The following is a 71,916-nucleotide window of genomic DNA, read 5'->3' on the forward strand; positions in this document are numbered from 1 at the left end:
GGTGCCATCCTTTTTCCTGACACACACTACAGGTGAGGCATATGATGAATTTGATTTCTGTATCCATTTTTGTGCAATGAGATCATGCAAGTAGTCTTTCATTTCCTGGTAGAGCGGTTTAGGCACTGACTGGTAAGTACGTGCTACTGGAGTAGTGTCTTTCAAAGAGATGGACAGTTGCAGCTTTTCAATGCAGCCTATGTCAGTTTCGGATTTGGAAAATGATGCCGCTTCCTCTTTTAACATTTGTTGAACAATTTGTTTTTCAGACTCATTAAGATGACTTAAGTTTACAGGTGGAACCCATGTGTTGTCAGGGGTGTGGCCAGCTTCAATTTTTATTTCATTTATTCTCAATGATGGTAAGTCATTATTGTCAAACGCAGCTGTTGGATACACAGACTGTACTGGCTGTACTGTTCCTATAACTGTCTTGCCCATTAGCATTAAGTCGTGATCTGTGGGGTTTTGTACACTGATGATGATGTGTGGGGACATGTGCTTCTGTAGGGTCACTACTGTTTCACAGAACTCCAACCCCTCTGTCCATTGTGGGTTAACATCAGGCTCAAAGAGAAGCAATGTGTCTTTTTTTTGTCGACGAGATTGTACCCTGCATTTTATTTGTACAGATGTGTGTTTTGGCACCTGAATATTTTCCTTTGTTGTTTTAACAAGGTATTCACATGGGGTTTCTTCGTGGATTTGATTAATAAAAGCATGTACTTTCTCTCTTTCCACACTAGGGAGAACTGTTCTCAGAAATTCCTTTGTGACTGGCCGAGGTAATTTATTGTCATTTAGAATTCGCTCAATCACATTAAATCCAATAATAGGACGACAAAGCTGCCTGCCCTCCATCACCAGCACAGGTATGACAAGTTCTTTTGTTTCAGTTGCAGTTACTGTTAAACCAAAAGTCACTTCCACCCATCCCATGTAAGGAATATCCTGTCCATTTGCTGCCACAAGACGGAGACTTTCAGGTGCATCGATTACCTCTGTCACATCCCTTAACCTCATGTTAGGCAAGTACTCATTTTTCCACAGTTCATCCACTATGCACACTTGTGATCCCGTATCCCATAATGCATCAACAAGCTGGCCTTGAATGTAACATGGTACAATACACTGCTTTCCAACAAAATCAGCACAAATAGATTCTTTTGCATTTGTTTTCTTTTCAATCATGGCAGAATTCATATCACGGTTGGAAACTTGTTTGCATTGATTCTTATGTTTTGTCCAGTGATGACATTGACAGGCTTTGGAGCAATAAAGTGTTTGCTTACAGGCAGAACATTGTTGCAAATTTAAGTCAGGATTCACTACACCACAGTGTGCACAGCTTTGTGGGGACTCCAATGTTTCACTGGTCACTCCCTGTCCCGCGGTCGTGACCCGGTGTCGTTTAACGACTGGTCTCTGTACATCATTGGATTTCGCACTCTGCAACCTGCCAGAAAATGGTCGCTACTCCCACATCTATAACAGTGAGTACAGTGCACATCTAATCCGCTCTGCTGACATGCCACACATTTCCTTAGATGGGTTGGAGGAGGGTGGTATTGTTGTGGAGGGAGCCAATGTTGTCGCTGATATGCTCCCCTTCGCCTGTCATAAGGCTGCAGATAACGTGCAGTGTGGTATGTAGACTGGGGAGGTTGCATGTATATGGTATCCCTTAAATGGGTGGAGGACTGTGTGGGCATGACCTGAGGCTGTCGTATGGATTCTTTAATTTGAGCCACCTCTACACTGAGATCCTTCAACATTGCCATGTCAGACCGCATTCCTTTTAACTCACTCAAAAGGTCAGGTTCAACTTTCTCTGTATTTCTGTGACACTGTGTCTTTCCTTTTTTTTCAATAGCGACTTCATTAACTTGTACAGGATTTACTTTAGTGAGATGATGTTGGGATAGATACTTTTTCTTGTTTTGACGCTCTGTTTCATTTGCACAGGCAACATTGACCTTGTCCAATAGAAGTTCATCGCTCACCTCATTTCTTGTGAGGTAAGGTTGCAGGTCACTTCTAATACTATCATTTTGTAAGCCGGTCAGGACAGTGTGGAGAAAAATACTCTGAACAAGATTTGGATCATATTTCAAAGTAGATTCTGCCTCCTGGGAAGCAAACAGAATCTTTTGTCTCAAATCAAGACACCGAACAATAAAACTTTGTGGATTCTCCTTACTACTCTGAACTTCTGATGTTAGCTGCTTGTACAGTTCTGTTGCACCTCTTTCCTGATAATGTGCTCGGAGAATTCGTCTCAAAATGGGCAAGGTTAGATTTGGTTTTCCTTCCAGATAGCTACGCAGTTGCATGCCTGGTGCTATCGCTCTGATTACAGCATCCACTATTTCAAGTTCCGAAACCCCTCTGCTCAGTCCATGCTCAATTTGATGAGCCAAACTTGAAAAAGTCAGTTTGTCTTTCTGTCCATGCTCACCGATCTGTCCTGAAATTTTAAATTCTCTATTCCAGGGAAACAAAACTGGTCGAGAGGGCACTTGATTTAGGTAGGTACTTGTTTCTTGTTGTGTGTTCACATTGTGGGATGCAAGAGGGTTTTGTGATTTGGTTGTGCGTTGTTGATTGCTAGTGTTATGGTACGTGTAATCACCTGCTCCTTGTTTTTGTTCAATTAGCTTTTGCAGGGCTACCTTTAATGTGTCAATTTCTTTTTGCAGTCTTTCTTGCTCTACATTTTCTGCTACCTGGTCTAAGGCCCCTCTTATTGATGTGTGAGGTGTTTGTTTTTCTGGATCACTGTTTCCAAACTGAATTTCACAAATTTTATCTTTTAAGCACAAAAGCTCTGACATACCAGCATCTTCAAGCTCTTCTAATGTCTCTCTCTCAATGTGTTTTACAATCAAAGAAATGAGTGCTGAACGACTTTTGTTGACAGCATTTTCACACTTAACTTCCAGAAAGTGACATAATTCAAGAAGGTTTCCTTTTGAGAGAGCATATAATGCTCCTATAACCTCAAGCTTCAAGTCCTCTAAGGAATCCATAGGTTGCTCAGTCTTTGGAAATGTGCAGTGCAATGTATGTGTGCAATGTCCGTAGCTGGCTGGAATCTTGCAGCAATCCTGATACTGTAAGTTGATCTCAGATTGAATGCACTTTTGTCCGAACACAACAGGGACCGTGGACACCCTCACTTCACTGATCTCCTAGGCTGAGTAAGAAGATGAATGGCACTGAAGGACAACTGTCATCACTCGAAGCCGACCCACACTGCATCCATCCCAGCGGTGCCTCCAAAATGTAGCGCCCTCACCGCCTGATGAGGGACAATAATGTTAATAAAAACACAGGAAACACGGAGCTGCTGCTGCTTCACGTCAGAGTCTGTGTATTGTTTTTTTAAATGAATGCACTTAAAAGTATACTTTCACATTGTACAACAACATATGTAAACATCTTCACAGATATTATATATATACACATATCACAAAATAATCACATACATATTCCCTGCACATTACTGTTATAAATTACTATAAAGTAATTATATGATTCTTCCTAAATAAACTATTCACAGTTTAATTATTCTATAACACACACACATAAAGGCTTATAAACGACCTACACATCTATCATCTATCTCTCTTTATATATACATTGTAACCAACTATGGGAAATAATAGCACTTTGTGACTTTATAATTACTTTTTTAACAATATTCCCTTTGTTAGTTATTATGTTGATACATATAATATACATTTACTTGACCGTTTCTACAGTTGGCATTTAAATCATCATATCATCATGTTACCGTTGGAATTACAGTGCAGAGCGTATATATATACAGTTAATACGAACTCATATATATTAATATGCACTATCAGGTTAATTTAATAGATGACACTTGTTGCTTTTATATCTCTAACATATACTCAACACATTTTGATAACGATTTCAATATTTCATACCTGATGAGGGACAATAATGTTAATAAAAACACAGGAAACACGGAGCTGCTGCTGCTTCACGTCAGAGTCTGTGTATTGTTTGAGCAGCAAGCCCCTCCCCCTCATTAAGTATGAAGTAGAAGTAGCCAATCGGAAACATGTAAATCATAGCATCACATTACATTAATTTAAAATATTTATTTTCTATTCTCTACTTAATAAAATGAAAGTGTACAGACTAGAAAGACAAATTAACTTTGATTTTTAATTTCTAATAATTCGTAACCACTTCAGAAGCGCTTTAAAAAATATATACAATAGCCTTTTGCGGGTGGTCACTGCATGTTGGAAATGTAGTTTTAGAGGTTTTGGAGGTGCTGGTGGCCGATGTTATTTGCTGGTGAGCAGGAGGAGGTGGCTAGTGGCCGATGTTACTGGCTGGTGAGCAGGAGGAGTTGTTGGAGGTGCTGGTGGCCGATGTTACTCGCTGGTAAGTAGGTGTTGGAGGTGCTGGTGGTCGATGTTATTGGCTGGTGAGCAGGAGGAGGTGTTAGAGGTGCTGGTGGCTGATGTTATTGGCTGGTGAGCAGGAGGAGGTGTTAGAGGTGCTGGTGGCCGATGTTATTGGCTGGTAAGCAGGAGGAGGTGTTAGAGGTGCTGGTGGCCGATGTTATTGGCTGGTAAGCAGGAGGAGGTGTTAGAGGTGCTGGTGGCCGATGTTATTGGCTGGTGAGCAGGAGGAGGTGTTAGAGGTGCTGGTGGCCGATGTTATTGGCTGGTAAGCAGGAGGAGGTGTTAGAGGTGCTGGTGGCTGATGTTATTGGCTGGTAAGCAGGAGGAGGTGTTAGGCCGTACTCACACTAGGTACAGTTGCCTCGAACCGGGCCAAAGCACGCTTGTCCCCCCTCCCGTCTCCCCCGACGGCCCGCGCTCACACCATATCGGGCCTCGGCACGCTTACGTCATCGCTGCTGCGCTGTTCAGAATCGCTCTCTATGGCAAGCCTTTTTAGCATTTAAATCTTTGTTCTGACTCCATAAATATATTTAGAGATATCTCTAATTATATTTTGACTAGTCATAATTATAATTCGACTAGTCAGAATAACAATTAGAGATATCTACAATTGCAATTGTACTAGTACGAAATCAGATTAGAGATATCTGCAAATATATTATGACTAGTCATATTCCTCTATTGACTTCCATTGAAAAATATTTGCAGATATCTCTAAATGAGTTTTGACTAGTCACAATTGTAATTAGAGATATCTCTAACTGAGTTTTTACTAGTCATACATTTGGAGATGTCTTTAATTCGTAATATTTAGAGATATTTACAAATATATTTGAAGATATCTCTAATTAATTTACTAATAGTCGAATTACAGTTATAGATATCTTGAATTGGATTTTTGGCGAGTCAAAACTCATTTAGAGATATCTGCAAATATTTTTCAATGGAAGTCAATGGAGGAATATGACTAGTCATAATATATTTGCAGATATCTCCAATCTGATTTCGTACTAGTACAATTGTAATTGCAGATATCTCCAATTGTCATTCTGACAAGTCGAATTATAATAATGACTTGTCAAAACATATAATTATATCTCTAAATATATTTATGGATAGTCAGAACATGGTTTAAATGTTAAAACGGCTTGCCATACGCTCTCACTCAGCAGCACAGTGGAGATTTCTCTAGTTATATCCTTTCAGTCGTTTGTTATGCAGTGACATGCAGTCAAATATTTCGCCAAACAGTCCTTAGGGATGCGGGGACACACAGTCAGATATTTTACCGAACAGATCCGCCACTTTTGGCGCTCATAAACAATCAAAGCTCTCGTGCTGCAGGAATGAGGAGGTCTGCTGAAGGCGCGCAGCTGTGGTGCTGTGAGGAGTTTGCGTCTTTAATAAACTACAGCAGTTTGCGATCACTGAACAGTAAGAATGATTAATAAATCCATATCAAACAGTCCCTTAAAAAGTCACGTCTCGCTTTAGGTTTCGAGCTTTGGCGCGTTTCGCGCTCACACACAAGTGTACCGCGCCAAAGCCCAAGTGTACCGCGCTCAGGCACACCTCTTCCAACCGGGATTACAACGCGACTCACTGTAGAAGTACTAAGTTTAAATATTCCAGCCAAAACTCTCTCTCTAAGAACAACAGCAACACGCAGGCAAAACATGAAAAACTCATCAACGAGTTGCAACTTGCACTTGGGGCTTGGCATCACAACCTCTTTCTCTGCAGTTGAAATTACAACCCTCTTAGCTTTGGACCAGAACACAATATGGGATGCTGATGGCTCAATAGATCTCCAAAAAACAAAAAAGATGTTTTTGTTTGGAAACCTCATGAAAGTCAACATCAGACACGCACCATGTATCTAGCAGGGCTCCTGAGGTATTAAGGCTTGCCACCAGTTCCTCCAGCTCCTTTATTTTTTCCAGTGCCTTATCAAGAGCACCTAATTAAAAAAAAAAAGTGCATATGGTAAACGTTAAACATGAAAATGTATTATTGGAGAACATTTCTCATAAAGGCGAAAAAATTGGTATTTTATCATTACAGTTTTGTGCAGTTTTACAATTTACAACATGACTGTAAATTCTTAATTCAATTATTGTACTTTTCAATTCAATTATTGTACATTTGTTTTCGACTTTAAATATCTTTGCTATCCCTTATCAGTCCCCCCCCCCCCCCCCAATTTGGCAATTATGTCATAATTCACCCACCCACAGGTTTTTCCAAGCCTGTATTTATTTATTTATTTATTTATTTATTTGTCTGAACACTACAGAAGATTTGGGTATTTTGAAGAATTTCAGTAAACAAATAGACATTAAAACCGATTTACTACTATAATTAATGAATTACTGACATTCTAACAAAATTGCCTTTGTGGAAAAACTGGGCATGAGTATGTAATGACAATTTTAATCCTGAACTATCCCTTTAATTAAACTGCTTGAAATGGGTGGTTCAGGTAGTTTAAATCAGAACTGATGAAAATGTTATAAGTGGGTTTAAATGTACTAATGGTAAGTTATGCATTTAAACGGGAAATTACTAAAATAGTAAAGTAACGTTTATGCAACACAATACCAATGCTCCACGACATAACTATGCTAGTAATTTCATATTACTAAATATAATGCAATATACTTTCTGTTTAACTAATAATTAATTACTGTGATATCACTCTTGACAGTGGTGTTTTTCCCCTGCTCATAACAGACTGTGCTTTTTGCAGTCCTCGTCTGGCGTGATTTAACCTCTCTCCAGTTGTTCCATGAAAACCTTGAAGGCACAGCCTGTGGTGTAAGAAATTTGCGACCGGACTGTGGATGGACGTGAACTTCATGCTCCGTGAAGTGCATAGCACACACAAAAGTGCTGCCCTTCCTCACAGTAAATTCCACCCCTCATCTCTCCAAATAGCCCAAATCCAACACCTCTGAATAGTTTCATTACTGGGAAAGCAATGAAATGACAAATATGGCTGTTTCGTTTTGGAATTAGTACAAAAAGGTACGCTGTAAGATTGGTTACTTTGAGCCTCCGCCATTGCACTTTGCTTCTACCGGAACAAAGTTTTCCCTACTTCCGGTCTCGATCGCCATTTTGTGAAATAGACATAAGCTGCGTCCCAAATGGCACACTATACACTATGCACTCATGCACTATGTACTTATGCACTTACACACTCAACAGGATAGTACATGTATGTAGTGGTGTCCCAAATGGCACACTAATGTTTTTTTACTAAACGGAAATTCAAACCGTTTCCCTGATGACGTTTGACGGTTGCCAAATCATTGAAATAAACGACCGAATTATCAAATAATACCTATCGTGAGTATTGCCGCATTCACCATCGGGAGGCGATATAATCACTCTCGTAGGAGAAATTTGCTTTCTCCATCCAAAATAAATAAAGTTATCCAACATGTGCGTCCGATAGCTCCGCCCCTTCCGCTACGTAAGCAAACCTGCGGTCGTTGAGTGCGTGAAGTGTCCATCATTACCGTACATTCACACCGAAAGCGGCGAGAGCGTCAAAGTAGCCGGAAGTCATTCATTTTCAATGAGAGCCGGCGGCGATAGGCGACGATAAGCGGCGAGGAGCAGCGCGGCGCGTCTTCGCCGGCGTGAGCGTCGAGGAGAGTTGAAATGAAGTCAACTTTATGGTAATGAGCTATGACGCGTTTCGGCGGCAAGCAATCAGAATGAAGACGTCCACTGCTTGATAGCAGTTCAGGGAACACAGACCTGTGAACTTTGGTTCCGACCACAGTTGTTCCCAAGGGTTTGATAATTGCGGTCGCCGGATTTCCAATTATTTACAATGTTTTCTTACAGGAACATACATTAAATAAGTCACTGGCGAGTTACTGATGTTCATTAATGTTATATAAATTTATCTTTAAAAAGCGGGAATCTCACGCGATGTGACAGTACAAAACAGTATTGCTGCTTCAGGATATTTCAGACATACGGACACATATTGGATAAATAGAGCAAAGCCACACCACACGCAACTTGATCTTCCATTGTTATATGAATTTGATAAAAAAGTGCGCAACATTTTCACGCTAAAAACATGCCTTATGCAGGAATGTAACTGATATGCTGCAACGGCTCCTTTAAATATGAGATCAATGTAGCGAGTTTTGACGCTCTCGCCGCCGGAGCTGAAGGCAGACAGCGTTGTCGCCAGGGCGGCCAGAGCGACCTTGGACGCTCTCGCCGCTTTCGGTGTGAACGTACGGTTACACACTTCATTTTAGCGGCTGAATGAGTGCATCACCCGGGTAATTAAAGTGCACTTATTATTTTAAGATTTTTCAGTGTGAACACACTAGCTGCGTCCCAAATGGCACACTATACACTATGCACTCATGCACTATGTACTTATGCACTTACACACTCAACAGGGTAGTATATGTATGTAGTGGCGTCCCAAATGGCACACTAATGTTTTTTCTACTAAGCGGAAATTCAAACCGTTTCCCTGATGACGTTTGACGGTTGCCAAATCAGTGAAATAAACGACTGAATTATCAAATAAAACCTGCCGTGAGTATTGCCGCATTCACCATCGGGAAGCGCTATAATCACTCTCGTAGAAGAATTTTGTTCTCACCATTTAAAATAAATAAAGTTATTCAACATGTGCGTCCGATAGCTCCGCCTTTTCCGCTACGTAAGCAAACCTGCGGTCGTTGAGTGCGTGAAGTGTCCATCATTACACACTTCATTTTAGCGGCTGAATGAGTGCATCATCCGGGTAATTAAAGTGCACTTATGATTTTTAGAGTTTTCAGTGTGAACACACTACTTACACTATTTATACTACAAAATGGCGTAGAATAGTGCATAAGTATGCGATTTGGGACGCAGCTACTACTTACACTATTTATACTACAAAATGGCGTAGAATAGTGCATAAGTATGCGATTTGGGACGCAGCTCTAATCTCAGAAATCCTCGAACAGCTTCAGAAATCTCAGGATCCGCACAGAAATATTCTACAAAGTCGCCCCGTCTCTCAACCAACAGATTGCGATGAGTTTGATTGTGTTTACAAGCACTTATTCAGTCGTCTCTCAACGGGTCTTACATTTCCGCAAGAAGTGACGTCAGTCACATGACCTTTCCTAATGCCCTGCTTTAAAAATCGACAATAATCTCATATTTAGCGTAAATAATAATAAATATGATCCTCAGAAAATAAACCAATAATTGTTCTGAAAGCAGTTTATGTTGCCTGTAGATTTCACGAATGGAGAATAATATCATCATCGTCCACTTCTTCATTATGGTACATTTATAGATGAGCTCGTTTGTTTGCTGTTGTTTTAAAAACTTTATTCACTTGAATTTCTGCGAGACTTTGGATAAATGTAAAGATTTCTCTCCTACTAATAAAGGTGATGACGCAAGGAAATTTTACTGAAAGCTGATTGGCCTCTTGAAAATATTTGGTCATACTGTATATAGTTATTTAATTTTATAACAAGAGCTTTTTAATTAAAACAAGTTTATTGTATCATATTTTGTCTTTTTTGACGCATTTTAACCAGAACTAATAATTGTAGGTGCACTAAGCAGGCAGGGGCTGTTCAGGTGGTTCAAACGACGGCCAAAATGTCCAGAATTTGTTCTTTAATTATTTTCTGTAATTTTTTTTAAATTATTGTTTAGTAATAAATGCATTTTTAAATAAATATGGTCAGTAGTTTGAATCCCATGGAGCCTCAAAGCCACATTGATGTGACGCGAGTCACGTGACATAACCGAGCGGTAACTTTAACTGAAATTTGAATCTTTGATGCGGCATCCATTGTGAATAACGTTATTATGAGTCGAAAAGAGCAAGAGAGACGAAGAGAAAGCAGGCAGCAGCGTCATTGTCGCAGAATATTGAACATATGTTCAAAAAGACTGGCAAACAGGGTAAGGCTGGCTGACGTTACTTCCTAACAGATCTGTCCCGTTCAGGTTCTAGGCTGGCTGCATTAGCCGGGGCGTCCTGTATATTTGCCGTTATTGATATGTCTCATACATGACCTCACTTTCCCTATTTATTTTTTGACTGCTGTGCCATTACAATTTTGGAAAATAACTGTCCGATAAAGGCTTTACTACCAAGCGAAGTCCTCTGCTGTCAACTGTCACAGCAAAAAGCGCTGATCCCGTCCCGTCCATGTTATGAGGCTGTTTACACCTGCTCACTTCATTCGCTTTATTCTGATCTGATATTAATCCAATCGCTCAAACCACTTCAGATTGCGGTCTGGGACACACTCCAGACGAAACTGGACAGGTCTAATTAATGTATTCTTTTACACAAAATGAATTTAAATGAAATAAATGATGACCTGGAGAAAATCTGACCTGCGCCAGTTTAGAGAGACAGCTGTAGGTGCGCTTTTACAGCCAAACACACGTAAAGTGCCAAATAAATCAAGACACATTTACCATAAGCATAAAACATGTGTTCTGACTTTCCTTCATCTGCCAAAAAAGTCAACTAGTCATGTTCAACTACACGGTCTTTAGGCTAATATGAAGCATTTTCTCTTCATTCATCATTTTTACTTTTATTTCTTTAAGTATTTATTTCATTATATTATTATTTCATTACATTAAATTCGTTTTATTTTTATACAGAAATTATCAAATTAAAATGTTCAATTAATAATAAATGGCAGCTGTTGTTAAACACAAAACGATGAATAAAAAGTGTCCAGCACCAAAAGCAGTCCATAAATCAACACGTTTTAAATGGAGTTTTTATAATGAGTCAAATCCACTGATAATGATCATATTTTAGCGATAATGTAATGATCGTCATTATCAGTGAATTTGACTTATTTACAAGAGAGGCATTAAAAGGGAAGGACATTATTATAATTATTACTGTTGTTATTGTTTTAATATTCACATGGCCAATTTCTAGTGAGGTTATTTGTGCGGTTCGGTTTGTTATTTGCCTAATAAATCATAAAACATTTTGTCTTTCTCTTGTGGACTAATAATTTATAGACTATTTTAGCCCAACCTTTCATATTTCTTATTCAACCTTTTACATGTGAAGCACAAATGTCCACTTATTATTGACTGTGATATAAAACTTTAATACATGTTTGTAAATTTATTGATAAATACATTTAATACAGGTTTATATATTTATTGGTAAAAAATAATGAATGTATCTTCGCTGGTGCTGCTCAGCTGCAGTTTATACTGATATTTCTGTATATATATAATTTAATAATAATTGCTGAAGCTTTCATTACGGTATATGTCACACTTTATTTGTTATAAATGTATTATATGACAGAAACAGCAACTGAGTTGTGGAGCTCAACAAAACTTGACCGAGCAGAGCGCCGTCCTGGATCACCCTGCACAGCTCACCTCACCGATTTTTATTTATTATTATTTCTTCTTTTTTGATACCGATTTTATTTTTTATTTGCTTCAATAAAAAATATACAAAATCCAATTTTACACAAAAAAACGTAATGATAATAACAAATCAGGATAACTAATATAAACATAAAAAATTATATTAAAAGAGAAACAAAAGAGATTTTTTTTTATTAAACAGAGATAGGCTACATACATAACACAAATACAGCAAGAGGAAACAAGGACTTATGTATCTGTGATATTTCAAAAATGTTTATCATAATAATCCATGAATCTATCACTTTTCTTGTTATTAACTAGTCTAAGAGAATTAATAAAAACATCAATTTCAATTAAAAAATGTAAAAAAAATTGGGCTGCGAATTGGAGAATTTTTGTTTATGAATAAAATATTTTCCATACAAAAGAAAAAAGTTAATAATGTAGTTCTCTGATATATCAGTTTTACCTTCATAGTGACAAAAATATCTTGAATTTTTAAGCGTCTGAAAGAAGCAATGTAGCTCACTTCACCTATGATGACATAAATAGAACGCCGTTACGTCATAGGACAGAACAAGTTCAGAATTTTCTCAGAGTGACAAACGAACGAGTACAGTGAACAGTGATTAACGACTTTAGCGACTTGTTTTGCATCTCAAATGGCAAATAACATGTCAGCTGTGTTTTGTACTCGAGATAATTTGATTGAGCCTGTATTTGTCAACGATAATCATCAAAGTAACACGATGGCTTCTCCTACATCTTCTACCATGATGAGAAGCCCAACAGGTGAGATAAAAGTTTACAAAAACGCTGTATTCCCACGTATTGTTTAATAAAAAGTACAATAATAATAATAATATCGCCATATAAGGCGACTTACTGACTTAAAAGGCAAATACTCAACCTCTCATGTTTGTAATTGTTTAGTGTAGTTCTGATATTGTATATTTTCTGACTGTGATTTGAGCGCTGCTGATATTTTATGTACTGACATTCTGCCTTTTAAGTTTCTCATTTCCACTCAACAGAAATTGTGCCTTGTTAACTTTACTGATAAAAATAATTTTAATATTACTTTCATTTAAATCCTATGTGTAGACCTGCACAGTATTTTTCTTATTTTTGATAGTGTGTGGAGGAATATTTGTGATATTTTAGCAAACTGAGTGAGAATATTATATTTAAGTCTTCATTTGATCAATCGGGATGAATTATTAAAATTGAGGTAAAGTTGGTTTTGTATTCACACATTCTGACTTTCTCATTAATATTATAATAACAGAAAAATATAGAGCGAGAGAAATTGTTCTCTTTGAGTTTGACGATTGCTAATGGAAAGCTGAACAATGTTGATTTAGTTTTATTAGTTTTTTTTTTTTTTTGTGGTGGAGAAGTTGTGCTTGAGGAAGAATGTAGATGTAGATGTAGCACCCACTGACAAACAAATAAAAGGCCAAATGAATTTGATTAAACATTGTGATGGTGATTGTTAAATAGCTCAAACTATAACTGGTAAAACTCAGAATATTGACTCAAAATCAGTTCTTATAATAGTTTGCATTTTGTGTGAGCAGGAGTGAAATGTTTATTTTTGCTAAATAGTTGCTTTTAGGATTTTTCCTGATGTCTAATATGGACATATGACTTGACGACTATTTGTCAGCTTGTGTTTGTCATTTTACATCATAGAAATGATTTGCAATTCCACAAAATAAATTCAGTTTTCAAACATTTTCTATTATAATTGTACATTTATTATTGTTGTTTCTTTTGTGTGATTGTCTTTTATATGTCTAATTTACAGCAGTTTGTCTATTTTAAACCTGTGGTAAAAGAGTTTTCTAATATTTTCCTGTTCATTTCCTTTATTTTAGAAAACCCAGAGAAAAAGAGGAAAGGGAATAAAGTCTCTGCTTTCTTTAAGAGAGCATGGAAGGCTGTAAAGCGCCCTTTCCTTTGCGGTGACTGGAACAGAGTGGCTCCCTTTGAACCACAGTCGGATGTCGATGATTTTGAGCATCTGCCTGTTCCAGGTCCTTTCAGGACCGTCGCAGCACATGCAGACCTTGAGCCGGTGTGGCTGCCAGGCCAGGTCTGTGAAGATCCTCAGCCGTTGAGTGTTCCGGGCCCCTTCAGCATCAAGCAAACAGCAGATGTGCCGAATGCAGAACCGGCCCGTCCTGAGTCCTCGACGGTCCTCACAGGTCATGTTGACCCTGAGCAGATGCATCTGCCAGTCCAGGTCTGTGAAGATCCTCAGCCGTTGAGTGTTCCGTGCCCCTTCAGCATCAAGCAAACAGCAGATGTGCCGAATGCAGAACCGGCCCGTCCTGAGTCCTCAACGGCCCTAACAGATCATGTTGACCCTGAGCAGATGTGTCCGCCAGTCCAGGTCTGTGACCGCCTCGAGTCGTTGGCTGTTGAAGGACCATCCAGAATCAAGTCAACGATCATCGAAGATCATGTTGACCCTGAGCAGATGCTGCCAGGCCAGATCTTTGAAGATCCTCAGCCGTTGAGTGTTCCGGGCCCCTCCAGGATCAAGCAAACAGCAGATCCGGCCCATCCTGAGTCACCAACGGCCCTGACCGGTCATGTTGATACTGAGCTAGTGTGTCTGCCAGGCCAGATCTGGGAAGATCCTCAGCCAATCAGTGTCCATGGCCTCACCAATATTAAGAAAACGACGGATGCAGATTCGGCCTGTCCTGAGTCGCCTCCGTCTGTTCAACACCCCTCTAAAATTGATGGGACTGATGGTGAGTCATCCTGAATTTGGTTCATCTGTTATTTTTATGCTTTGTTGTTTTTAGCTTGTAAATCAGACAGTGTCATTTGTTGTGCTGTTAATTGTGTATTAATTGCTAGCTGCAGCTCTGTTCATGAAGATGTTTCTGTTTGTTTTCTTCATTTTAGAAAAACCCAAGAAAGGAAGGAAAGGGAAAAGAGTCTCTGCTTTCTTTAAGAGAGTATGGAAGGCTGTAACGCGCCCTTTCCTGTGCTGTGACACAGATATAGTCCAGCATTTTACGCCACAACCAGAGCTAAAGGAAGCTAACAAGGCTTCTGGACCTCCTCGTGGTAAGTCATCATTTCCATCTATTTTCTGTAAATCATATTATTATTAATTAGTAATCAATTTACTCCTGCATTTCTGATAGAAGTTACTGCTTTCAGCTTATTGCATTAAATCCAGATTCAAAAGCTAGGAGTGATTTATTTGATCCGTTTCATACCAGACAATCCAAGTAAATCTCCCTGCTTGTTTTCTGTGTTTTTCAGGATTAGATCTGTCTGATTTTAAAGTAGGAGCCTTGATTGGAGAAGGAGGTTTTGGCCAGGTGTTTGTGGCATCTTACAAGCATCGTAAAAGAGTAAAGGTAGAGAATTATTTTTTTAATTCAATCAACATTTTCCTCCTGATTATTGAATATATTAAATTAGTTTGCTTTAATTTAATTTGTTGTTTTTTCTCTGCAGGTTGCCCTGAAGTTTATCAACAAGGATGAAGACGACCGCTATCTCGACATTGTAAGTTGAAAAATTCACACAACAGTGAAAATGTGCTGACCATTTACTCGTCCTTCACTTGTCCCATCCCTGTCTGGACCATTTTAAACTGAGCTCAAAAGCAGATATATTGGAAACAGGGAGCCACTGACTTCCATTGTAGAAACAGAAAATACTTTTAAAGTCACTGCTTACTGGTTTTCAACATTAAATATCTTCTTTTGTGTTCAGCAGAAGAAATAAACCCAGAGATTAGTTTTGAACACATGAATGTAGGGCTGTGGAGTTAATGAAAATTCATTTAACATTTATGCAGATAAAAATGATCATTGCGTCATATCCTGGCCCCTTGTAAAGCAGTCTGCATATTTTATTTTATTTCTACACACAGCTCAGTTTCACTTGGACATCAGTGAAATCATGTAGCGTGACTTTTGCAGCATGGGATGTGCTTGATTTATTAGAGTGTAGATGATTCATTCATGTCTTCAATAGTGCTGAGGAGAGCTTATGCTGTTGTGTGCATGTGCTCAGCCACAGAGACGGACAAAACACACACATGTAGAGCCCTCTTTTAGCTTAAACTGCATGATTAAATGTTCAAATACAAGCAAACCTGTCGAAACATGGAGCTTAGTGATTATTTACTTAGTGAAGATTTTGTTGCTGTACTTTTGTGCCATTCTGCTCTGGTAATATCTTTGAAATCTGTTTTTCTTTCTAGGATGGTCATTCCACACCTGTGCTCGCGGAAGTGGCAGTGATGCTTAAGTTGGCGAATGCTCCGCAATGTCCAAACATCATCGGATTACACGACTGGGTTGAGAATGAGAACAACTTCATTCTCAGTCTGGAGTACGCAGAGTCATACCAGACCTTGGAACAGTACATCAATGAAACATTTGACGTTGGTGAAAAGCGAGCACGCCGGTTAATGCGTCAGTTGATCCAAGCTGTAAAGTTCTGCACTGAGCGTGGAGTTTTCCATGGAGATATACACACGCAGAACATCCTGGTGTCGAAATCCCGATTACAGCTCAAATTAATCGACTTTGGTTGTGCTTGGCCAATTACCAGCGAGCCTTTCGACAGCGATGATTATCAAGGTGAGGTGGCATTTTGTGTTAGATTCTTTGCTCACAGTATTGTCTTATGAAATGACTGAATTCTGAAAATGTCTCTCTTACAGGAGCTGCTATATGCACGCCACCTGAGGTTTTCACGCTCCCCATATTCTATGCTGACCCAGTAAACGTCTGGACAATTGGCATCGTGCTGTATGAAATCTTGCATGCATATATGCCCTTTACTGACGAACGTTCAATAATGTTTGAATCCGCTGAGATACGCCCCAGGTTCTCTACAGGTAATCAAGACATCTCTGATAAATCTCAGCCTCAGTGACAGAATAAAATATGTCAGTCATGAGTAAAAAAGGATTAAATATAATGGTTACTGTAGATATTACAGTTATTTCATTGTGGATGTTTTGTAATTTGATGTAGGAAGATTTAAACACGTTCATGGATCTTGAGTATGCAGACATATTTCACACTCTGTGTCACTTTTCAGAATGCCAGGACCTGATTTCCCAGTGTTTCATCCGTAATCCAGTTAACCGGCTAAGGTTACATCAGGTAGAAGAGCACGAGTGGTTCAATCCTGCGCAGCAGTTAAACAAGAGGAGGTAGAGGAACACACCGAGCACAAAACTACATCTTCATTCTTTCTTTGCTTCATGCTATTCCTGTTGTTTTCTCTTCTGCTTTTTTTAGAGTCACAAGTCTTATTTGACAGCCCTTCATATCACTGCTTAAATAACTTTGTGTTGTTTCTGCTTGTTTTTCTTCATTTTAGAAAAAAACTAAAGATCCCAAGAAGAGGAAAGCATCATTAAAGTCACTAAACTAGCATTATCGGTTATTAATTACTCCCTCATGTCATTCCAAACCCCTAAGATCTTACTTTTCTTCAGTGTCAGTTCATGACGTGTGTTGATGAGAGCTCTGTCCTGCACTGTGTGTGTGTCGCACTGCTGACGTTTACCTCAGATGTGCCCACGCTTTGTTTAAATGAGAGGAAGTCGCGCAGGCCTCTGGGTTATCCGTCAGCAGTGCGACACACATCCAGTGCAGTACAGGACTTCTGAAGTCATTATTTTTGTTTTATTTTTGTGTTTTTCTTTCTGCATAAAGAAGTTTCGTTTAAAAATGACAGCTGTAGCTCCAAACCCCTGACACCTTTCCTCATCTTCAGAAAACAAATGAAAATATTTGAGATGAAATCAAATCATCAAACCATGAGAGCTCTGTCCTGCACTGTATGTGTGTCCACTGCTGACGTTTACCTCAGATGTGCCCACGCTTTGTTTAAATGAGAGGAAGTCGCGCAGGCCTCTGGGTTAAACGTCAGCAGTGCGACGCTCTTCTGAACGTGCGGTTTGAGGGTCAGAGAGCTCTCAGATTTCATCTCAAATGTTTTAATTTGTGTTCTCAATATGAACTAAACATGAATATGAACTAAGGACATGAGGTGAGTAACTAATGACAATAATGGTAATGAATGGTGCCTAGACCGCAGCTCTGCACAAGACCTTTGGCCACAGGAGAAATGGTCGTGCCCAACCGAGCCTGGTTTCTCTCGAGGTTTTTTTCCTTCACTTTTGTCAATTGGTGAAGTTTTGTTCCTCGCCACTGTTGCCGCTGGCTTGCTTGGTTGGGACTTGTGGAGCTGCGCATCGATGGATTTGCTCTTCAGTGTTTGGACTTTCAGCAGTGACAATTAAACCACACTGAACTGAACTGAACTTCAACTGTGAAAACTTGACCGACACAGTTTCAATTTACTTCTACGTTAAGCTGCTTTGAAATGAAGATGAATTGAACTGAATTAATGATGAAACTCTATCAGGAAAACCAGTGCTGTCACAGTTTTCTCCTCTAAAGTGTCATCAAAGATCTGCTCAACTATTTTCTACCTCATTAATGAATCTGGTGTTCTGTCGTAAGAGAGACTGATTGTTTTATAATTAAGTGTTCATGATTGTTTTGTAATGAATTGTTCTTTGAATTGTTTTGTGATGAACTGCTTTTATATATTGTTAATAAGTCAAATAAAATCCTGTGAATCAAACTGAAGCTCTGATCATCATTTCTGTGAGTTTTCTAAATGACTCCTTACTCAATTAATGAGAGAGTTCTCCCTAAACTATTTACTCAAGTGCTTCCAAACCGATGAGGTTCTTTCCTCTGTTGAACACTGAAGAAGATACAAATCTGAAAATCTGTAACCATTGATGTCCATAGTAGGAAAACAAATACAATGGAAGTTGATAGGGTATATGCCGAAGCATGCTAATAGGACTTAGGATTTGTCAGTAACCTGGGTTATTTGCTTCCGGTCAACTGTATGTCAATGAAAAAATCTGCACATTTAAGGTCAGTTCTTTTTAAAAATCAGCGATCTCCACTGGCTGAGCGATATCCGATATAAAGTGGGTCTCAGATTGTACAAGAAGCACTGGATTAAATTACATTTCCCCTGCCATGTTTTTATAATATGAGCATTTATTCCCCAAAGTATATTCAATGGAGCTGCGCTAGCCTGCCGATTCTGACGGGCGTGCATGAGTAAAAAGCTTTTTGTCTCGTTTTATGCTTGAGCAACTAAATAAATGCTAAAGTTTATTTTTTGTCAAATAAGTTTTTTTGTTTGGTTGTTGAATAAACTTACAATAATCACAGGATTAGCTTTCTGATATGCATACATTTACAAAAAAAAAAAAAAAAAAAAAAAACACCCCAAGCCCAGCCTGTAAGTATACACTACAGTGATAATCAAAACAACTTTTAGTTACAATACATTGCTTTGGGGGGAAGAATTCCCCATGAAGCAATAAAAGAAAGGGCGCCAAATTTGCTGAAATTGTCCAATATTGCCTTTTAAAATAAATCTTGTTCGTTCCAGGTGCAGAGTAGATATCAATTCTTCAAGCCATAGTTTGGCAGTTGGAGGATTTAAATTTTTCCAATACAACAATAGCAGCTTTTTGGCTGTAATCAAACAATATGCAAGGAATTTCTGTTGTGGACAGCTCAATGCATATGTATAATCAGAATGTCCTAATATAATAAGCATTGGGTCAGGATCTATATGTTGATCAAGAACATCTGAAAGCACTTTAAAGACCTCATTCCAGAATCCCTGTATTTTATGACAGAATACAAAACTATGAGCTAAATCAGCTTCCTCTGATTTGCACTTATCACAAATGGGAGATATGTTGGGGAAAATCCTAAGTAATTTCTTTTTGGAGAAATATAGCCTATGTAAGACCTTGAACTGGATGAGGCATAATCTAGTGTTGATTGATTGTTTATCAATGTCCTCTAAGCTATTCTGCCAAATCTCTTCTGAAATTTTGATGCCAAACTCTCGTTCCCATTCTTCTCTGATCATCTTTGTAGTGGGGGCATTAGCTGCAAATAACCTTTCATAAATTAGAGATAATTGATGTTTTTGTCCCCTGCACTGTGTGAGACAATCATCAGCAATTGAGGGCGGGACCTCCTCTAGGGAAACATTATGTGTGCGCAGGTAATTTCTTATTTGTAAAAATCTGAAAAAATGTATTTTTGGAAGGTTATATTTCTGTTGTAATTGAGTAATTCTATGACTTTTGTAGTTCCACAGAAACGGAAGAATAATGGAGTCCCAGTGCTTAAAGAAGGACTTGGATAATAGTATTGGAATATTACGAAATAAATATAATATTTGAGGAAGAAAAATCATTTTTATCGCATTTATTCTGCCAATTAAAGAGATTGGGAGCGTCTTCCAATAGTCTATACACTTCTGTAGTTTAGACAATAAGGGGTTAAAATTAGCTTTGAAGAGTAGAGAGTATTTACAAGTAACTACAATTCCAAGGTATACAATTTTTTTCTGTGGACACCTTAAATGGAGAAGCATGTATTATAGATAGGTCTTTTAAACCAATGGGCATAAGTTCACTTTTTTCTAAATTAACTTTAAAGCCAGAAAACTTCCCAAAAGTATTAATAATCTTGAGTACAGCTGGGAGACTCACTTGTGGTTGGGTGATATAAAGCAAAATATCATCTGCATACAATGTTATTTTATTAATAGTATTTGAAGTATGAAAGCCATGTATGCAAGAATTGGATCGAATGGCTTCTGCAAGAGGCTCTACCATCAATGCGAACAAAAGAGGCGAGAGAGGGCAACCCTGTCTGGTTCCTCTTTTAAGATAAAAAGAGTCTGAAATTGTTCTATTTGTTAAAACACATGCTAATGGACTATTGTACAAAATTTTTATCCAAGTTATAAAATCATCACCCAAATCAAATTTCTCCAGGACAGCGAACAAGTAACCCCACTCGACTCGGTCGAATGCCTTTTCGGCATCTAATGATATTACAATCAAATTGTCTCGGATTGCCTTAGGGTGATAAATTATGTTAAATAATCTTCTTATATTATGGATAGTGCTTCTTCCTGGAATAAATCCATTCTGATCTACGTTAACCAATTTATTGATAAATTTACAGAGCCTATTAGCGAGTGTTTTAGACAATATTTTTTGATCAACATTGAGGAGAGAGATAGGTCTATACGCCTCAACTTCTTCTGGATTTTTATCTTTTTTAGGAATTACTGTAATAATAGCCTCAGAGAAAGTTGGAGGTAGTCCAGTTTTTAATGCCTGTTGAAAGGTTTTAAGCAAATATGGAGTAAGTATGTGGCCGAATTTTTTATATAGTTCAGCAGGCAGCCCATCTGGACCAGGAGTTTTACAGTTTTTTAAAGTATTTATAGTGATCTTTAATTCCTCCAAAGTAATGTTTTTTATTAAGACATGCTTTGTCCTCTGGAGATAACTTGGGGAGATTACATTTATAAAGAAATAAGTCCATTGTTTGTGAGTCAAACTCAGTGTCTGAGGAGTATAACTTTGAGTAAAATTCCTTAAAACATTTGTTTATCTCTTTATTTGCGATACAGTGAGTCCCATGTTTGGTTTTTATTTTATGGATTGTTCTTTCACTATCAATTTTGCGCAACTGTCTAGCTAGTAATTTATGGGGTTTCTCTCCAAATTCAAAATATTTCTGTTTTACATAATGAAAAGTTCTATAAATTTTAGCAGAGACTATATTATTGTATTCATACCTTAACTGTAAAATTTTCTTGTAAACATCTAAAGAGGGGTTTATTGCATTTTCAATGTCTAGCTGGTGGATTTGTTTTTCTAAATCACTTAGTTTTGTTTTGTATAGTTTATTCTTGGACCCTTGATATGACAAAACACAACCTCTTATAAACGCTTTTAACGTTTCCCAGAGTAATGCTGGTGATGGCTTATCGTTACAATCAAAAAATATGTTTAGTTGCAAATTCATATAATCTATGAATTTAGGATCAGCTGTTAACTGAGGGTCCATCCTCCACAATGGACGAGTAAAAGATGTTTGATCAAGAATGACTTCAAATGAAACAGGGGCGTGGTCTGAAATCAGTATGTCATGAATTTTAGAGTTTAAAACATTAGAAATGAGATTGCTGTCTACTAAAAAAAAATCAATACGGGTATATACATTATGCACATGTGAGTGAAATGTATAATCCCTTTCAGTTGGGTACATAAGTCTCCATATGTCAACCAAATTAGAATTATCCATAAAAGCATTCAAAAAATGTCATGAATTAGAATGTGGGGCAATTTTAATCGAGGATCTATCAAGATATCCGTCAAGGACACAATAAAAGTCCCCGCCTATGACAAGATTGGTTTGGGACAGTTTGGGGATTAAAGAGAATATTTTTCTAAAAAATTCTGGTTCGTCATGGTTTGGACCGTACAAATTTATTAACGTAATTGATAAGCCACAGATCTCACCAGATAGAATGATGTAGCGTCCTTCCCTGTCTGTTTCCAGGTTGTTTAGTTTAAATGGAACCCCTTTTCTAAATAAAATAGCAACCCCCCTAGATTTAACTGAAAAATCGGATTGATATATCTGTCCTATCCAGCTACCCTTCAGTTTATTTTTGGAATTTTTTTTTTAGATAAGTTTCCTGCAAAAATATTATATCTGAGGAAAGAGAATTTAAATGCGCTATTGTTTTGCTTCTCTTAACCGGATGATTTAATCCTTTTACATTCCACGAGACAAATTTGAGACCCTTCCTATTACATTTAGTTGTTATTTTTTCTTGATTTAAAAAAGATCAAATCAATAATCTTCACTGTTCGTTTACTATAAGGTATCTTAAACAGGCTCCTTTCCCGAAACTTAAACATTAACCCCGTCATCTAACCGACAAACCAGAACTCGCGGCACGATACGGAATTACACACGAAAAAAAATAAATTAAATAAAATAAAATAAACAATAAACATTAGTCAAAAACAGACAAACAATTACTTTCAAAATTATCAAACCTTAAACTTCCAAAAACAAACTCGCATCAGCAGCACAGCTCCGTAATAAAGAGTTTTGAAGAACATCTCAATATAACATAACGAAACAAGAGTCCTTTAGAGAATAATGCTCAAAATTAAAGTTCAACAGTTACGTTATTCTTATCTTGACTTATCTTGAGTCTGACATCCTTTACACTGTTCCTGGTATTTCAAAGTTGCTTTCAGCAAACCTAACCACTTTGTCTGGGTCGGTAAAGTAGAACTCTTTGTCGTTGTGTGATACCCTCAGTTGTTTAGGGTATTGCAGTCCGTATTTCACTCCTGGTTTATCCTTCAGCAACTCCCTCGTGCGCGTCGTTTTACCACAGCAGGTGGATAGTCCGGAAAGATATTAATTCGTTGTGCCTTTGTAGGGTCCACCCAGTTGGTCCAATGACGGTATCCAATGGTGGATGAAGGTTCACTGCATGTTCGGTCTTTCCAGTGCACAATGTTGATTTATATTAAACTTAACTCATATCTGACTCCAATTTTAGTATGAGATGGTTTAGAATATTAATATGTTTATCCTCGTTTTATCTGACTCCAATTATAAAACATTGAGAAGGTTATTTTGTTTCCTTTCACATTATTTTAGATTATGATTGAATATTCTCTTCGGTTCATCATTTTATGTTATTCTCGTTCATTGGGATCTCTATAACATCCTGAATCTTGTACCGGCCGAGTATACAATTTCTTAAGCACAAGCATGTCAGTCTTGGTCACTAAACAGGGGCGATTGACCGCTATCCTAAAAAGGCAGAACCCTACTTACTCAGATTAGGATATTTTTTATGCGGTCCCCATAGGTCTGCTACCTCCTAAATCAGACAGAGCTATTTAGTCATATAACGATCATTACTATAGAATTAAGCAGACCAGTCGTACTTAAACTAGTAGTAACTTTGAATAATCACTATACTATCTAAATAGTATTAAAAGTTTATCGGGTGAAGGACTATCCCCTTAGATATCCTTTTACAGCCTAAGTATACATGAATAAATGCCAATTTGTTAGTCGGAGCTCTAGAGACATCGTGTAACGTGCCGCAATGCTCCGTCTACCGTGTTCTAGTCCGCTACTAACCTGAACAGGGGCTTGTGGTGCTATGAAATTACCACAATCTACTAAAGATAATAACACGAACTCTGTTTGAATCATTCAAAACATAACAATTTATTAGTCAGGTAAATGTATTATGCCAATTCAATCAGTCAATTCATAAATGATCAATACAAAACATCAAATTATCAAAGATAAATCCAAGATGAAAAGATGCATACCTGACTTTGAAATATACATAACATGGGGCAGACCCCATGTTATGGGCTGATCTGGTTAGGCAGAATCGCCCTGAGCTTTTCTTAGTCCTTACCTTAAATAATCCAAGAATTCCCTCAAGGAAGGGGGTGTGAATGTATAACAAAAGGCATTCACACTTAGTGTCACACCCCTCACAGTGGATCAAAAGATGCCTGAAGTTATATATTTATTGTTCTGATTATGTCTATTTCTGAGAGAATGAGACCATTGTACCAATCGCACTGAGACATTTCAAATGATATCAAACATGATAGTTAAAGTCAGTTTGGTTAATTCTAGAACATTCAAACATTGAAATGACCATATGTGTGAGTTGGGGGGATGAAGCAGACTCAGATGCAAATGCAGCAGGAACTGGTTTTTCCCGCATTCCCCTTGCTGAGTTGTGAAGTTACCAGTCTCTGTTTTCAGCTCATGTTTTGAATTGTCAAAGACATCAGAATATTTGCAATATTTCAATTCTTACAGATAACCCCCATTTGATCCCGTGGGTCAGATATAAATGTGTCCATGGGGTCACTATGTATCCTTGTTGAGGTCGTTCAGGGGCAATTCAAGACAGTCTCTGCAGCATTATCAGTTGTAAGTCGTGTTCAGCAGGTAGCTAAACAGGTCCAGGCTCGTTTTCACCTCTTTTGATGAGCCTGACCCGAATGCACTGCTCATTCAGTCCATACAGGCCTTTATAGCTTCCACTGTGTCCTTCCCCTGACAAAAGTGTCCACGTCGTGTGGGCTTCTCATAGTCTGCTTCTTCTGATGAATCTGGTCATCTCCAGATATGCAGACATCGGCATGTGGGGGTCTACAGTGTGTATACACTGCCTTCTCTCGGACACCTAAACAGCAACTTGATGGCTCAGCGATTGAACAGTTATGAACTTGTGTCATTCTGCATTGGAGAAAGTCATGAGGTTAAGCATAAAATATATGATCAAAACATAAAAGTCAGCAAGTGCGAGTCGTACAACTGGTCTCAGGTCTCTTTCAATCTGTTTAAATGGTCCAATCAAAAACAGATAAGTCTTTGTCACCACTGAGATAGGGTATAATGATAGGGAGAATATTAAATATTCTTGGTTTGAATTACTCAAGGTAAAGCTATCAAAAGGTCAGTGCAACTTATTAAAACAGTATAACAAGCAGTATGCATCATAAAACATATCATCATGACAATACATTCAAATAAATGACATTCATTTTCAAAATGAAAAAAACGTGAAGATATTTGTCATACATGATAGTAATCACATTATTTAACCATAATTATGAAGGTATATCTATAATAATGTGTGTGTTTGTGTGTGTATGTTGTGTGGTGTGTGTGTGTGTGTGTGTGTGTGTGTGTGTGTGTGTGTGTGTGTGTGTGTGTGTGTGTGTGTGTGTGTGTTTATGTGCGTGTGGGGGGGCTTGAACACAATTGATGGTATTTGTCAAATTTAAATGTCCTAGTGATTATTAGAAGTGTCCTCATTTCGGTTTAATTTTAATCACTTTAGCACTTATACCTGTTATTGGTGATAGATTGGAAAACCAGGGGCCCTCTGGTTTGTCAACCATCCTCATAACAGTCAGTGTATCTATCCTTAAATTTATCGGCAAATTCGCCTTTATTGAAGTTTTATACCATCAATTTGTTGTAAAAGCCATGCAAATGTGTAATTTCTTTTCAGCTGACAGAGGGTGTCAGAGGGTGTTTGTTGTCTCGTCTGTCATCAGATTAATTATTCTGTTCTATGTGTGTGAGGCTAATGTGTTTTGTTTGTATAAACATGGACAAACGATCTCAATTAAGGAGATTTGGCTCCTGGGTCTTTGAAGACTAAGGTGTTATCTATGTGCCTGGGTTTACCTGTGGCTGTGTGTCAGTGTAATGCTCCGAACAATGGTAATCAACTTTTATAATTGTGTTGCAAAATTTTAGTCCTGTCTTAGCAGGGAGCCAGCATAAGAATGTGAACATGAGGTGTGTTCCGGCTCAAATTGATTCCATATAATATCTTTTACGGAGCATGTTAAGGTGCAATGTTCAAAGCTGGATCCTGTAAAAAATGCATTTTCATGGTTAATTTAATTATCACACTCTATACTCCTGTTTGTAGTTTAAACTGCAGCTATACAGGGGATAGCAGAGTTTTCTACTTTTGGAGATCAAAGAAACAAATATCATGAATTTCAACATAGTTAATTCCATTTTCATACAGGACATGTGGTTTAACATGTGTATAGTATAAAAACAAATTTAAAAATGCCACCAGGATTCGTGACAATAGAGTCTGTTGCTATTGGTCTTTGCAGGAACAATGCAGTAAAGTTCTTTATCGCCTCTAGGTAACCAGGGTTTTAGTCCCATTGCTATTAAGCAATTTGGGAAGATTTTAACTATGAGATCTTTCATGTCTCTGTTTTGTGAAATCACAAAGCCTCCTACAATGCTGAATCCATTGATAAGATCAGCTGTGGATAATTGTTATTCTGATGACTGATCAAAGACTTTTTTCAGAGGACTCACTGCAGGTGAGGTGTTAGCACCACAGGGGTTCTTGCTTTGAGATGCAAGATGGAAGACTTTTGGCCTCTCAGGTTATGGCCTAACCTTTTGTTGCCCTCATTTGTATTTGTTTGATGTGGACCGGATCTGGAGTGTTCTTTGTTATTGGTCCGCCTAAGATGAGAACAAAAGCAGAGAGAACCATTTTTAGAATTTTCATCAGTTTCAAATTCAATCATGTGGAATTAATGTTAATGCATCATCTTGCAATATTAATTCTGGAAGCCACATGATGTTGCTGGTCAGATGTGAATTGCTGTTGTTGATTTCAGAATATTGTGAGTGTGTAACACCTGTTTATACAGTCTGCTGTATTCTGAGCATTATCTCCCAGTTCCGCTGGGGACATTTTTCTGAATCAATCAATGATTTTTCATTAATTTCAGTTCACAATCTAATGGGCCGATACCCATAGTTCATTTTTTGCTCTCATTAACAGTCAGATCTGTTGGCAGAAATCATTTCACCCTTTTGGTGTTCTCTGCTTAACGGTTGTCATTTTATGGTGTGACTCACAGATTCTTAGATCTTTTGACCCATAAAAACTTTGGTAACTCTGAATGTTATCATATCCATCCCCCTTTCATTATTTTTCTGGTGAGTTTAACTCTCTGATCAAATTTTAATTGTAGGTGGTGTTTTTCAGCGAGGATTTTATTGGTTTACAATCAGTTATGCTATAGTAGTTCTGTCAGTGTTTTCATTAAGCATAAAGAAAGCAAACCTCCTCAAGATGGATGTTTCATCTTTAGTCTTTAGTGCCATGAATTGGCAATTATAATATAATGTACATTATTGTTTATTCCTAATGTAATTATATTATAATAAAAATAGTAAGTATTAAAATTTAATTATATCTGGTCTCTGGAGAGTGTTTTAAAACAACAGTGCATTTTAGCTTAATGCTTTTATCTTGTGATCAGGGCTGTGTTTGCCTGTAAGTTGCATGGAAAACAAAAGGGTCAGCAAAGGCTTGTGGCCAAATGGAAGAATGTTATTGTTTTATGCAAATACAGCAAACACATTCTGAGCATCTTATTATCACTGAGGTGAGATTTCTCTGCTCTCTGTCAGGACATTTGAATATGAAAAGGTTTGAGCCATCAGGAGGTCTAAGGGCTGATTTAAAGTTAAAATCTTAGAATTTCTTTTATATTTAGTCTGTTTTGAGATTAAATTAAAGTATAGTGGATATTTTACACTGTAAACCCTAATGCTGTAACTAATTAATTGAATTGAGCTCTATTAACTTAAATCTTTAAAATTCGTTTATCTTAATTAACCTTAATGAGTATTCAGAACTTTTTCTTATTTTTGAGTTTGAAAAAATGTAATCTTTAAAAAATGCTATCAGCTGGGTGATTTAAGTATTTAAAGTTGAAAGAAATTAAAGCAATTAAGTTAATTGGTATTAAAATGTATGAGCTGGGTGACTAAGTATTTAAAGTTTGGAAAAATTAAAATAATTAAGTTAATTGCAATTAAAATGTATAAGTTGAGTAATTTGGGTATTTTAAGTTAGTTGAAGTGTCTTGCATGAGTATAACTCAATAATAAATAATATAAGTATATAAGTATAATAAACTCAAAACTTAATGTTTCTGTTCACTTAAAATAGATAATTTCATAACTTAAAAAATTTGACATAACTGATTGCCTCAAATTTTTTTGAGTTTTGTCAACTTATTCGGGATTACAGTGTAGTTGATCAGCATCATATTTGAATTTATCACCATTAAATTTAAATGACAAATTTCTGATTTGTAAAAGCAGAGTTTTCATTAGAGCCTATTTGTCTTTTTTTGCAATCAAATCATTCTGTTCTGCTCACCTTTATTTTTCACATGCAAATGCCTTTAAACAGACTGTTGTTATTAATCCAATTTAAAAGTTTACAATTGTTTTTAAATCTTAAACCATTTTTTCCTGTTTTCCTTTTTTCCATTATTCTCTTTTTTATAAAACAGTAGATTTAAAACAATGGATAGTTTTTGATTTAAACTTTTAGGATCTAATTTATGACTCTCCACTGAGTCCCAGAATATAATTTGGATGATGTTATTCCAATTTTAAGCTTCAACTCTTGCTGCCTAGCAGACAAAGAGATTTCAGAGCAAGGGATGGCATTTATCTATACTGCTGCTATCATGTCCCTGATAATCAAAGTGGTTTTGTCTAATTCTCAACCCCACCGGATAACGCATTCCGGTCTAACATTTTTGAGCATTTCCGACTCATTCTATCAATGTGTTTATATAGGGTGCGTCCAGCTTTCCCTCAACATTTCTAATAGGCAAAGAAGAATTGACTTACCACAGCAGCTGAAGATAGAATAGAAGATCCAAACCTCTTGGTTGATATAAATCCATTTTGTGCTGGAAAGACGTAACTCGCCTGAGTTGGGAGATCACGGAGATGGGTCACCATTTTGTAGGGTCCACCCAGTTGGTCCAATGACGGTATCCAATGGTGGATGAAGGTTCACTGCATGTTCGGTCTTTCCAGTGCACAATGTTGATTTATATTAAACTTAACTCATATCTGACTCCAATTTTAGTATGAGGTGGTTTAGAATATTAATATGTTTATCCTCGTTTTATCTGACTCCAATTATAAAACATTGAGAAGGTTATTTTGTTTCCTTTCACATTATTTTAGATTATGATTGAATATTCTCTTCGGTTCATCATTTTATGTTATTCTCGTTCATTGGGATCTCTATAACATCCTGAATCTTGTACCGGCCGAGTATACAATTTCTTAAGCACAAGCATGTCAGTCTTGGTCACTAAACAGGGGCGATTGACCGCTATCCTAAAAAGGCAGAACCCTACTTACTCAGATTAGGATATTTTTTATGCGGTCCCCATAGGTCTGCTACCTCCTAAATCAGACAGAGCTATTTAGTCATATAACGATCATTACTATAGAATTAAGCAGACCAGTCGTACTTAAACTAGTAGTAACTTTGAATAATCACTATACTATCTAAATAGTATTAAAAGTTTATCGGGTGAAGGACTATCCCCTTAGATATCCTTTTACAGCCTAAGTATACATGAATAAATGCCAATTTGTTAGTCGGAGCTCTAGAGACATCGTGTAACGTGCCGCAATGCTCCGTCTACCGTGTTCTAGTCCGCTACTAACCTGAACAGGGGCTTGTGGTGCTATGAAATTACCACAATCTACTAAAGATAATAACACGAACTCTGTTTGAATCATTCAAAACATAACAATTTATTAGTCAGGTAAATGTATTATGCCAATTCAATCAGTCAATTCATAAATGATCAATACAAAACATCAAATTATCAAAGATAAATCCAAGATGAAAAGATGCATACCTGACTTTGAAATATACATAACATGGGGCAGACCCCATGTTATGGGCTGATCTGGTTAGGCAGAATCGCCCTGAGCTTTTCTTAGTCCTTACCTTAAATAATCCAAGAATTCCCTCAAGGAAGGGGGTGTGAATGTATAACAAAAGGCATTCACACTTAGTGTCACACCCCTCACAGTGGATCAAAAGATGCCTGAAGTTATATATTTATTGTTCTGATTATGTCTATTTCTGAGAGAATGAGACCATTGTACCAATCGCACTGAGACATTTCAAATGATATCAAACATGATAGTTAAAGTCAGTTTGGTTAATTCTAGAACATTCAAACATTGAAATGACCATATGTGTGAGTTGGGGGGATGAAGCAGACTCAGATGCAAATGCAGCAGGAACTGGTTTTTCCCGCATTCCCCTTGCTGAGTTGTGAAGTTACCAGTCTCTGTTTTCAGCTCATGTTTTGAATTGTCAAAGACATCAGAATATTTGCAATATTTCAATTCTTACACCTTGAAGACAATCTGTTGCATCCTAGCCGCTTTTTGCATTATTTCTTCCATATTGTGGACATAATGCAGGCGCAAAATGAAAGCGCGAGGTGGTTCATCATTTCCAGATCGGGCGCGTAGAGCTCGGTGGGCACGATCCACAAGTGGAGGTTTCTCAAGTGACAAGGTTTCTGTCATGAGTTGGGCAACAAAATCTCTAGGCTTCACTCCGAATTCAGCACCCTCTTTAATGTTCAGTATGCGTATATTTTGCCTTCCGCTGCGGCTTTCGAGGTCTATGCATTTTTCAGTTAGTTGCTCCACAGTGAGCTTCAGTTTGAGCTGTCTTGACGTGCGTGCTACTCGCTCATATCGAAACCGGAAGTCGCTAAAGTTTATTTAACTGAAGGTATTTTAATTACACTACAACATCCATGCTGTAAATTGGACCATGTAACAACAACCGTGTAAATTGGAGAAGAAAAAAAATCACAATAACAGTTCACCGCAAGTTTATCAGTATGGGAAAAAGTGCAGGTGTAGAACGAGCGGAGGATGTGGAGGCTCATTCCAAACCTCCTGAGATGCCTGAGGAAGAAGAGGCGTTGTTGTGCCTTCCTCAGCACTGCATCTGTTTGAGCAGTCCATGTCAAATCCTCATCGATGTGGACTCCAAGAAACTTGAAAGTGCTGACTGTCTCCACTGGTGTCCCGTTGATGGTGATGGGGTGTGTTCTCTGTTCTCTCTCCTGAAATCCACCAACAGCTCCTTGGTTTTGCTGATGTTCGGTAAGAGGTGGTTTTCCTCACACCACTGCGTCAGAGTGTGCACCTCCTCTCTGTAGGCCGTCTCATCATTATCAGTGATTAGGCCCACCACTGTTGTGTCATCAGAAAATTTAACGATGACAGTGGAGCTGTGTTTGTCTGTATAGTCATGTGTGTACATGAAGTACAGGAATGGGCAGAGAACACAGCCCTGTGGAGCACCAGTGTTGAGGATCAGTGTGGATGAGGTAATGTTGTTCATTCTGACCACCTGGCGTCTGCCTGACAGGAAGTCCAGGATTCAGTTGCACAGAGAGCTGTGTGTACCCAGATCCTGAAGCTTCACCACCTGCTTGGCAGGCACTATGGTGTTGAATGCTGAGCTGTAGCCCACAAACAGCATTCTCAAATATGTGATTTGTTTTCCAGGTGAGACAGAGCAGTGTGCAATGTGAAAGCAATTGCATCATCAGTGAAGCGGTTATTCCTGTATTCAAATTGCAGAGGGTCAGTGTGAGCGGGCAGTACAGAGCAGATGTGCTTTTTAATCAGCTTCTCAAAGCACTTGCTGAAGATGGGTGTCAAAGCGACTGGATATCAGTCATTCAAGCATGTGGTTTTAGCTGATTTCGGCGTGGGCACAATAGTAGCTGTCTTAAAGTATGTGGGAACCAGAGACCGAGAGCGAGAGGTTAAAGATGTCCATGAAAACTCCCGTCTGCTGGTGTGTGCATGCTTTAGGTACACGTCCAGGGATGCCATTTGAGCCCGTAGCTTTCCGGATGTTCATGCGACGTACACGTCAATGTCGTAGTCACACGCTGTCTTGAAGTATGGAATCCGATTGGTCCGTCCATGATGGTCCATAATGATCCTCACATTTGGGCAGTACCGCTGAAATTTCACAGGCATTGTCCGTCGCACCAGCTCCTGGGTCATCCAGATTTGAATTGATCCCAACACAAGCTATAAGTAGTTTGACCATGTTATTACAACGCGACTCACTGTAGAAGTACTAAGTTTAAATATTTCAGCCAAAACTCTCTCTCTAAGACCAACAGCAACACGCAGGCAAAACATGAAAAACTCATCAATGAGTTGCAACTTGCACTTGAGGCTTGGCATCACAACCTCTTTCTCTGCAGTTGAAATTACAACCCTCTTAGCTTTGGACCAGTACACAATATGGGATGCTGATGGCTCAATAGATCTCCAAAAAACAAAAAAGATGTTTTTGTTTGGAAACCTCATGAAAGTCAACATCAGACACGCACCATGTATCTAGCAGGGCTCCTGAGGTATTAAGACTTGCCACCAGTTCCTCCAGCTCCTTTATTTTTTCCAGTGCCTTATCAAGAGCACCTAATTAAAAAAAAAAGTGCATATGGTAAACGTTAAACATGAAAATGTATTATTGGAGAACATTTCTCATAAAGGTGAAAAAATTGGTATTTTATCATTACAGTTTTGTGCAATTTAACAGTATACAACATGACTGTAAATTCTTAATTCAATTATTGTACTTTTCAATTCAATTATTGTACATTTGTTTTCGACTTTAAATATCTTTGCTATCCCTTATCAGTCCCCCCCCCCCAATTTGGCAATTATGTCATAATTTACTCACCCTCAGGTTTTTCCAAGCCTGTATTTATTTATTTATGTATTTATTTATTTATTTATTTGTCTTAACATTACAGAAGATTTGGGTATTTTGAAGAATGTCAGTAAACAAATAGACATTAAAACTGATTTACTACTATAATTAATGAATTACTGACATTCTAACAAAATTGCCTTTGTAGAAAAACTGGGCATGAGTATGTAATGACAATTTTAATTCTGAACTATCCCTTTAATTAAACTGCTTGAAATGGGTGGTTCAGGTAGTTTAAAGCAGAACTGATGAAAATGTTATAAGTGGGTTTAAATGTACTAATGGTAAGTTATGCATTTAAACGGGAAATTACTAAAAGACTAAAGTAACGTTTATGCAACACAATACCAATGCTCCACGACATAACTATGCTAGTAATTTCATATTACTAAATATAATGCAATATACTTTCTGTTTAACTAATAATTAATTACTGTGATATCACTCTTGACAGTGGTGTTTTTCCCCCTGCTCATAACAGACCGTGCTTTTTGCAGTCCTCGTCTGACGCGATTTAACCTCTCTCCAGTTGTTCCATAAAAACCTCGAAGGCACAGCCTGTGGTGTAAGAAATTTGCGACCGGACTGTGGATGGACGTGAACTTCATACTCCGTGAAGTGCATAGCACACACAAAAGTGCTGCCCTTCCTCACAGTAAATTCCACCCCTCATCTCTCCGAATAGCCCAAATCCAACGCCTCTGAATAGTTTAATTGCTGGGAAAGCAATGAAATGACAAATATGGCTGTTTCGATTTGGAATTAGTACAAAAAGGTACGCTGTAGGGTTGGTCTAAGATGGCGACCTGAGTAGACGTAATTTTGCGCTCAGGCACCAAACATTTTTATATATGCCGCAAATAAGCTTTTTTCGAATCATCTAGCTGCATTGCCTCATTATAATCTTGCTAATTAGCTCTGGCTTTACTATAGGTCGAAAGCGTGGACTGTTGGCTCTCTTTGAAAAAGTTAAGACTGTAAGTAATAGCACATGATCTCAGGCTAGCGGCGGCCACGACTACGTTGCTATGAGCGAGGAGGATTCGTTTTGTATAACCGAAGAGGAGTTTCCAAGTTTACACCATGTCTTCTGAACTACACTCTGTAGTGACAAAGGTGACACACGAATAACTCGAGTTGAGGAACCAGTAATTCAAATGCAAAGGCGGCTGGAAGATTTAGAAACATACACAAGGCGACGTAACCTCAGGCTTGTTGGTATTCCAGAGAAAATTAACGAGGATATTCACAACTAAGCTGCTAAAATCTGTCAGACACTCTTACCCACGGAGAAAGTAAAGCTATTGGGAAGTATCGATGTTGCTCATCGCCTTTAAAGACCAGCGCAGAATGGCAACAACAACAAACCTAGAGACGTCATTATCCAGTTCCCCTCGCGCACAATCAGAGATGCTGTCTGGAAAGCCGCCAAAACGTCTTCCTTTTTGCGGGAAAAAGAGATGCGTTTCAAAGAAGACCTTCCTAAAAGTGCCCATGAAAGAAGAATGAAACTCTGGCCAGAGGTGCAAAAAACACGCAAGGCTGGGAAAATAGCCTACTTTATAGGAGCTAAAGCTTTTGTGAAGGGAGAAGGAGAAATCATCCTCGACATTTAAAACATCCTCGACAGGCTTCTTTAACTGCCTCTCTTTAATTACCTCTTTAAGGACTTTAAAAATAATCATCAATAATTCTTTATGAGCAAACGTTACTGAGGACTTTTTTTGTGTAATTTCACCTTGAGAATTTCGTTGCGAATCCACCTTTTTTATTATGACGAACCAAGCAGTATGACAAAATACTTGTTTATTTGCGTTTAAAGACTTTTTGATGGTGCCATGTGAAAATAACGTTACTGACCTTTTGTAAATCTCGTTAATTAGAATCACAACTTGTAGGTTATAAGGTTTATGTTATAAGTTTTATGTCACTTTCTATCATTTCTTTGAATGTCAGGGGTTTAAGGGATAATGTTAAATGTAAGGCCTTATTTTTGTTTACGAAACGTTTTAATTCTGACTTTGTTTTTATTCAAGAGTCACATTCTATTACTACAGAGAATTTTTGGCGGTCACAATGGGGCGGTGATGTCTGGCTATCTCACGGTTCAGAGCGTTCGGCTGGGGTTTCCTGCTTAAAGAATAATTTCAGAGGTGAAGTTTTGTTTTCAGAGCGTCATGAAAATGGTCATTTTGTATTATTAATTTTAAAATATGTATAATATTATTAAAATAATATTTAAAAAATAATATTAAAATGATCACTTTGAAAAAAATTCTTTACTGGGTTTCTAAATTTCCTAATGCTTTCCTAATTTTAGGAGGCGACTTTAATGTTGTTTTAAATGAGATCAGGGACAGATGGCCTCCTTGTAAAACTTCAGTGCTGCATTCTAATTTAAAATTGTTTATGAATCGATTGGACCTTATTGATGTATGGAGGGAAAAACACCCAACTGACTTAGAATACACTTGGAGCAATAAAGATGGTTCTAGACGGTCCAGAATTGATTTTTGGCTAGTGTCAAATAATATTGATAAAAATTACATTGATGTCAAAATTTGTCCGACCCCTCTAACTGACCATGAATTGATTTCGATCAATATTAATTTGTCCCCTAACCTAAATATGAAATATAACTCATACTGGAAAATGAATAGCTCTTTACTTAAACTAAATGAGGTAAAACAAGAATTAGAAAGACAGATAACTTTTTATTGGAATAAAGCTAAAGAAGAAAAAATATTTAGTAGTAATTGGGAACTTTTAAAATGTGAAATAGGAAAATATATGAGAAAGTTTAGCAGCACATTAGCTAAAGAGCAACGAATTAAAGAAGAAAAACTTGTATTCTATCTATTTCCAGTATCTATTTCCAGTATTCCACCTGATAACATTTCATCTTTAAAAAAACAGCGCTTAACTGATCTACAAACTGAACTTGATATTATGTACAAAATGAAAGCCCAAGGAGCTTTTGTAAGGTCAAGAAAGAATTGGTTGGAACACGGCGAACGGATGTCCGCTTACTTTTTTAAACTCGAAAAGTCTAGAGCGAAATTAAATTCAATTTCTAAGTTAAATGTTAATGGTAACATCACAGATAATTTTAATACAATTTCAAATTTCTGCTTCAGTTATTATTCTAATCTTTATTCTTTCTCATATAATGAAACTAATGTGTCGGCCTTCTGTAAACAATTAGGTAATATAAAGAAAATTAGTCAAGAAGACAAAATGTTTTGCGACTCTCCAATTTCCACTAATGAGATCATACACAGCAAATTCATCAGAGTTAAATTCTCGGTGTTGAAGCATTTCAGAGTAAAGTGTTGACGTTAAAGAGTTAGATTTTAATAAATGAATATAATAAGAGTTAGAATTGATTTAATTCAGTGCGAAAATCAAGGAGCTAAGTTTTCAACACTTGGTGGTGTTATTTTCCAACATCCGGGAATTAATGCAGCCCCAGTCACTGAAGAATTTTCTAGACGCCATTTTCCATCTGAGGTTTAGAACAGCAACTGGTGAGTCAAACTACCTAAATGTTGGTATTTTACTGACTTTCTTTAAGGAAATACAGTTGTAAACATATTGTTAAGCTAATAACTTTAGAATGGAGTGACAATTTTAATCTTCTGCGGTTCATTCATGGTCGTTTGTGTATCTAGCTTAACTGCATTACTATTCACTTCTTTTCAAGAATGTTTTATATATGCTCACGCATACATAGTGCATAAAAACATCAAATGTACATGTTCAACACATTTCTGTCACGCTTAATGCCATTTTGTGCGTTGTTAGCCACCTGTAAAATAAAATCGACACTTCTCCTTTAATTCGAAGCAAACTAGCGAGGGAATCCCCGGACTCCGAGCCGCCTAGCCTACTCTGCCCGGATGCAAACAGGAACACAGGACGGTTTCCATAAGCTCTGGAGAGTTTCTAAAACATATCTGGTGAGTAAATCAACATATGCTTACTTGTTAAAGGCTTCCTGACTGAAACATATGATTGTTTGTTATTCGTGTACGTTAAATTGGTTATTTTAAACACCGCGGCCCTTTTAAACTGGTTCTTTCGTGGCCGTCCATATACCGTTAGTCCATAGACTCGCGTGATATCGTAAGCTTGAATTATATTAAGTGTTGACAACCATTAAAGTCGGAATGTTAATATTAATGTCTTTAAATGACCGCGTTTGCACATTATCAGACATTTAACGTTACAGAAGTCTCCCGGAAGTTGCGGGACTAACGTTAACGTTATCCCGCAAATGCACAGAGACTCCCAGATGCCCAAGTAGATGCCCGCAAATGAATGATAATCTCCCAGAAATCGCGCGTCTCCCGCCCGGTCATTTAACACTTTGCACACCCCTCTCCACCGCATCCCTCCCAGCTCTTCAGGTACGTCGCGCGCAAGTCACCCCCACCGCTCTTTATGTACGTCGCGCGCAACTCATCCCATTGCTCTTCAGGTACTCATCTCTCCCGCTACCTCCCGCAAATCAACTCTGTATTCCCCGAAAATGACTTTTCCCAACTCGGGATGTATGAGGTTAGTAAGTTAGGCTATTTCTGTAGTCAGGAACATCTTAGTCAAGCTTTTTCTCCAGCATGATATTGTGCTTAAAGAGCCCATATTATACATGAAATAAGGTCATATCTTGGTTGTAAGGGTCTCCAACAACAGTCTAATATGCATGCAAGGTCAAAAAACACTTTCATGGTCTTATAATCTGCATTTATTTTTATCTAATTATCCCAGCGACTCCTGTATGAATCGTCCAGTGATTCATTTGTTCCCAAACCCCTCCTTAGCGCGGAGCTAATCTGCGCTGATTGGACCGATGACAGTCTGTCGCGATTGGTCGACTGCCTTCAGTCAGAGAGGGAAATGGCCAATAGCTAATCAGCAATTTAAAAAGTAATCACAGTTCATACACGCTCGATAGTGTAGGCGTGGACTTTAGCTGCCACACTATGGCGAGTGGATAGTGCCACGGATAACCGAACGAAGGAGACAGTCGTGTACTCGCCATACCACACACACACAAAAACACACACACACCTCCGGATGACAACGCTCCCGCTTCAGCCCGCACCCGCCAGGTTTTAGCCTGAGAACCCGCTCCTTTTTCTGCCCGCCGCGCCCGGTCCCGCTAGAGCGGAGAACACAACCAAATATCACCCAGTATACAGTCCAGACAGCCAAGCTGTCTGTACACACACAGCACAAAGTACACAGAGCTCGTTCGTTCGTTCGCTCTCTCTCTCGCTCTCTCTCTCTCTCTCTCTCTCTCTCCCCGCGCCAGATTTCTGCGGCGCGGGAATACATTTCCGAATAAATCGCGGGAGCAGAACTCTAGCACGGAGCTCCATAAACAAACAGCACGCGTCGCGTTTTTAACGTGACTTTGCACGCGATAAGATAATATATCCAGTTAACCTGATACAGTACACGCGGTTACAAGTAACAAATCACAACTAAATACATTTGCAAGCTAGAGTAAACGAGGCAACAACTTTAACCGCACGTACTTACACTTGAGAAATGTAGGAAGAAACCCATCCTGACGTCCATCAGTTACTCTTTACTGATCCTTCCTTTAACAAACTCAGATGAAGTATTCTTTGTAGCATGTAGCTTCCAGAAGTTTCCAACTGCTTGGTTATAATGCTGATGTTTCATCTTTGGGTAGAGACTCAATATATCCATCTGCAGTGTGACTTCAATCGACCGGCATGTTTGTGTGCGTGTGTTTGTGGGTGTGCGTGTGTTTGTGGGTGTGTGTGTGTGTGTGTCTGGGTTACTGCGTCAGAGGGCGGGGCCTCAGGTTTGAAATCTCCCGGGTTTGCGCGTGCACGTGAAAAACTTTGTTTCGTTCGTACGTCATGGCGAAACACCTAATGAGTCGGTATCAAGGCGACTCGTTTGAAGCACTATGATTCAACTCTTTTATAGATGAATCAACAGTTTTAAACACTGTATTCTTACAGATTTAAGCCTTAGCTGGATACTTCACTTCACTTAGAGCTGTGTTACACACTACATGGAGGGGAATTTTCAAAAACCCATAATATGGGCTCTTTAAAACTATAGGCTAAACTTAGCATCTACTGTACACAACATTTCCGTTTTATTAAAGACAATTTAGTGCGTTGTAAACAGCCACCTGTCTGTAAAATTAATCAACTGATTCATATTTGAGCAGCCTAAAGATGATACAGGTTTGATTTGTAGATTCATTATCAATAATCAACATCTGAATCAAAAGATATCTGAAAAAGTGTGAGGCATACTTTGTGATGTTTATCTCTCTTTTTTATCTGAAGGTTATGCATATGTGTTAGATACTAATGTGTTGTTGTTTTTTAACAGCCACAGTTCTCTATACAATAACACAAGACCCTGTGACGGTGGCTGATTAGAGACGGATGGTGTATTTCCAGAGTTGGTGAAATGACCAAGCACACCTTCTTGGTCATATGTGGTGATAATAATGAAGGTATGTTTGATAAAGTTCTGTATTTGTTTCACAATAAGCTGAGAGGGTATTAGAGCATTAGAGAATAACAAATGACATGAAGGTGTTAAGTTTTGTATTGTGGGTGAACTGTTACTTAAATAATGTTTTGCTCTTTGCTTTGCACTTTTCCTCTTCTGCTTATCCTAATATTTTAGATTCTATTTGGACCTGAAATATCTGCTAGACTCCAGGAAAGTTGGCGTCAATACTGGACCTGAAAGGGCCTAACAAGTTGAATCTGGTAAAGAAACACGCACGCACACACACACACACACACACGCACGCACACGCTTACAGAAAACTGTTGTTTATGAAGTTTATGAATATTTTTTACACTGTGGCCAATATTTTGGGGAAGTCAGCATCACTAAATGATATAAAAGATTTTAAGCTCCTCTAAATTTTGCTCCAAGTGTTGTGTTAAATTCTGGATTCTAGACAGACAGCTGGCTGTTTTTCCAGTTCTAGTCATAGTGGGTAACCTAATTGTTTTTGGAGATCCAACAGTGATATATGTGTTTTTTCTACTTTTCCATATCCTGTCACCTCAACCAGCTGGGAGAGTCAAGTTTTGGATCATCATGAAGATTTTCAAAAGGTGAGTTTAGATTTCTTAAGTGTTTTATTTACTTTAAATGTTTTTTTAAATATATCATAGAATTTGATTGCAATTTGTTTTCAAACATTTTTCTTAGTCATGCTGGAGTCTTGAAGAGTTCTTAGATGAGCATCACCCTACAGTATATCCGTGCATCAGGAACCACCAGACGAGCGATCAGCAGCTACTACATCATCATGGATAAAAAGGTCATCCTGTGGCTGGGAAGCACTTCATTCACAGGACATGCTTGATGAGATTTCCTAGCTCCAGTTTGTTTTCACACAAGTAAGAAACAGCATTTATACCTTCATTTAAACTGCTGTGTTTGATATGGAGGACCAAGGAAACACCTGAAGTGAAATATTTGCACGCCAAGTTGTTTAAAATGTAATTTCAGAAGAAACTATGCGTTCAGAAGAAAACTACGAGTGACGCTATATTGAACTTTCAAATTGCTCTGATGAAACATCAAGTTTGGTCCAAAGGACTAAAACAGCCTTTTTGAGCACTGGTCATACATATTTTGTTGATACTGTCTGTACCAATAAAACATTTAAAGCATATTTGACATTGTTGCATTTTAAAAACTGAATGAATTGTTGAAGTTGTGAATGTTTTCAAATAAAATGTTTTTTTCTTTTGTAATTTACAGTCTATTTGACCTTTTTACCATATTTACACTCAAGAGAGTTTAATAAAATAACAATATATTACACCAGGTGGTTACATGTTTTAACTCTGCCCAGAGTTAAAATTAACCCTTACTTCGGTGTCAGTGTGCCAACCCTTTTGAAAGTGTTGATTTAACTCTGTTTTGAAAATTGATTGAAATTGCTAAAAATTGTTTTAACAGTTGGTTACAAAGAGATCTTTCATTAAGAGGCAGTGTCTTATTAACCAAAGCAGAAGGTATTTCTAGGCTGACATACATAGCTTCCTGTTTACATACAGATAATAAAATAAACAAGATAACTGATTAAATAATGATAAAATTCCTATGGAAAAACCGAGTGCATTATATTAAAAAGTCTGTGATAGTTAATTCATACAAAGATGGTGGTTTAGACTATTTAGATATTTCTACTTTAAATAATAACTTCAAAATTAAATGGCTAAAATACTTCTCAAATAATTACTCCTCAGTTTGGAATATAGTTTCTAAAGTTGTTTTTGATCGAATGGGTGGTCTTCCTTACTTGCTGTGTGTGACTATTAAGCAGAGAAATTTCCAATTAAACTATCAGCCTTTCACAAACAAGCTCTTTTAGCTTGAAAATTAATATACAAACATAACTTCTCCCCACACCAATGTTATATTTGGAACAACTGTAACATTTTGTACAAACATAAAAGCTTGTTCTTAAAAAATTGGTTTGAAAAATGATTTTTTTTTGGTGGGACAGGTACTAAATTCCCAAGGTTACTTAATGACTTATGAAGAATTTTTTATCACACTTAAGTTTTCCTGTATCCCATAAAGAATTTGCAATAGTATTTGCTGCTATTCCATACACTATGTGGGAAAATTAGTTTTTCTTCTCACCAAAACAAAGCCATACGTTCCTTATTTCAGTCACCTATAATTAGTAAACCCTACATAATCTCGTATTGGTCTGGGTTCATCAGGGATTTAAATTGGAAAAAGGTATGGTCATTGCCTAACAAATTCTTTATTACAAACAAATTTAAAGAGGTCTCATTTAAAATTCTGCATAAATTTTACCCTGTCAAACATTTTCTTTCCAAGTTTAGACAAGATATAGATCAAAACTGTTCTTTTTGTTTGTCACAGCCAGAAAATGTGCCGCATATCTTCTGGAATTGCCAGTTCATGATGAAAATATGGTACGAGATGACCAATTTCATAAATGAAAAATTATTGCCGAATTTCCGTTTAGAATACCAACATGCTATTTTTGGGTTTTTGATCTACAACAAAAATATTAAGAAGGAAGCTTATGTCAAAAATCTTTTGATAATTTTTACAATGTACCATATTCACAGATGCAAATTTTAATAATCAAAAAACATTTTTTCCTGCTATACTAATTGAATTTAAAACACTATACAAACATCATAAAGCAAAGCACTAATAAAAAAGCCATTAAAACCGCTTTTTTTACTTGAAACCCTCAAGATCTTGTAATTTCACAAGGCTCTTTTCTGTTAGTATGTATATGTACACATTGTCTTGTACATGTTTTGTTCTGTATACCCCTGACATTTTATTTTTATTATTTTTATTTTGTGTGTGTATTTTTTTCCATTTCTTTTTGTATTGTTCTAAATGTTGTCCTTTAAGCAAAAAAAAAAAAAAAAAAAAACTTTTAGCTTTCGCCATTACACTTTGATTCTACCGGAACAAAGTTTTCCCTACTTCCGGTCTCGATCGCCATTTTGTGAAATAGGGCAAATCTCAGAAATCCTCGAACAGCTTCAGAAATCTCAGGATCCTCTCAGAAATATTCTACAAAGTCACCTCGTCTCTCAACCAACTGATTGCGGTGGGTTTGATTGTGTTTATAAGCACTTATTCAGTCGTCTCTCAATGGGTCTTACATTTCTGCAAGAAGTGACGTCAGGGACGTCAGTCACATGACCTTTCGTAATGCCCTGCTTTAAAATCGACAACAATCTCATATTTACCGTAAATAATTATAAATATGATCCTCAGAAAATAAACCAATAATTGTTTTGAAAGCAGTTTATATTGCATGTAGATTTCACGAATGGAGAGTAATATTATCATCGTCCACTTCTTCATTATGGTACAGGTACATTTATAGATGAGCTCGTTTGTTTGCTGTTGTTTTAAAAAGTTTATTCACTTGAATTTCTGCGAGACTTTGGATAAATGTAAAGATTTTTTTTTATTTTATTTTTTTATTATGCTTTAAACAACATATACATGACAATACAGCAAACAAAACAGTGCCAGGGTGATAGAAAGTAAATGATAACATCAATACATAAAATAAAATAAAACAAACATAAAAATAAGAGTATAAATACTTAACTAAAAATTCTTACAAATATAATCAAGCAGGACCTTTACATTAATCAAATATTTTGAAACTAGAGCACATTTGGACAGTTTTAATGGCCTTTCGATTAGCACTATGCTGAATAGTGCAAAAGTAATTTTTCAGTTCCTTATAAAACACAGTAAAACAAGGTTTTTTGTTGGAAAATTTACACTTATGAATATGAAACTTAATTAGCAAAATAAATAGGTTAATAACAAAAGCTTCATTATTCATATTATCATAATTAAAATACCCAAAAATTACAGTTTCATAATGCAAATTAAAGTTAAAGAGTACCCTTTTCTTTATAAAAACAGAAGCATCATACCAGAGCTTTTTAACATAACCACAGTGCCAGAAAAGGTGGGGTACAGTTTACAAATGGAAAGAACAAAAAGAGCAATTTATATCAATATCCTTTTTAAATTTACTTAGGAAATGTTTAACCGGATAGAATTTATGAATTAGTTTAAAAGATATTTCTTTTATCTTATTTGTAACCAAAAATTTGTGAGGCAATGACCAAATACTTTCCCATTTAGGAATTCTTACAAAATTATTCCAATAGGTAATAGAGCAAGGTTTAGATACAACTTGATTTACAAATAGAGAGCGAATAGAATTGTTATTTTTAGACTGTGAGAAACAAATTTTACCACACACTGTATCAACTAGTTTGATTATGGGCTTATTAATCCAAGTTACACCTCTAAATAAGGAAACAATATTAGAATTAATTGCAGAGAAAACAAGAGAAAATTCCTTGGGAGTTACAGGAAAGTTAAAATGTACAAGAAACTCGTCATATGTCATAAGATACCCTTGAGTGTTAAATAATTGACAAACTAAAACAATACCCTTTTCAAACCACCTCTCCAAAAAGATACTCTTGCATTTATACAAAATACATCTATTGTTCCAAATAAAATAACGTTGTGGTGAAAAATTGTGCTTGTAGATCAGTTTCCACGCCAACAAGGCTTGAGCATGAAAAGCAGAGAGCTTCACTGGTAATTTCTCAATTTTATAATCGCATAATAATAAAAAGGAAAGACCTCCAAGTTGGTCAAAAATAAAATTGGGAATAAAATTCCAGAAAGAAGGTTTATTTAGACAAAACTTTAACCAATTAATTTTAAGAGTATTATTTAGAGAAGAGAAATCCAAAAAGTCAAGACCCCCATTTTTAAGGGAATTTAAAACAACAGATTTGCGCATGTAGTGTACACGATTCTTCCATAAGAAATTAAATAAAATTGTATCAATAGACTTGACTGTTTTATTATCTAGATATAAGGTTGAAGCAAAATAGGTTAATCTAGAAATTCCTTCTGCTTTTGAAAGAAGAACTCTGCCCCTTAAGGACAAATCCCTTAATAACCAAAGATTGAATTTACTTTTTATCCTTTCGAAAACAGGGTTAAAGTTTAAAAAAACTCTGTCTTGTTCTTTTTTTGAAATGACAACACCTAAATAGTTAACGGCTTCTTTAACTGGTATACCTTCTACAGATAACAGGGGAGAGTTTTTTAAAGCTAATATTTCACATTTTTTAAGGTTAAGGTGAACCCCAGAGGCTTTAGAGAACAACTGAATGGATTTGATAGCCTGATGAACCTGGTTTGAGTCTTTTAAAAATAAGGCTGTATCGTCCGCTAACTGACTAATTAAAATATTTCGTTCAGCAATTTGAATTCCATCTAGTTTACTTGCCTTAATAAAGTGACAGAAGACTTGGCCTACTATAAGAAATAAGTATACAGAGGCTGGACAGCCCTGTCGAATTCCTCTTTCTAGTAGAAATCTCTGTGTAGTTCCATGTCCTAATTTCACTGAGCTATTTCCCCCAGCATACATTGTACTCATTGCATTACAAAAGTAGGGTCCAAAACCGAATTTTTCTAAACAAAAATAGATGAAAGGATGCTCAATGGTGTCAAAAGCTTTGAAGAAATCCAAAAACAAAATTAAACTATCATCTTGAATAAAATCTGAATAATCAATTAGGTCAAAAACAAGTCTAATGTTATTAAAAATGTGACGATTTTTCATAAAACCTGACTGATTTTCATCAATAATGGAGTGTAAAACCAACTTAAAACGCTTTGAAAAAATAAGGGCAAACAATTTATAATCGTTATTAAGTAAACTGATGGGTCTCCAGTTATCTAAAAGAAGTGTATCCTTTTTAGGTTTAGGTATCAAACAAATGACACCTTGTTTCATACTAACAGGGAGCTCAGAACAGTTTAAACCTTCTATAAACACTTGGAGAAGGAACGGAGATACTAAATCAGAATATAGTTTATAGAATTCGGCTGTTATCCCATCACTACCAGGTGACTTGTTACCTTTTAAATGCAAAATTGCTTCCTTAACCTCACTAATAGTAATTGGTGAGTCACACACAGTTTTTTCATCATTACTAATAGAATTAATATCACCAAGAAATGTTGTAAAGGTATCCAGATCAACTAGATTAAATTTTGATTTATACAAATTGGAATAAAACTTATAACAATGTTGGGAAATTTCTTTGGGATTTTCAGAAACAAGCTCTCCAATTTTTAATTGACAAATAGAGTTATGTTTTGACCTATTTTTTTCAAGCTTGAAAAAATAGGAAGACATTTGTTCACCATATTCAAGCCACCTTTGCCTTGACCTTATAAAAGCCCCTTCTGCTTTTAATTTGTATAAATTATCCAACTTGAATTGCAAATCAATTAAGTGTTCCTTCTGGTTATCAGAGAGATTTTCAGGCAGGATCCCGGTAATAGATGAAATTTCGCTAACAATATTAGTTTCCTCAAAACGCTTAGTTTTAGCCAAATTAGCACTAAATTTTCTGAAGAATTTTCCAATTTCATATTTTAACAGTTCCCAATTAATACCAAATGAGCTTTCCTGTTTAGCTTTATTCCAATAAAGACCTATAAGCCTTTCTAGCTCTACTTTAACCTCATTATGTTCAAGTAAAGAACTGTTCATTTTCCAATAAGAGCAGCCCTTGTTAAGTTTAGAATCAGAAGAAAATAAGATTTTAATGGAAACAGCCTTATGATCTGTTAGTGGCGTTGTTGAGATATCAATATAAATATTATCTTTATCAAGGTTTCTGGAGACTAACCAAAAGTCAATTCTTGAAAGTCTGGAAGAATTTTTATTGCTCCATGTATAAGTTCTATTATTTACATTTTGAATCCTCCAAATATCTATAAGCTCTAACCTATCCATAAAAGCTTTCAGAGTTGTATTTGAATTTGACGAGCGACCAGGTGGCCATCTATCAAGAGATTCATTTAGGACAGTATTAAAATCACCACCAATTACTAAATATGCATTTGGGAATTTTGACTGCCAATAAGTAAGCTTATCTTCTAAAATAAATAGTAATTGATCATTTTCAGCTTTAGAATTATACCCATAGTAATTAACAAGAATAAGGTTCACATTATAACACTTTAAAAGTAACAAAATATAATGCCCGCTTTCATCACAGTAAGTGTGCAACACATCACCTGCAAAATTATTTTTTAAACTGGATACTCCAGCAGAGTGGTTTGTACCATGTGAGAACCATATCTCGCTACCCCACTGCGATTTCCAAAAATTAACATCAGTAACTTCTGAATGAGACTCTTGAAAAAACACAAAATCAGAACTAAATTGCCTAGAAAACAAAAATAAGGCCTTGCGTTTAACAGCATCTCTTAAACCCCTGGCGTTTAAGGACACCACAGATAAAGACATTTAAAGAACACACAAACAATGGAACAATTAACCTATTTAAGGAAAGTTGTGTTGGCTCAGATAACTTTTGTAATTATGAAAATATATTCTCCAAAAAAGGTCTCAAAATAAAAAACCCTCAAAAGAGCAGCACCATCTTAAACGACAAAAATTTGCAAAAAGAACTTTTTTTTTATAACAAATAAAATATATATAATAAGAGGCAGACTCTAAATTGTATGCAACAATTCCATGTCAATGTTTGAAAAGTGCACAATAAAAGTCAAAGTCAAAATGCTAAAAGTCTGAAGGCACTTTATGTATGCAGGATAATTTCTCCCTGTCCTTGAATGTAAGCTCTGCCTCCGACAAAAAAGGCCGTCTTCCCATCCGCACGTGCTTTTTGAACCTCGGGCCACAACTTTTTTCTCCTTTCACGGTCTCCAGCTGAGAAATCTTCCATGAAACGCAGACCACTCTCTTTCAAATATGAAGAATTCTTCGCGGCTTTCCAGATAGCATCTCTGTACGAACGAACAGAAAAATGCATAATGGTCACCCTGGGACGCTCCTTGGGACCACCTTGCTGCATCTTCCCGAGACGATGGACCACATCAATAACATCTGAGAGCTTATCCTTTGCACTTGGAAGAACATTTTGGCAGATTTTGACCACTTCAAGCCGAATGTCTTGCACAGATTCAGGAATTCCAGCTATCCTCAAATTACGTCTTCTTAAATAAGTTTCCATATCATCTATCCTTCGCTGCATATGAGCCACAGGCTGTTCGACATCATCCATGCGTTTCTCAAGATTAGTAACTTTCTCAACGACAGCTTTCAGTTCAATAGACATATCCGAGATCTTTTTCTCTATTCCGTCTGATCGGCTGTTGATTAACTGAGTTATGTCTGACAACTGTGACGATATATCAACTCGAGTGTCATCACTTGCTCTTTTCTTTATGACTGGTGATTTACACGGAGTGACAGGCAGCGCAGGAAACTCTTCTTCAGCTAAACAGAAGGCATCATCTTCGCTCATGCAGGAAACAACATAATCATGGCCCGTAGTGGCCGGTGAGCATGCGTTAAAGCTAACGCTAACGTTAGCCGTCTTAGCATCAGCCGAAGAATTACCTGAGTGACCACGTTTACGCCCCATGACAACGCGATTCCGGGAAAAACGTAGAATTAACAACTACATAAAACGATAAACACTATGTACGACAAGTTAAAAGTTCTTTTATACTATCTAAATACTTATGGTGCAGGAGCTCGAACAAACACGTCTGATCAGGTAGCCATCTTGGCCGGACCCCCAATAAATGTAAAGATGTATCTCCTACTAATAAAGGTGATGACGCAAGGAAATTTTACTGAAAGCTGATTGGCCTCTTAAAAATATTTGGTCATACTGTATATAGTTATTTAATTTTTTATAACAAGAGCTTTTTAATTAAAGCAAGTTTATTGTATCATATTTTGTCTTTCTGACGCATTTTAAACAGAACTAATAATTGTAGGTGCACTATATGCAGGCAGGGGCTGTTCAGGTGGTTTAAACGACGGCCAAAATGTCCAGAATTCGTTCTTTAATTATTTTCTGTAATTTTTTAAATTATTGTTTAGTAATAAATACATTTTTAAATAAATATGGTCAGTAGTTTGAATCCCATGGAGCCTCAAAGCCACATTGATGTGACGCGAGTCACGTGACATAACCGAGCGGTAACTTTAACTGACATTTGAATCTTTGATGCGGCATCCATTGTGAATAACGTTATTATGAGTCGAAAAGAGCAAGAGAGACGAAGAGAAAGCAGGCAGCAGCGTCATTGTCGCAGAATATTGAACATATGTTCAAAAAGACTGGCAAACAGGGTAAGGCTGGCTGACGTTACTTCCTAACAGATCTGTCCCGTTCAGGTTCTAGGCTGGCCGCATTAGCCGGGGCGTCCTGTATATTTGCCGTTATTGATATGTCTCATACATGACCTCACTTTCCCTATTTATTTTTTGACTGCTGTGCCATTACAATTTTGGAAAATAACTGTCCGATAAAGGCTTTACTACCAAGCGAAGTCCTCCGCTGTCAACTGTCACAGCAAAAAGCGCTGATCCCGTCCCGTCCATGTTATGAGGCTGTTTACACCTGCTCACTTCATTCGCTTCATTCTGATCTGATATTAATCCAATCGCTCAAACCACTTCAGATTGCGGTCTGGGACACACTCCAGACGAAACTGGACAGGTCTAATTAATGTATTCTTTTACACAAAATGAATTTAAATTAAATAAATGATGACCTGGAGAAAATCTGACCTGCGCCAGTTTAGAGAGACAGCTGTAGGTGCGCTTTTACAGCCAAACACACGTAAAGTGCCAAATAAATCAAGACACATTTACCATAAGCATAAAACATGTGTTCTGACTTTCCTTCATCTGCCAAAAAAGTCAACTAGTCATGTTCAACTACACGGTCTTTAGGCTAATATGAAGCATTTTCTCTTCATTCATCATTTTTACTTTTATTTCTTTAGGATTTATTTCATTATATTATTATTTCATTACATTAAATTCGTTTTATTTTTATACAGAAATTATCAAATTAAAATGTTCAATTAATAATAAATGGCAGCTGTTGTTAAACACAAAACGATGAATAAAAAGTGTCCAGCACCAAAAGCAGTCCATAAATCAACACGTTTTAAATGGAGTTTTTATAATGAGTCAAATCCACTGATAATGATCATATTTTAACGATAATGTAATAATCGTCATTATCAGTGAATTTGACTTATTTACAAGAGAGGCATTAAAAGGGAAGGACATTATTATAATTATTACTGTTGTTATTGTTTTAATATTCACATGGCCAATTTCTAGTGAGGTTATTTGTGCGGTCCAGTTTGTTATTTGCCTAATAAATCATAAAACATTTTGTCTTTCTCTTGTGGACTAATAATTTATAGACTATTTTAGCCCAACCCTTCATATTTCTTATTCAACCTTTTACATGTGAAGCACAAATGTCCACTTATTATTGACTGTGATATAAAACTTTAATACATGTTTGTAAATTTATTGATAAATACATTTAATACAGGTTTATATATTTATTGGTAAAAAATAATGAATGTATCTTCGCTGGTGCTGCTCGTACAGCTGCAGTTTATACTGATATTTCTGATATAATTTAATAATAGCTAATTGCTGAAGCTTTCATCACGGTATATGTCACACTTTATTTGTTGTAAATTTATTATCTGACAAAAACAGCAACTGAGTTGTGGAGCTCAACAAAACTTGACCGAGCAGAGCGCCGTCCTGGATCACCCCGCACAGCTCACCTCACCGATTTTTATTTATTATTATTTTTTCTTCTTTGATATCGATTTTATTTTTTATTGGCTTCAATAACAAACATACAAAATCCAATTTCACACACACACACAAAAAAACCCATAATGATAATAACAGATCAGGAGAAATAATATAGACATGTAAAAAAAATTTAATTAAAAGAGAAACAAAACAGAGATTTTTTTAATTAAACAGAGATACATACATAACACAAATACAGCAAGAGGAAACAAGGACTTATGTATCTGTGATATTCCCAAAATGTTTATCATAATAATCCATGAATCTATCACTTTTCTTGTTATTAACTAGTCTAAGAGATTTCATAAAAACATCAATTTCAATTAAATAATGTGAAAAATAAGTCTGCGAATTGGAAAATTTTTGTTTATGAATAAAATATTTCCCATACAAAATAAAAAAGTTAATAATGTAGTTCTCTGATATATCAGTTTTACCTTCATAGTGACAAAAATATCTTGAATTTTTAAGCGTCTGAAAGAAGCAATGTAGCTCACTTCACCTATGATGACATAAATAGAACGCCGTTACATCATAGGACAGAACAAGTTCAGAATTTTCTCAGAGTGACAAACGAACGAGTACAGTGAACAGTGATTAACGATTTTAGCGACTTGTTTTGCATCTCAAATGGCAAATAACATGTCAGCTGTGTTTTGTACTCGAGTTAATTTGATTGAGCCTGTATTTGTCAACAATAATCATCAAAGTAACACGATGGCTTCTCCTACATCTTCTACCATGACGAGAAGCCCAACAGGTGAGATAAAAGTTTACAAAAACGCTGTATTCCCACGTATTGTTTAATAAAAAGTACAATAATAATAATAATATCGCCATATAAGGCGACTTGCTGGCCTAAAAGGCAAATATTCAACCTCTCGTGTTTGTAATTGTTTAGTGTAGTTCTGATATTGTATATTTTCTGACTCTGTGATTTGAGCTCTGCTGATATTTTATGTACTGACATTCTGCCTTTTAAGTTTCTCATTCCCACTCAATAGAAATTGTGCCTTGTTAACTTTACTGATACATTATTTTAAAATTACTTTAATTTAAATCCTATGTGTAGACCTGCACAGTAATTTTCTTATTTTTGATGGTGTGGAGGAATATTTGTTATATTTTAGCAAACTGAGTGAGAATATTATATTTAAGTCTTCATTTGTTCAATCAGGGATGAATTATTACAATTGAGGTAAAGTTGGTTTTATATTCACACATTCTGACTTTCTCAGAATGTTCTGACTTTCTTATAATAATAGAAAAATATTGTTTCAAATTCTAAATGGGGAAATATTTTTAACAGCCAGTGACTATCATCGTATAACAGTGTTTACAATCAATTAAATAGTGCTAATGTTGATTTGAAGTCATACTTACATGCGGTTTCCAACCCAATATTTCAATTAGCATGGTAAACAATATAGAGACTGTTAAATGAACAAATGTGCAAATATAAAACCAACTTCACCTCTATATTATTAAATGTCTAGAGCTCTGTTTCTGTAACTGAAGTTCTGGATTAAGACTTCTGTTTCATTTGGATTTATAAGACAGATTGTTAAATGTTTAAAGTTATAATTTACTCACAGATTTCTTAACTGAAGCTCCAGAGCGAGATAAATTGTTCTCTTTGAATTTGACGATTGCTAATAGAAAGCTGAACAATGTTGATTTAGTTTTATTAGTTTTTTTTTTTTTTGTGGTGGTGGAGAAGTTGTGCTTGAGGAAGAATGTAGATGTAGATGTAGCACCCACTGACAAACAAATAAAAGGCCAAATGAATTTGATTAAACATTGTGATGGTGATTGTTAAATAGCTCAAACTATAACTGGTAAAACTCAGAATATTGACTCAAAATCAGTTCTTATAATAGTTTGCATTTTGTGTGAGCAGGAGTGAAATGTTTATTTTTGCTAAATAGTTGCTTTTAGGATTTTTCCTGATGTCTAATATGGATTTATGACTTGACGACTATTTGTCAGCTTGTGTTTGTCATTTTACATCATAGAAATGATTTGCAATTCCACAAAATAAATTCAGTTTTCAAACATTTTCTATTATAATTGTACATTTATTATTGTTGTCTCTGTGATTGTCTTTTATATGTCTAATTTACAGCAGTTTGTCTATTTTAAACCTGTGGTAAAAGAGTTTTCTAATATTTTCCTGTTCATTTCCTTTATTTTAGAAAACCCAGAGAAAAGGAGGAAAGGGAATAAAGTCTCTGCTTTCTTTAAGAGAGCATGGAAGGCTGTAAAGCGCCCTTTCCTTTGCTGTGACTGGAACAGAGTGGCTCCCTTTGAACCACAGTCGGATGTCGATGATTTTGAGCATCTGCCTGTTCCAGGTCCTTTCAGGACCGTCGCAGCACATGCAGATCTTGAGCCGGTGTGGCTGCCAGGCCAGGTCTGTGAAGATCCTCAGCCGTTGAGTGTTCCGGGCCCCTTCAGCATCAAGCAAACAGCAGATGTGCCGAATGCAGAACCGGCCCGTCCTGAGTCCTCGACGGTCCTCACAGGTCATGTTGACCCTGAGCAGATGCATCTGCCAGTCCAGGTCTGTGAAGATCCTCAGCCGTTGAGTGTTCCGGGCCCCTTCAGCATCAAGCAAACAGCAGATGTGCCGGATGCAGAACCGGCCCGTCCTGAGTCCTCAACGGCCCTCACAGATCATGTTGACCCTGAGCAGATGCATCTGCCAGTCCAGGTCTGTGAAGATCCTCAGCCGTTGAGTGTTCCCGGCCCCTTCAGCATCAAGCAAACAGCAGATGTGCCGAATGCAGAACCGGCCCGTCCTGAGTCCTCAACGGCCCTCACAGATCATGTTGACCCTGAGCAGATGTGTCCGCCAGTCCAGGTCTGTGACCGCCTCGAGTCGTTGGCTGTTGAAGAACCATCCAGAATCAAGTCAACGACCATCGAAGATCATGTTGACCCTGAGCAGATGCTGCCAGGCCAGATCTTTGAAGATCCTCAGCCGTTGAGTGTTCCGGGCCCCTCCAGGATCAAGCAAACAGCAGATCCGGCCCGTCCTGAGTCACCAACGGCCCTGACCGGTCATGTTGATACTGAGCTAGTGTGTCTGCCAGGCCAGATCTGGGAAGATCCTCAGCCAATCAGTGTCCATGGCCTCACCAATATTAAGAAAACGACGGATGCAGATTCGGCCTGTCCTGAGTCGCCTCCGTCTGTTCAACACCCCTCTAAAATTGATGGGACTGATGGTGAGTCATCCTGAATTTGGTTCATCTGTTATTTTTATGCTTTGTTGTTTTTAGCTTGTAAATCAGACAGTGTCATTTGTTGTGCTGTTAATTATGTATTAATTACTAGCTGCAGCTCTGTTCATGAAGATGTTTCTGTTTGTTTTCTTCATTTTAGAAAAACCCAAGAAAGGAAGGAAAGGGAAAAGAGTCTCTGCTTTCTTTAAGAGAGTATGGAAGGCTGTAACGCGCCCTTTCCTGTGCTGTGACACAGATATAGTCCAGCATTTTACGCCACAACCAGAGCTGGAGGAAGCTAACAAGGCTTCTGGACCTCCTCGTGGTAAGTCATCATTTCCATCTATTTTCTGTAAATCATATTATTATTAATTAGTAATCAATTTACTCCTGCATTTCTGATAGAAGTTACTGCTTTCAGCTTATTGCATTAAATCCAGATTCAAAAGCTAGGAGTGATTTATTTGATCCGTTTCATACCAGACAATCCAAGTAAATCTCCCTGCTTTTTTTCTGTGTTTTTCAGGATTAGATCTGTCTGATTTTAAAGTAGGAGCCTTGATTGGAGAAGGAGGTTTTGGCCAGGTGTTTGTGGCATCTTACAAGCATCGTAAAAGAGTAAAGGTAGAGAACTATTTTTTAAATTCAATCAACATTTTCCTCCTGATTATTGAATATATTAAATTTGTTTGCTTTAATTTAATTTGTTGTTTTTTCTCTGCAGGTTGCCCTGAAGTTTATCAACAAGGATGAAGACGACCGCTATCTCGACACTGTAAGTTGAATAATTCACACAACAGTGAAAATGTGCTGACCATTTACTCGTCCTTCACTTGTCCTTCTCTTGTACTGACTTCCATTGTAGAAACAGAAAATACTTTTAAAGTCACTGCTTACTGGTTTTCAACATTAAATATCTTCTTTTGTGTTCAGCAGAAGAAATAAACCCAGAGATTAGTTTTGAACACATGAATGTAGGGCTGTGGAGTTAATGAAAATTCATTTAACATTTATGCAGATAAAAATGATCATTGCGTCATATCCCGGCCCCTTGTAAAGCAGTCTGCATATTTTATTTTATTTCTACACACAGCTCAGTTTCACGTGGACATCAGTGAAATCATGTAGCGTGACTTTTGCAGCATGGGATGTGCTTGATTTATTAGAGTGTAGATGATTCATTCATGTCTTCAATAGTGCTGAGGAGAGCTTGTGCTGTTGTGTGCATGTGCTCAGCCACAGAGACGGACAGAACACACACATGTAGAGCCCTCTTTTAGCTTAAACTGCATGATTAAATGTTCAAATACAAGCAAACCTGTCGAAACATGGAGCTCAGTGATTATTTACTTAGTGAAGATTTTGTTGCTGTACTTTTGTGCCATTCTGCTCTGGTAATATCTTTGAAATCTGTTTTTCTTTCTAGGATGGTCATTCCACACCTGTGCTCGCGGAAGTGGCAGTGATGCTTAAGTTGGCGAATGCTCCGCAATGTCCAAACATCATCGGATTACACGACTGGGTTGAGAATGAGAACAACTTCATTCTCAGTCTGGAGTACGCAGAGTCATACCAGACCTTGGAACAGTACATCAATGAAACATTTGACGTTGGTGAAAAGCGAGCACGCCGGTTAATGCGTCAGTTGATCCAAGCTGTAAAGTTCTGCACTGAGCGTGGAGTTTTCCATGGAGATATACACACGCAGAACATCCTGGTGTCGAAATCCCGATTACAGCTCAAATTAATCGACTTTGGTTGTGCTTGGCCAATTACCAGCGAGCCTTTCGACAGCGATGATTATCAAGGTGAGGTGGCATTTTGTGTTAGATTCTTTGCTCACAGTATTGTCTTATGAAATGACTAAATTCTGAAAATGTCTCTCTTACAGGAGCTGCTATATGCACGCCACCTGAGGTTTTCACGCTCCCCATATTCTATGCTGACCCAGTAAACGTCTGGACAATTGGCATCGTGCTGTATGAAATCTTGCATGCATATATGCCCTTTACTGACGAACGTTCAATAATGTTTGAATCCGCTGAGATACGCCCCAGGTTCTCTACAGGTAATCAAGACACCTCTGATAAATCTCAGCCTCAGTGACAGAATAAAATATGTCAGTCATGAGTAAAAAAGGATTAAATATAATGGTTACTGTAGATATTACAGTTATTTCATTGTGGATGTTTTGTAATTTGATGTAGTAAGATATAAACACGTTCATGGATCTTGAGTATGCAGACATATTTCACACTCTCTGTGTCACTTTTCAGAATGCCAGGACCTGATTTCCCAGTGTTTCATCCGTAATCCAGTTAACCGGCTAAAGTTACATCAGGTAGAAGAGCACGAGTGGTTCAATCCTGCGCAGCAGTTAAACAAGAGGAGGTAGAGGAACACACCGAGCACAAAACTACATCTTCATTCTTTCTTTGCTTCATGCTATTCCTGTTGTTTTCTCTTCTGCTTTTTTTAGAGTCACAAGTCTTATTTGACAGCCCTTCATATCACTGCTTAAATAACTTTGTGTTGTTTCTGCTTGTTTTTCTTCATTTTAGAAAAAAACTAAAGATCCCAAGAAGAGAAAAGCATCATTAAAGTCACTAAACTAGCATTATCGGTTATTAATTACTCCCTCATGTCATTCCAAACCCCTAAGATCTTACTTTTCTTCAGTGTCAGTTCATGACGTGTGTTGATGAGAGCTCTGGCCTGCACTGTGTGTGTGTCGCACTGCTGACGTTTACCTCAGATGTGCCCACGCTTTGTTTAAATGAGAGGAAGTCGCGCAGGCCTCTGGGTTATCCGTCAGCAGGGCGACACACATCCAGTGCAGTACAGGACTTCTGAAGTCATTATTTTTGTTTTATTTTTGTGTTTTTCTTTCTGCATAAAGAAGTTTCGTTTAAAAATGACAGCTGTAGCTCCAAACCCCTGACACCTTTCCTCATCTTCAGAAAACAAATGAAAATATTTGAGATGAAATCAAATCATCAAACCATGAGAGCTCTGTCCTGCACTGTATGTGTGTCCACTGCTGACGTTTACCTCAGATGTGCCCACGCTTTGTTTAAATGAGAGGAAGTCGCGCAGGCCTCTGGGTTAAACGTCAGCAGTGCGACGCTCTTCTGAACGTGCGGTTTGAGGGTCAGAGAGCTCTCAGATTTCATCTCAAATGTTTTAATTTGTGTTCTCAATATGAACTAAACATGAATATGAACTAAGGACATGAGGTGAGTAACTAATGACAATAATGGTAATGAATGGTGCCTAGACTGCAGCTCTGCACAAGATCTTTGGCCACAGGAGAAATGGTCGTGCCCAACCGAGCCTGGTTTCTCTCGAGGTTTTTTTCCTTCACATTTGTCAATTGGTGAAGTTTTGTTCCTCGCCACTGTCGCCGCTGGCTTGCTTGGTTGGGACTTGTGGAGCTGCGCATCGATGGATTTGCTCTTCAGTGTTTGGACTTTCAGCAGTGACAATTAAACCACACTGAACTGAACTTCAACTGTGAAAACTGGACCGACACAGTTTCAATTTACTTCTGCGTTAAGCTGCTTTGACACAATCCACATTGTAAAAGCGCTACAGAAATGAAGATGAATTGAACTGAATTAATGATGAAACTCTATCAGGAAATCCAGTGCTGTCACAGTTTTCTCCTCTAAAGTGTCATCAAAGATCTGCTCAACTATTTTCTACCTCATAAATGAATCTGGTGTTCTGTCGTAAGAGAGACTGATTGTTTTATAATTAAGTGTTCATGATTGTTTTGTAATGAATTGTTCTTTGAATTGTTTTGTGATGAATTGCTTTTATATATTGTTAATAAGTCAAATAAAATCCTGTGAATCAAACTGAAGCTCTGATCATCATTTCTGTGAGTTTTCTAAATGACTCCTTACTCAATTAATGAGAGAGTTCTCCCTAAACTATTTACTCAAGTGCTTACAAACCGATGAGGTTCTTTCATCTGTTGAACACTGAAGAAGATAAAAATCTGAAAATCTGTAACCATTGCTGTCCATAGTAGGAAAACGAATACAAAAGAAGTCGATAGGGTATATGCTGAAGCATGCTAATAGGACTTAGGATTTGTCCCGTCAACTGTATGCCAATGAAACAATCTGCACATTTAAGATTGGTTTTCTTTCAAAATCAGCGATCTCCACTGGCTGAGTGATATCCGATATAAAGTGGGTCTCAGATTGTACAAGAGGCACTGCATTAAATGACATTTTCCCTGCCATGTTTTTATAATATGAGCATTTATTTTTCTCCAGTATATTTAATGGAGCTGCGCTAGCCTGCCGATTCTGACGGGCGTGCATGAGTAATAAGCTTTTTCATGTCAAAGTTTATTTAACTGAAGGTATTTTAATTACACTACAACATCCATGCTGTAAAAGGAACCGTGTAAATTGGAAAAAATTTAAATAAAAATCACAACAACAGGTAACCGGAAGTTTATCAGTATGGGGAAAAACACTAGCTCGGCATGTACCCTATAGTTACAGGTTTCCAGCATTTTTCAAGATATCTTCTTTTGTGTATACGAAAGAAAGAAAACAGTAAGGGCTGACAGAATATTCATTATTGGCTGAAGGAATCTCTTTAACTCAGTAGTGCCATATACTATGTTTACTATGATTTAACACTAATTTGTGGAGTCTGTTTAGCCAAATGGAACAACTGAGAAGGTTTTACTGTTAGACAATATGTTGTTATTACATTATCAATATACTAATACAACAAATATTTCCCCCCTGGTCAAGATTGCAGACTACCCTTTGAGACTGTTCATACTTTGACAATCTCAGTTTAAAGCAACAGTTTAGACTTGAGTAACTGGACTGTGTTTGACAGCTTTCATGTATACGACTCCAAGAGAAGTTCCTGAATACCTGAGGTCTACTGTTTAGATGTCAAGCAGATACACTGCATAGGTCAAACATTGGGAACACAAGCAGCTCTGGGTTCAGGCCCGGAAGAACATTATCATGATGATCTCAGTGTGATTTGGGCTGTCGCATGTGGAAGCAGCTGTTCTGCTCAGTTACTGTCATCACAGGCTGTCCAGTTCCTGTCTGTTCTTCATTGTCCAGCAACATCAAGACAAAATCTACAAAAATAACAGATAAAAGAGAAACATGTTCAATCATTATTAAAAGAATCACAAGACACCAGTCAATAACATTACAGCATCTTTTAGAAGTAACCAACAATAACTTTTAAATACATTTCTGTCCTCAATTTAAATGTCTGAATGTAAAGGAATAAGGAGAGCAATAGTGCTCAAAATAAATGAAGAGATTTATACGTCCTCCTTGTTTATTTGTGTATCACTACTGACAGATATCTAGTCAATTGTTACTTGCAGTTCATCAGTCTTGCAGTAGCCAAAAATACACTAAGTCAAAATGAATGATTTTACTTTAATGCTGAAAATCATTAGAAGTAAAGATCATATTCCATTAATATATATATAAATTCAAATCAAATCACTTTTATTGTTACATCATCAGCAGCATGTGTGCTATGATGAGTGAAAAGCTCCAGGTGCTGGCTCCAGACAGTACAAAATACAGATAGCATAAATACAACGACAGTGCAAAATACAGACAGTGAAAAATACAACAGCATATTCGACAATAAAACAGGAAAATGTAAAATTGACAACAATATGTACAATGAATAGGTGTACTCATAGTTGTAGACAGTGTTGTTCAAGTATGGATTGGTTAAAGTGCAGTGCATGCTACATATTGATTGTGTAGTGAGGGGCATGGAAGAGTCTGTGTGTGATGTGTTAAGTGTTCATCAGTCTGATAGTCTGAGGGAAGAAGCTTTCCTTTAGTCGACTGGTGCGTGACCGGATGCTGCATAACCGTCTGCCTGAGGGTAGCAGGGAGAAAAGTCTATGGCTTGACTAGCTGGAGTCTCTGATGATTCTCTTAGCTTTCCTCATGCACCGCCTGGTGTAGATGTCCTGACGGGAAGGAAGCTCACCTCCTACTACACGTCCAGCAGTTCGCACAATCCTATGTAGGCCTTTGCGATTGCTGCTGGTGCTGTTTCCATACCAGGTGGTGATACAGCCAGACAGGATGCTCTCCACAGTGCAGGTGTAGAACGAGCGGAGGATGTGGAGGCTCATTCCAAACCTCCTGAGACACCTGAGGAAGAAGAGGCGTTGTTGTGCCTTCCTCAGCACTGCGTCTGTGTGAGCAGTCCATGTCACATTCTCAGCGATGTGGACTCCAAGAAACTTAAAAGTGCTAACTCTCTCCACTGGTGTCCCGTTGATTGTGATGGGGTGTGTTCTCTGTTTTCTCTCCTGAAATCCACCAACAGCTCCTTGGTTTTGCTGATGTTCAGTAAGAGTTGGTTTTCCTCACACCACTGCATCAGAGTGTTTACCTCCTCTCTGTAGGCCGTCTCATCATTATCGGTGATTAGGCCCACCACCGTTGTGTCATCAGAAAATTTTACGATTATGTTGGAGCTGTGTTTGTCTGTATAGAGTGGAGGAACTATGACGTCACTTTGTAGGCTAATCGGCTGCTAGCATAAAACTGGTTCTCTCGTGAAAATCCCTATAGGATTTTCCCATAGGCTTTTCGAAGATTGCAAATAATAAGCTCTGTGTTCAAACACAGTTAATTACACTTACACGTTTTGTCCAGCCGGATAATCCTCACACGAAAATACAACTTGGAACACTTTTGGATCTTAAATGCAAACGCAAGAGTTAAAAAGCTAACATTAGGCTATAAACGGACTACAATGCCCTCGGGGCGCTCGTCTGTGACGTCAGCCCCACTGTCACCGACTCTGTCCCAGTAACTCCCCTCGCTGGCCAGCAGAGGCCACCATCTCCGGACTTTTAGCATTACGTCATCCATCTACACTGATTGCGCATACACCTGATTGGAATCTGGCTAATGACCCACGTACCTCTTATAAGCCGCACTCAAACACTCCTTCAGTGCAAAGGCCAGCATTTCTGAGCGTTATTTCCAGCCTGATCTCCTGTGCACGACTCCAGCCTGTTTCTTACTTTGCTTCGCCTTCTGCCTACCCACGACCCACGCTTGTTATACGGACTCTGATTCTCTCTCTGCCTGCCCACGAACCACGCCTGTTATACGGACTCTGATCCTTGCTGCCTGCCCTTGACCCAAGCCTGCATAACGCAGGGGTGATAGCGTTCCGGCACCACGCCGGATTTCCGGCGTACTGTGGCTGCGGGGAAAAAAAAAATCAGGTTCACGGATATTGATCTGTCATTTCTCTAGATTCACAGAATTCACTCACTGCTGAAAGCGCCGGATTGGTTTTTATTAAGTGCCATTTTGTGTGCTCGTGAATCATCTTTTGAGTGTAGACGCCATGTAAATAAAAGATTAATTGTGTAATTTAGAGAGCTTTATAAATTATAACGGATCTTTGTGAGATCTCTATGAACTAAGATAAGTGACGCTTTTTAGTGATAATAAGAGGAGCGTGCTTTGCACTTTCCAGGCTATAATCCATTCAGAATCTGTATCTGCATATTTACGCTGGGTTTATTCTCGAAATAACGGTGAAGCAATAGACGGGACAAAAATATATTTCCCCCTTCTCCTTAAACAACATAGTGTTTCAGCTATGACATAGTTCAGTTTTGTATGTAGCCTAATGGCAAAGTGTTTATCCTTAGTTTCGTTTTTTATTCAGCTTATTTAGAAAAACGTCTGGAGCAGTTTTTATTCGTTAAAAATAAGTTTTTTTTAACGAACAGCGCCCAGCGGAAGACCATCATTGTCTGTTTGATCAGTTTGCCTTCTCAGATCAACACGACTTGCCTAAAATAAAAGATATAAAACAGTTCAAGTATAAAACAATGGTAGCTTAAACGTTAAAAATGTGTGCTATTATAGGCGCATAGTTTGCTTATAAAAAGCTTGCAGGACATCGAGGCGCCAGAGCAATCACTTGCATTTTTTCAGTGGGAGCAATTTAAAGTTATCCGTCATTTTTGCTCACAAAGTACGAGTAATACATCAACAAACGTTACAGCGTTTATATAAAATAAAGAAAACCAAAATTATGCGCTTTCTGTCGTCTGGTTTTTGAACAGGAGCGCTTAACAAAATGATCAAAATGTATATGCCTCACAGACATAATAAATATATTTATAGAAAGCTTTAAATTATTACTTAACGAAATAAAACAAATCGAAAACAAAAAAACTCCTTCATGTAATCCGTAAAGATGAATTTCTAAAGGCGAGTCCAAGAGGAGATTGCCTGTCAGGATCTTTGCGACACTGACTCAGAATAAGTTTATTAATAAATAATTAAGATATGTCCTACTCTTTCCTCGACACATTCATTGTTATTTGTTTTTGCCGGTGCTTGGGGCGAGTTTTAGCTTATTGTGTGCGCTTGAACGCGGATTCCCAGTAGCAGTTTTAACATGGAGTGACACGACATCTGACGTACAGAGTGGCACATGCCACTGAGTGTAGTGACACTTCCGGTGGCACGTCCGGGTTTCCACTGTCATGTGTCACTCGCTAGTGGCATGTGTAGTGACCTGTGTCACTCAGAGTGTCGCGCTGCATGTCACTGCAGTGACATCGACACCCGGCGAAGCTTATGACATTAATTAACACGAGCAAAACCATATTTAATCTTATCATATTAAATTTGCTGAGCTACTCCACGATGTTTTAATTTAAACGCATTTATTTTATGTATTCGTAGTCATACTTCCGTACGTAATATAGTCATTTGACAGTACATGTCAGTCAAATTTATTGTGGCATGCTTATGTATGGGAGGGGTTACACTTATCTGTTGTACTGTATATTATTGCATCCTGGCAGTTCCTTTGTTCCCTACAATATGGACTTTTCTATGTTTTTAATTCATTCATTTATTTTATTATTTAATTATTTATTTTAAATAATATCCTTTAAAAAGTTATAATAAAATGCATGTTGAAAACTCATAACATATATGCATGTAAGATAACAGGTTTCATTTGCCTAATGATTTTTAAATATTAAAGCAAAGAGACTTATAAGATTAATGTGCTTATAACGTGCTTATACTGACACCTACTGGCACATGTCACAAGATCACTGACACTGGCATGTGTCACTGACATTACTGGCATGTGTCTAAAAAGAGCCACTTGACAATAATGATGATCAGGGTTACACATAGGCTGTTAATATATTTGGGCCCAGGGGCCCACAAGTTATGTGTTAAAAGTGCGTTGCATACATAGTACCCCCACCCCTACTCACCTCAGGGGCAAGGAAAAAAAGTTCAGGCTCAGGAATTTTTTCCCCTATCAGCCCTGATAACGGATCCTGGTTCTCGTTCACTCCCTTCCACTCATGCCTGGTAACTCACTCTGTGTCTGTTCATCATCAGTCTTGATAGCCATACTACTACTGTGGATGTGTGTGTGCACTCCGGTGCATATTGTGTGTTTGAGTGAAGTTGTGATTAAATAAATACTGCATAATGGATCCCTCCGTGTCAGTCTCCTCGTTACACCCACCCTGCTACAGACAAATTATCAAGCTTATTTTTTAGAAATAATGTCCATGACAGAGTTAATTTCTTTGTATATTATATTATAATCCATGCTATATATTATAAACAAATAAATATGCAAAAAAAAAACCTAGACCTATATGCCTTTTGGATAGTTTTTACGTGGGAAATACATCTGTTTTGCTTTGCGGTTGTTCTTAAAGTTTTAAAACTGCGTATATAGTATTTTCATCGGACATATTTAAATAAGTGTATCGCTCGCGCACACAGCCGGCTTACCTTAACAGATGACAGAAATGAGGCGTGAGGAGGAACAAGTCTATCAAATGGCTGAAAGTTCCATCATGATGGACACAGAGCAACATTCAATATTTATTTTATGTCACGACGTACAGCGAAAAGCAGCCCATACAGTCACATCTGCTATACATTTTATGGAGGAGTGTAAATATTGCAGTTATGATGAGTTAAATGTGTTCAGATGAATAAAAAAAGACGAAAAATCACTTGATCACGTTAAAATATGTCTGTATTTTTACACATTTATTCACACGTTTGCATTACTGAGGGCAGGAGAGAGACAGGCTTGCACTGGTGAGCAGTATCTTCATAATATAGTTTAATTAAAATAAATGATCAACAAATGAATCTGTCTCTACAGCCTTTACATGTGAAGGCATTATCTATACACAATCTGATTTCTTAATTAGAAAAACACAAAAACTATAAAATACTATTCATGAAAATACCTAAATAACTGACAAATCCAAATGCCCAACACAAGCGAGCTGCGCTCCAGACCAGATCAGCTCGATGACGTATAATGTCTTCGACACCACCTATAGTCCCATTTAGCAACTTGATAGCAACCGTCTTTTTAAAGAAGCATGGCCGAATTAAAAATTCAAAAGTGTGCTGTAACTGATGTGTTTTATGTCGTAGAACAAAACGTGAAAATATCTTGAATTTGTGTTTGCCACGGACCTTATTTAAGCGATTTTACTGAAACCCCATTCAAAAAAACCCATTGACTTTGGGACGAGGGAACTGGAAGTGCTAAAATGCTAACTCGCTTCCGGGTTTTTGCATACAAATTGACGTCATAGTTCCTCCACTCTATAGTCATGTGTGTACAGGGAGTACAGGAGTGGGCAGAGAACACAGCCTTGTGGAGCACCAGTGTTGAGGATCAGTGTGGATGAGGTAATGTTGTTCATTTTGACCACCTGGCATCTGCCTGACAGGAAGTCCAGGATCCAGTTGCACAGAGAGCTGTGTAGACCCAGATCCTGAAGCTTCACCACCTGCTTGGCAGGCACTATGGTGTTGAATGCTGAGCTGTAGCCCACAAACAGCATTCTCAAATATGTGATTTGTTTTCCAGGTGAGACAGAGCAGTGTGCAAGGTGAAAGCAATTGCATCATCAGTGAAGCGGTTATTCCTGTATGCAAATTGCAGAGGGTCAGTGTGAGCGGGCAGTACAGAGCAGATGTGCTTTTTAATCAGCTTCTCAAAGCACTTGCTGAAGATGGGTGTCAAAGCAACTGGACACCAGTCATTCAAGCATGTGGTTTTAGCTGATTTCGGTATGGGCAACTGTCTTAAAGCATGTGGGAGCCACAGACCAAGAGAGCCCGTAGCTTTCTGGATGTTCACGCGACGGAAAGATCTTACGTCCGCTACAGAAACAGAGAGTGTGCTGGCGGTTTTGGTTTCAGCCATTGGAGCGTGCAGTGTGTGCGCGCTGTCCTGGGCTTCAAAGCGGGCATAGAACGAGTTAAGCTCGTCTGGGAGAGATGCAGCAATGTTTACAGTGCCGGGTTGGTTACTTTTAAAGTCTGTGATGTAATTAAGTCCCTGCCACATGCTCCTTGTGTTATTGGTATTAAATTGACCCTTTACCTTGTCTCTGTATTGTAGTTTTGCTGCTTTGATGGTTTTTCTGAGGTTGTAATTTGCTTGTTTTTGTTCCTCAGCATTTCTGGATTTATAGGCGGAAGCTCACACTGATAGGGCTGTTCGAACTTCGCCATTAATCCATGGTTTTTGGTTGGGGTAGATACAGACAGTTTTTGTTGGGACCACGTCTTCTACGCATTTCCTGATGAAGCATTTAACTGTGTCTGCGTACACGTCAATGTCGTAGTCACACGCTGTCTTGAAGTATGGAAACCGATTGGTCCGTCCATGATGGTCCATAATGATCCTCACATTTGGGCAGTACCGCTGAAATTTCACAGGCATTGTCCGTCGCACCAGCTCCTGGGTCATCCAGATTTGAATTGATCCCAACACAAGCTATAAGTAGTTTGACCATGTTATTACAACGCGACTCACTGTAGAAGTACTAAGTTTAAATATTCCAGCCCAAACTCTCTCTCTAAGACCAACAGCAACACGCAGGCAAAACATGAAAAACTCATCAATGAGTTGCAACTTGCACTTGGGGCTTGGCATCACAACCTCTTTCTCTGCAGTTGAAATTACAACCCTCTTAGCTTTGGACCAGTACACAATATGGGATGCTGATGGCTCAACAGATCTCCAAAAAACAAAAAAAAAATGTTTTTGTTTGGAAACCTCATGAAAGTCAACATCAGACACGCACCATGTATCTAGCAGGGCTCCTGAGGTATTAAGGCTTGCCACCAGTTCCTTCAGCTCCTTTATTTTTTCCAGTGCCTTATCAAGAGCACCTAATTTTAAAAAAAATGTGCATATGGTAAACGTTAAACATGAAAATGTATTATTGGAGAACATTTCTCATAAAGGTGAAAACATTGGTATTTTATCATTACAGTTTTGTGCAATTTTACAATTTACAACATGACTGTAAATTCTTAATTCAATTATTGTACTTTTCGATTCAATTATTGTACATTTATTTTTAACTTTGAATATCTTTGCTATCCCCTATCAGTCCCCCCCAATTTGGCAATTATGTCATAATTCACTGACCCTCAGGTTTTTCCAAGCCTGTATTTATTTATTTATTTATTTATTTATTTATTTATTTATTTATTTGTCTTAACATTACAGAAGATTTGGGTATTTTGAAGAATGTCAGTAAACAAATAGACATTAAAACTGATTTACTACTATAATTAATGAATTACTGACATTCTAACAAAATTGCCTTTGTAGAAAAACTGGGCATGAGTATGTAATGACAATTTTAATCCTGAACTATCCCTTTAATTAAACTGCTTGAAATGGGTGGTTCAGGTAGTTTAAAGCAGAACTGATGAAAATGTTATAAGTGGGTTTAAATGTACTAATGGTAAGTTATGCATTTAAACGGGAAATTACTAAAAGACTAAAGTAACGTTTATGCAACACAATACCAATGCTCCACGACATAACTATGCTAGTAATTTCATATTACTAAATATAATGCAATATACTTTCTGTTTAACTAATAATTAATTACTGTGATATCACTCTTGACAGTGGTGTTTTTCCCCCTGCTCATAACAGACTGTGCTTTTTGCAGTCCTCGTCTGACGCGATTTAACCTCTCTCCAGTTGTTCCATAAAAACCTCGAAGGCACAGCCTGTGGTGTAAGAAATTTGCGACCGGACTGTGGATGGACGTGAACTTCATGCTCCGTGAAGTGCATAGCACACACAAAAGTGCTGCCCTTCCTCACAGTAAATTCCACCCCTCATCTCTCTGAATAGCCCAAATCCAACACCTCTGAATAGTTTCATTACTGGGAAAGCAATGAAATGACAAATATGGCTGTTTCGTTTTGGAATTAGTACAAAAAGGTACGCTGTAAGATTGGTTACTTTGAGCCTCCGCCATTGCACTTTGCTTCTACCGGAACAAAGTTTTCCCTACTTCCGGTCTCGATCGCCATTTTGTGAAATAGGCCTAATCTCAGAAATCCTCGAACAGCTTCAGAAATCTCAGGATCCGCACAGAAATATTCTACAAAGTCGCCTCGTCTCTCAACCAACAGATTGCGGTGGGTTTGATTGTGTTTATAAGCACTTATTCAGTCGTCTCTCAACAGGCCTTACATTTCCGCAAGAAGTGACGTCAGGGACGTCAGTCACATGACCTTTCGTAATGCCCTGCTTTAAAATAATTATCGACAATAATCTCATATTTAGCGTAAATAATAATAAATATGATCCTCAGAAAATAATCCAATAATTGTTCTGAAAGCAGTGTATGTTGCCTGTAGATTTCACGAATGGAGAATAATATCATCATCGTCCACTTCTTTATTATGGTACAGGTACATTTATAGATGAGCTCGTTTGTTTGCTGTTGTTGTAAAAAGTTTATTCACTTGAATTTCTGCGAGACTTTGGATAAATGTAAAGATTTCTCTCCTACTAATAAAGGTGATGACGCAAGGAAATTTTACTGAAAGCTGATTGGCCTCTTGAAAATAATTGGTTATACTGTATATAGTTATTTAATTTTATAACAAGAGCTTTTTAATTAAAACAAGTTTATTGTATCATATTTTGTCTTTTTGACGCATTTTAAACAGAACTAATAATTGTAGGTGCACTATATGCAGGCAGGGGCTGTTCAGGTGGTTCAAACGACGGCCAAAATGTCCAGAATTTGTTCTTTAATTATTTTCTGTAATTTTTTAAATTATTGTTTAGTAATAAATGCATTTTTTAAATAAATATGGTCAGTAGTTTGAATCCCATGGAGCCTCAAAGCCACATTGATGTGACGCGAGTCACGTGACATAACCGAGCGGTAACTTTAACTGAAATTTGAATCTTTGATGCGGCATCCATTGTGAATAACGTTATTATGAGTCGAAAAGAGCAAGAGAGACGAAGAGAAAGCAGGCAGCAGCGTCATTGTCGCAGAATATTGAACATATGTTCAAAAAGACTGGCAAACAGGGTAAGGCTGGCTGACGTTACTTCCTAACAGATCTGTCCCGTTCAGGTTCTAGGCTGGCCGCATTAGCCGGGGCGTCCTGTATATTTGCCGTTATTGATATGTCTCGTACATGACCTCACTTTCCCTATTTATTTTTTGACTGCTGTGCCATTACAATTTTGGAAAATAACTGTCCGATAAAGGCTTTACTACCAAGCGAAGTCCTCCGCTGTCAACTGTCACAGCAAAAAGCGCTGATCCCGTCCCGTCCATGTTATGAGGCTGTTTACACCTGCTCACTTCATTCGCTTTATTCTGATCTGATATTAATCCAATCGCTCAAACCACTTCAGATTGCGGTCTGGGACACACTCCAGACGAAACTGGACAGGTCTAATTAATGTATTCTTTTACACAAAATGAATTTAAATGAAATAAATGATGACCTGGAGAAAATCTGACCTGCGCCAGTTTAGAGAAACACCTGTAGGTGCGCTTTTACAGCCAAACACACTTAAAGTGCCAAATAAATCAAGACACATTTACCATAAGCATAAAACATGTGTTCTGACTTTCCTTCATCTGCCAAAAAAGTCAACTAGTCATGTTCAACTACACGGTCTTTAGGCTAATATGAAGCATTTTCTCTTCATTCATCATTTTTACTTTTATTTCTTTAGGATTTATTTCATTATATTATTATTTCATTACATTAAATTCGTTTTATTTTTATACAGAAATTATCAAATTAAAATGTTCAATTAATATTAAATGGCAGCTGTTGTTAAACACAAAACGATGAATAAAAAGTGTCCAGCACCAAAAGCAGTCCATAAATCAACACGTTTTAAATGGAGTTTTTATAATGAGTCAAATCCACTGATAATGATCATATTTTAGCGATAATGTAATGATCGTCATTATCAGTGAATTTGACTTATTTACAAGAGAGGCATTAAAAGGGAAGGACATTATTATAATTATTACTGTTGTTATTGTTTTAATATTCAGATGGCCAATTATTAGTGAGGTTATTTGTGCGGTCCGGTTTGTTATTTGCCTAATAAATCATAAAACATTTTTCTCTTTCTCTTGTGGACTAATAATTTATAGACTATTTTAGCCCAACCCTTCATATTTCTTATACAACCTTTTACATGTGAAGCACAAATGTCCACTTATTATTGACTGTGATATAAAACTTTAATACATGTTTGTAAATTTATTGATAAATACATTTAATACAGGTTTATATATTTATTGGTAAAAAATAATGAATGTATCTTCGCTGGTGCTGCTCGTACAGCTGCAGTTTATACTGATATTTCTGATATAATTTAATAATAATTGCTGAAGCTTTCATCACGGTATATGTCACACTTTATTTGTTGTAAATTTATTATCTGACAAAAACAGCAACTGAGTTGTGGAGCTCAACAAAACTTGACCGAGCAGAGCGCCGTCCTGGATCACCCCGCACAGCTCACCTCACCGATTTTTATTTATTATTATTTTTTCTTCTTTGATACCGATTTTATTTTTTATTTGCTTCAATAAAAAATATACAAAATCCAATTTCACACACACACAAAAAAAAACCCATAATGATAATAACAGATCAGGAGAAATAATGTAGACATGTAAAAAAAATTAATTAAAAGAGAAACAAAACAGAGATTTTTTTTTATTAAACAGAGATACATACATAACACAAATACAGCAAGAGGAAACAAGGACTTATGTATCTGTGATATTCCCAAAATGTTTATCATAATAATCCATGAATCTATCACTTTTCTTGTTATTAACTAGTCTAAGAGATTTAATAAAAACATCAATTTCAATTAAATAATGTGAAAAATAAGTCTGCGAATTGGAAAATTTTTGTTTATGAATAAAATATTTTCCATACAAAATAAAAAAGTTAATAATGTAGTTCTCTGATATATCAGTTTTACCTTCATAGTGACAAAAATATCTTGAATTTTTAAGCGTCTGAAAGAAGCAATGTAGCTCACTTCACCTATGATGACATAAATAGAACGCCGTTACATCATAGGACAGAACAAGTTCAGAATTTTCTCAGAGTGACAAACGAACGAGTACAGTGAACAGTGATTAACGATTTTAGCGACTTGTTTTGCATCTCAAATGGCAAATAACATGTCAGCTGTGTTTTGTACTCGAGTTAATTTGATTGAGCCTGTATTTGTCAACGATAATCATCAAAGTAACACGATGGCTTCTCCTACATCTTCTACCATGACGAGAAGCCCAACAGGTGAGATAAAAGTTTACAAAAACGCTGTATTCCCACGTATTGTTTAATAAAAAGTACAATAATAATAATAATATCGCCACATAAGGCGACTTGCTGGCTTAAAAGGCAAATATTCAACCTCTCGTGTTTGTAATTGTTTAGTGTAGTTCTGATATTGTATATTTTCTGACTGTGATTTGAGCGCTGCTGATATTTTATGTACTGACATTCTGCCTTTTAAGTTTCTCATTTCCACTCAACAGAAATTGTGCCTTGTTAACTTTACTGATAAATTAATTTTAATATTACTTTAATTTAAATCCTATGTGTAGACCTGCACAGTAATTTTCTTATTTTTGATGGCGTGGGGGAATATTTGTTATATTTTAGCAAACTGAGTGAGAATATTATATTTAAGTCTTCATTTGTTCAATCAGGGATGAATTATTACAATTGAGGTAAAGTTGGTTTTATATTCACACATTCTGACTTTCTCAGAATGTTCTGACTTTCTTATAATAACAGAAAAATATTGTTTCAAATTCTAAATGGGGAAATATTTTTAACAGCCAGTGACTATCATCGTATAACAGTGTTTACAATCAATTAAATAGTGCTAATGTTGATTTGAAGTCATACTTACATGCGGTTTCCAACCCAATATTTCAATTAGCATGGTAAACAATATAGAGACTGTTAAATGAACAAATGTGCAAATATAAAACCAACTTCACCTCTATATTAATAAATGTCTAGAGCTCTGTTGTTAGCACTGAAGTTCTGGATTAAGACTTCTGTTTCATTTGGATTTATAAGACAGATTGTTAAATGTTTAAAGTTATAATTTACTCACAGATTTCTTAACTGAAGCTCCAGAGCGAGATAAATTGTTCTCTTTGAATTTGACGATTGCTAATAGAAAGCTGAACAATGTTGATTTAGTTTTATTAGTTTTTTTTTTTTTTGTGGTGGAGAAGTTGTGCTTGAGGAAGAATGTAGATGTAGATGTAGCACCCACTGACAAACAAATAAAAGGCCAAATGAATTTGATTAAACATTGTGATGGTGATTGTTAAATAGCTCAAACTATAACTGGTAAAACTCAGAATATTGACTCAAAATCAGTTCTTATAATAGTTTGCATTTTGTGTGAGCAGGACTGAAATGTTTATTTTTGCTAAATAGTTGCTTTTAGGATTTTTCCTGATGTCTAATATGGACATATGACTTGACGACTATTTGTCAGCTTGTGTTTGTCATTTTACATCATAGAAATGATTTGCAATTCCATAAAATAAATTCAGTTTTCAAACATTTTCTATTATAATTGTACATTTATTATTGTTGTTTCTTTTGTGTGATTGTCTTTTATATGTCTAATTTACAGCAGTTTGTCTATTTTAAACCTGTGGTAAAAGAGTTTTCTAATATTTTCCTGTTCATTTCCTTTATTTTAGAAAACCCAGAGAAAAGGAGGAAAGGGAATAAAGTCTCTGCTTTCTTTAAGAGAGCATGGAAGGCTGTAAAGCGCCCTTTCCTTTGCTGTGACTGGAACAGAGTGGCTCCCTTTGAACCACAGTCGGATGTCGATGATTTTGAGCATCTGCCTGTTCCAGGTCCTTTCAGGACCGTCGCAGCACATGCAGACCTTGAGCCGGTGTGGCTGCCAGGCCAGGTCTGTGAAGATCCTCAGCCGTTGAGTGTTCCGGGCCCCTTCAGCATCAAGCAAA

At 37.3% G+C, this 71,916-nt stretch overlaps 3 protein-coding genes and 3 long non-coding RNA genes across 16 annotated transcripts in view; 5 read left to right on the top strand and 1 right to left on the bottom strand.

Moving 5' to 3' along the window:
- Window positions 1–1,028, top strand: part of LOC141376326 (uncharacterized) — a 1,955-nt gene extending 927 nt beyond the window's left edge. The window contains exons 3-6 of the long non-coding RNA XR_012386181.1: window positions 1–32; window positions 270–362; window positions 747–785; window positions 897–1,028. The exon at window positions 1–32 is cut by the window's left edge and continues 117 nt beyond it. This is a non-coding gene — a long non-coding RNA (uncharacterized lncRNA). The remainder of the gene's footprint in view (window positions 33–269; window positions 363–746; window positions 786–896) is intronic.
- Window positions 1–9,582, bottom strand: part of mamdc2b (MAM domain containing 2b) — a 54,203-nt gene extending 44,621 nt beyond the window's left edge. For 2 of the 3 annotated variants that reach the window (XM_073914521.1, XM_073914498.1), the window contains exons 1-3: window positions 9,418–9,582; window positions 7,184–7,586; window positions 6,321–6,408 (exon numbers count right to left, since the gene is read on the bottom strand). The gene's annotated coding sequence lies outside the window, so the exon portion shown is untranslated. Of the gene's footprint in view, window positions 1–6,320; window positions 6,409–7,183; window positions 7,587–9,417 lie in introns of those variants that run through there. The other variant, XM_073914520.1, reaches the window with a different exon arrangement.
- Window positions 1,568–3,360, top strand: LOC110440066 (uncharacterized). 3 transcript variants are annotated; one of them, XR_012386178.1, is made up of 4 exons: window positions 1,568–1,814; window positions 1,966–2,018; window positions 2,316–2,528; window positions 3,161–3,360. It is a non-coding gene; the product is annotated as an uncharacterized lncRNA (long non-coding RNA). The 3 variants fall into 3 exon arrangements; XR_012386179.1 differs by having other exon boundaries at window positions 1,677–1,814; window positions 2,316–2,430; XR_012386177.1 differs by having other exon boundaries at window positions 1,677–1,814; window positions 2,494–2,528.
- Window positions 9,583–11,279: 1,697 nt separating the features above from the next.
- LOC565832 (uncharacterized) lies at window positions 11,280–57,368 on the top strand. 6 transcript variants are annotated; one of them, XM_073914536.1, is made up of 10 exons: window positions 48,614–48,777; window positions 52,476–52,805; window positions 52,956–53,510; window positions 53,668–53,832; window positions 54,034–54,131; window positions 54,232–54,282; window positions 54,934–55,315; window positions 55,399–55,575; window positions 55,784–55,898; window positions 56,069–57,368. In XM_073914536.1, the coding sequence occupies exons 1-10, from the start codon at window positions 48,753–48,755 to the stop codon at window positions 56,106–56,108; spliced, it is 1,938 nt and encodes a 645-aa protein (XP_073770637.1). In that variant the 5' UTR covers window positions 48,614–48,752; the 3' UTR covers window positions 56,109–57,368. The 6 variants fall into 6 exon arrangements, with proteins under 6 accessions (XP_068080027.1, XP_073770634.1, XP_073770635.1 ...); XM_073914535.1 differs by having other exon boundaries at window positions 48,657–51,040; XM_068223926.2 differs by lacking the exons at window positions 48,614–48,777; window positions 52,476–52,805; window positions 52,956–53,510; ... (5 more) ...; window positions 55,784–55,898; window positions 56,069–57,368 and adding exons at window positions 11,280–12,656; window positions 13,745–14,629; window positions 14,787–14,951; ... (4 more) ...; window positions 16,953–17,067; window positions 17,238–19,153.
- On the top strand, window positions 36,492–40,778 carry LOC137496542 (uncharacterized). Its single transcript, XR_011016954.2, has 6 exons — window positions 36,492–36,529; window positions 36,849–36,961; window positions 39,387–39,513; window positions 39,690–39,775; window positions 40,090–40,132; window positions 40,230–40,778. It is a non-coding gene; the product is annotated as an uncharacterized lncRNA (long non-coding RNA).
- A 10,388-nt stretch (window positions 57,369–67,756) lies between the features above and the next one.
- LOC565709 (uncharacterized) overlaps window positions 67,757–71,916 on the top strand; it is an 8,626-nt gene continuing 4,466 nt past the window's right edge. The window contains exons 1-2 of one of the 2 annotated variants that reach the window (XM_073914537.1): window positions 67,757–67,947; window positions 71,644–71,916. The exon at window positions 71,644–71,916 is cut by the window's right edge and continues 612 nt beyond it. In XM_073914537.1, the coding sequence (XP_073770638.1) occupies window positions 67,923–67,947; window positions 71,644–71,916 (298 nt within the window). In that variant the 5' untranslated portion in view covers window positions 67,757–67,922. Of the gene's footprint in view, window positions 67,948–69,416; window positions 70,208–71,643 lie in introns of those variants that run through there. The other variant, XM_068223928.2, reaches the window with a different exon arrangement.

Source organism: Danio rerio, chromosome 10 (assembly GCF_049306965.1).
Source record: "Danio rerio strain Tuebingen ecotype United States chromosome 10, GRCz12tu, whole genome shotgun sequence".
NCBI lineage: Eukaryota > Metazoa > Chordata > Actinopteri > Cypriniformes > Danionidae > Danio > Danio rerio.

Excerpts from the sequence above, each read along its gene's own strand:
- LOC565832 (XM_073914533.1), top strand. The coding sequence starts at position 12,527 with ATGGCAAATAACATGTCAGCTGTGTTTTGTACTCGAGATAATTTGATT. Across the intron at positions 54,132-54,231 it reads AGCATCGTAAAAGAGTAAAG|GTTGCCCTGAAGTTTATCAA; the intron begins GTAGAGAACTAT and ends TTTTCTCTGCAG. Across the intron at positions 55,899-56,068 it reads CAGCAGTTAAACAAGAGGAG|AAAAAAACTAAAGATCCCAA; the intron begins GTAGAGGAACAC and ends TCTTCATTTTAG.